The sequence below is a fragment of the Antedon mediterranea genome, chromosome 5 (genome assembly GCF_964355755.1).
Source record: "Antedon mediterranea chromosome 5, ecAntMedi1.1, whole genome shotgun sequence".
Lineage (NCBI taxonomy): Eukaryota > Metazoa > Echinodermata > Crinoidea > Comatulida > Antedonidae > Antedon > Antedon mediterranea.
Window position 1 is genome coordinate 1,502,390 of NC_092674.1, and position 54,065 is coordinate 1,556,454.

The 54,065-nt window shown below is 33.4% G+C and overlaps 2 protein-coding genes across 2 annotated transcripts; both read right to left on the reverse strand.

Moving 5' to 3' along the window:
- Positions 1-1,178: 1,178 nt before the first annotated feature.
- Positions 1,179-24,956, reverse strand: LOC140050463 (transcription factor Dp-1-like). The gene is made up of 11 exons (XM_072095668.1): positions 24,555-24,956; positions 19,740-19,861; positions 17,586-17,661; positions 8,829-8,953; positions 8,419-8,507; positions 7,545-7,589; positions 7,249-7,426; positions 6,903-7,118; positions 6,491-6,645; positions 4,656-4,822; positions 1,179-4,183 (listed from the first exon to the last, which is right to left on the reverse strand). Exons 1-11 carry the CDS (start codon positions 24,601-24,603, stop codon positions 3,891-3,893), a joined length of 1,515 nt encoding a protein of 504 aa, XP_071951769.1. The 5' UTR covers positions 24,604-24,956; the 3' UTR covers positions 1,179-3,890.
- A 1,420-nt stretch (positions 24,957-26,376) lies between these two features.
- On the reverse strand, positions 26,377-36,730 carry LOC140050464 (E3 ubiquitin-protein ligase RNF13-like). The gene is made up of 10 exons (XM_072095669.1): positions 36,633-36,730; positions 33,993-34,113; positions 33,448-33,531; positions 32,316-32,438; positions 31,860-31,947; positions 30,509-30,590; positions 29,353-29,461; positions 29,007-29,100; positions 28,773-28,853; positions 26,377-28,552 (listed from the first exon to the last, which is right to left on the reverse strand). The coding sequence occupies exons 2-10, from the start codon at positions 34,077-34,079 to the stop codon at positions 28,179-28,181; spliced, it is 1,122 nt and encodes a 373-aa protein (XP_071951770.1). The 5' UTR covers positions 34,080-34,113; positions 36,633-36,730; the 3' UTR covers positions 26,377-28,178.
- Positions 36,731-54,065: the final 17,335 nt, after the last annotated feature.

Here is a 54,065-nt window from a genome sequence, read left to right on the forward strand (position 1 = left end):
AGAACCATTATTCGCCTCTGCGCATGTTTATTATACTATAGTAACCATTTATGTCAAAAAATAAAAGGATCGAAAATCGGCAATTTTTCGAAAATTTCCCTGTACTATAGTACAGGGATTTTTTCAAAAAAATGGCTAATTTTCGACCTTTTTATTTTTCGATAAAACTGGTTACTATAGCACAATTGACATGCGTAGAACCCATTATTCGCCTCTGCACATGTTTATTATACTATAGTAACCATTTATGTCAAAAGTGGTTACTATAGCACAATTGACATGCGCAGAACCCATTATTCGACTCTGTGCATGTTTATTATACTATAGTAACCATTTATGTCAAAAAATAAAAGGGTCGAAAATCGGCCATTTTTCGAAAATTTCCCTGTAGAGAGATTTTTTCAAAAAAATGGCCAATTTTTGACCTTTTTAATTGTTGATAAAACTGGTTACTATGGCACAATTGACATGCGCAGAACCCATTATTTGTCTCTGCGCATGTTTATTATACTATACTAACCATTTATGTCAAAAGTGGTTACTATAGCACAATTGACATGCGCAGAACCATTATTCGCCTCTGCGCATGTTTATTATACTATAGTAACCATTAATTTATGTCAAAAAATAAAAGGGTCGAAAATCGGCCATTTTTCGAAAATTTCCATGTACTACAAAAAATGGCAAATTTTCGACCTTTTTAATTTTCGATAAAACTGGTTACAATACCACAATTGACATTCGCAGAACTCATTATTCGCCTCTGCGCATGTTTATTATACTATAGTAACCATTTATGTCAAAAGTGGTTACTATAGCACAATTGACATGCGCAGAACCCATTATTCGACTCTGTGCATGTTTTTTATGCTATAGTAACCATTTATGTCAAAAAATAAAAGGGTCGAAAATCGGCCATTTTTCGAAAATTTTCATGTACACAGGGATTTTTCCAAAAATGGCTATATATGCGCATATATTGCTTTGAATCATCTTATAGAGCCATACTAACCAGTTTTGTCGAAAAATAAAAGGGTCGAAATTTTGCAAATCCGTCTTCACTGTAGAGTGAGAATAAAGATTAATTATAAGCGTACGTATCATTTCGTCGTGAATGTGTTTGATTGGAAGAGAATGAATATACAAATATATTACTGCAGAAAAATCTCTTCATTTATATAAATTCACACTTCACTTTTAAAGAAACAGAATACAAATGTCATTTTATCTCACAATAACTATATTTTAGATAATTTGTTATGTTCGTATAAAGATTAGTTACATATGTCACTGCTTGAAAAGATCAATTTTCCATGTTTTACATAAATAATTCAGCAGTACAACAATGATTTCATTTTTTTGTAAAAACATTGACAAATTTGACAATGTTTTAGTCGCTTGAAAAGTATATGTACATACATTACAAAATTATGTTGATACGTGGTTGAAAGGGGCTTGAGCTAGGCTGAATATAAAAACTCAAATTTCATAATTGTTTTTACAGATGTCGTTTTATCAAAATATACTTAATGGGAAAATAATTAAAGGCGGCCTGTTTGTTCTGAGTATACACTTGTTACAAATTGTGTTGTTTTGGCAGATTTTACCAGACTCATAATTTTTAATTCAAAAACGTGATTTTAAAACATGCCTGCCAAGAATTGCATTGTGGTTTAGAAAATAGAATGAAAGTAGAACATTGAATGTAAAACACTGCAACTGGTATATTTAGAATACAACAAGGCGTAGTCCCTCACCATCAATTTGAACACCAACAACCCCCTCCCCCCCCCCCTGGCCAACTTTCTTATTCATTATTAAATTCCCATCCACTGAACAACCCATTGATCCCATTGATCAAACATAGTTTTGTGCCAATGTAGTAAAAATTAAGCTCTGTCTACACCATCATCTGACAAAAACATGTGATTTGCCCATATATGGACATGATGATGTCATATCACTACCATATTTGGGCATATCACTACCATATTTGGGCACATCACTACCATATTTGGGCATATCACTACCATATTTGGGCACATCACTACCATATTTGGGCATATCGCTATCATATAGTTTGATAGTGTAGAGCTTTACATTCATTTTAGTCCATCATTTGGCCTCTCACATTTCTTTAAACATTCTTAATAGTAACACCCGTAATTTAAACATAACATTACAAAAAAAAAACTAATCGCACACACACATTACTAAATAATATTAAGCATATAATAGGGATGAGGGCAGCAAACATAGAATATCACATTTTAAAAATGATATCAAAATAAAAACTAATTGTATTTACATATTATCAAAATAACTATCTCTGTAAATGAAATTATTCATTTATTTTTGTTGTTTTGTTTCGTTTGTTGATGATCGATAATTTATAAAATATTAAAAAATATTGAAATTTAAAACTCTGTTATAATATAAAGAAAAATAAAGAGTAAAAGAAAAAATTTAATATATGTGACTGATGTGACTTAGTACTCAAAACCATCAATGTCAAAGGTCAGAGGTTAGCTAAAAACTGGTTGTACATTCACTGAATAATTAAAAGATAATATTCAATGAAGAAACTGATTTAAGGGCCTTTCACAACTGCTCCGGCACGGTTCCGATCCGGCGACGGCAAATCCAATCGAATGTCTATGTTTCGTTTTTACACGGCTACACGCATATCGATTGGTGCTTGGCCGCGTGGAGCGTCGTGAAAACAAAACATTGGTGTTCGATTCGCCGGACCGGAACAGGTGTGAAAGGCTTTGATTGTCTATAAACAAAACCAGAAATGTTTGACACAACATAAGCAGTATATATTAATAATCCACACTAATGCACTCACTAAATGAAACCTGCATCATACACGACCTTGATGCTATATAAATAAAAAAACAAATACAATAATATTTAACTGCATTTGGTGAATTAAGAGTTTATGTAGAAATATAGATTGTCCCCACAAAGGTGATGAATTCACCCTACCATGGAGATACAGCATGCCTGCCATTGAGCATACAGCATGCCTGCCATGGGCTATGTCATTCTAAACCTCAAGCATTGTATATGCTATGTGTTATAAGATCACCAAATCATATAAAATGCCTTCCATGGGCTATGTCATGTTACACCTCAAGCGTTTTATCACCAAGTCATGTGTAATGCGTTCCATAGGCTGTGTCTTGGTACACCTCACCTTGTAAATGCTATGTTTTACTATGATTACCAAATCATACACCATGCCTTCCATAGGCTGCGTCATGTTATATATAACTCATGCCTTCCATAGGCCATGTCATATTATGATCACTGTAATGTTTCTTTCATAGGCTATGCTACATTTAAATCAACTTCTTGTATGGTTATGTCTCATTATGATCATCTGTAATGTAATGTTCCAGCATCATGTGCACACAACTCATGTACAGCGCACACAACTCATGTACAGCGCACACAACTCATGTACAGCGCACACAACTCATGTACAGCGCACACAACTCATGTGCAGCGCACACAACTCATGTGCAGCGCACACAACTCATGTGCAGCGCACACAACTCATGTGCAGCGCACACAACTCATGTGCAGCGCACACAACTCATGTGCAGCGCACACAACTCATGTACAGCGCACACAACTCATGTACAGCACACACAACTCATGTACAGCGCACACAACTCATGTACAGCGCACACAACTCATGTACAGCGCACACAACTCATGTACAGCGCACACAACTCATGTGCAGCGCACACAACTCATGTACAGCGCACACAACTCATGTGCACATTTGTCAGTATATAATTCATCACAGCATACTGTAGGTATGTCAAAGTGGGTTTTGATAAATATTCCTTGATTTTTCATAATTAAATAACACTTAATCACTGATCCACGCTCAGTTCATCATCAGATCCGTCGATGTCGCTTTCAAGCAGAGACGAAGGAGTGTCCGTGGCACCGCGCGACGGACCCATGCTAGAATGTGACCCGATACTTGGCGTACGGGATATAGTCTGTCTATTTGCCATGGCAACTTCGTAATCTAGCGAGTAAGATCCTTGTGAGGATGATTGGCTGGACGACCCAGCGCTAGTTGATGTGCGTGTTTGGATACCGCTTGGTCCTGCTATTATCGATGTACTATTGTTTCGGCCTTTATTTTGTTGTGCCATTTCTGAGAAAGTAAAACATTTTTAATAATAATCTTGGATCTAGTATATGCCTAATTAAATAAACATTATTGCAATTCATTAACAGGGAGTTTTTCGATTTCAAACGACCTAGGAACAATTTGGGCCATGGTAATTAATTGTGTGCATGTGGAGAAGTTAGGACGTACTTCCTCTCCCTATTCCACTACGATTTCGGTGATTTCTTTGCCTAGGTGACGACTGACGACACATCAATACATAGGTTCTAGGAAATCTAAAGCTCTCTAATATCTAGGTCCTCATCCACGTTAATTACTATCTTGTATTGAATTTTCCCGCAAACGACAATGTCAATTAGCTGAAACTAAGCCAGGACTGTTTAAAGCACCTTGGTTGGTCTTACCACTGACCAAGGGCTTCTATCGTCCAATGCACACCTTAACCATAGGAAAGGCATAAGCCAATGTGTCTGAGGCAGATACTAGTTACACTCACCAATAACATAAGGTTCTAATGCTTTTGGTACCATGTTCCTTGCTTCTTGTAAATGTTCCTCTTTACATTCACCTTTATCTAGGCCAAATGCCATGCCCATTCTCTTTAGTACTTCTATGTCATCGTGAATCTCAAATGCATTATCAAAACTAAACAGATACTCAAATCTAAAGAAAAAAACAACAAATGATTTCCATTGATTTACTCATTGTATTAGCTTTTATAACATAGACTGAAATCGTGCTAAGAAACTGAAGTATTTATGGTGTACATATTATACCAAGGCAATCCAAGTGAGTGAGTGGCCGAGCGGTTAAGACAGTGGAACCGTAATCACGTAGCCATAACATCGGCAGGGGTTCGGGGCTCACTCACTCCATGGTTCTGGTGGTAGAACGAGTCTTCTCGGATAAGGACTATAAACCGTAGGTCCAGTGTACACAACTTGCTCGTGTGCACTTTAAAGAACCTAGTACATCTTTCGAGACGAGTAGGGGGTTACCCCGGTGTACTAGTACATCACAGCCACTGATCACCAACTGGGCCCTCTGGGAGATCAGTCTTTGACTGAAGAGGTCACCCAGTATAAAGATAAACAAAAAAAAACCAACAACAGGATGCTGAGCTCTAGAGATCAAATGGTTTATCTGTGGCTGTGACAGGATGCTGAGCTCTAGAGATCAAATGGTTTATCTGTGGCTGTGACAGGATGCTGAGCTCTAGAGATCAAATGGTTTATCTGTGGCTGTGACAGGATGCTGAGCTCTAGAGATCAAATGGTTTATCTGTGGCTGTGACAGGATGCTGAGCTCTAGAGATCAAATGGTTTATCTGTGGCTGTGACAGGATGCTGAGCTCTAGAGATCAAATGGTTTATCTGTGGCTGTGACAGGATGCTGAGCTCTAGAGATCAAATGGTTTATCTGTGGCTGTGACAGGATGCTGAGCTCTAGAGATCAAATGGTTTATCTGTGGCTGTGACAGGATGCTGAGCTCTAGAGATCAAATGGTTTATCTGTGGCTGTGACAGGATGCTGAGCTCTAGAGATCAAATGGTTTATCTGTGGCTGTGACAGGATGCTGAGCTCTAGAGATCAAATGGTTTATCTGTGGCTGTGACAGGATGCTGAGCTCTAGAGATCAAATGGTTTATCTGTGGCTGTGACAGGATGCTGAGCTCTAGAGATCAAATGGTTTATCTGTGGCTGTGACAGGATGCTGAGCTCTAGAGATCAAATGGTTTATCTGTGGCTGTGACAGGATGCTGAGCTCTAGAGATCAAATGGTTTATCTGTGGCTGTGACAGGATGCTGAGCTCTAGAGATCAAATGGTTTATCTGTGGCTGTGACAGGATGCTGAGCTCTAGAGATCAAATGGTTTATCTGTGGCTGTGACAGGATGCTGAGCTCTAGAGATCAAATGGTTTATCTGTGGCTGTGACAGGATGCTGAGCTCTAGAGATCAAATGGTTTATCTGTGGCTGTGACAGGATGCTGAGCTCTAGAGATCAAATGGTTTATCTGTGGCTGTGACAGGATGCTGAGCTCTAGAGATCAAATGGTTTATCTGTGGCTGTGACAGGATGCTGAGCTCTAGAGATCAAATGGTTTATCTGTGGCTGTGACATGATCAGTTCCACATCCCCTAAACTGAATTTCAATTGGCCAATTGGTTTGCTCAAATGATTGGTTACGAACACCATGGCCAAAATATACGTACACCATACAGTACTGCTGGTATTTGTCGCAGCCAGACATAAGATCAAAAGACTGTTACGAGTTCCTATCTTGGCAAGGTGAGCTCAGCGTCCTGTTGTAGCTTTTATTATACTTACTTATCATTTGATATACTGCAATCAATAACAGTCTTTTTGCTGGTGTTGACAATGATGTAAGGTAAGTGGATTGCTGAGCTGCTACTAGGAGCACTCACTGACCCAGACTGCTCCATTGATTTGTTCCTTTGAACAAGGTTCTTAAATGCTATTTGCTGATGAAAAAATAATAATAGAATAATTTTATTTAAAAGAGAAATTAATGATAAAAAAATCAACAAACACTATAAAGCTCTGTCTACACTATCAAATTAGACAAAAACAGTGTGATGTAGCCAGATATAGTAGTGATATGACATCATGTCCATATATGGGCACATCACATTTTGGCACATAAAATTTGATAGTGTCGACAGAGATTTAGTATGAAAGTTTATCAGTGATGTGTAGACAGCATAAATTGTAAAATCACCTGTAGTATTAGTTCCTGTAGCTGTGTAGTCTTTTGCCGTATTCGTTCTTCCCTTTGTTTTTTCTCCTGTTCTAAATTCTGACATTCTTGCGCCGAGTTTGTTGGTAAGCCAATCCATCGGATTTCTTTCTTTTCTTTGGAAATGATATTCATGGCCATTAAGACGTTGAGGGCGTCGTAAACTCTCCTTCGGATGTTTTTCTGATCATACTGTGCCTATTCAAAAAAATTTTAAAATTTCATTTATTTGTCTTTACAATCTTAGATAATTAGTAAGTGTCATTACTTAACTAGTATTTAATTAAAATTAAGAGTAAAAAATGGTAGTTAAGATTACAGTACTAACCTGTTCTGATGGTGATAACCTGTGGTGCGGTGGAATACCTGCAAACTCTTGCACTAACTCGTCAGCAACCTCATTATATGATGTTACGCCTTTCTTCTGAACCTTCTCACAAACCTTATTTGAAAAATGTCTAAGCCCCTTGCCTTCTTTCTCTCGTTTTCGCCTCTTTCCACTTCCCCTATAAAAAATGTAAACAGATTTGCATAGATGACATCAATACTGAATGTATGTGTACTACTATAGTACCACAGTAACAATTATTCTTAACATAATATAAAAAAAATGCCTTTACTTACGAGAATTCTTGATTATCGCTGTCCATATAAATTGTTCTTTTCCTACTGCAAAACCAAATTAAGAATATTTGGATTAATATAAACAGTAGCCACAATGTTTCAATCTTTAAAATTAAAGATGTATTGTCCCTTGAAACACAAAAAAATGAAGGTCAAAATATTCTAAATTTAAATCGGCCATATCAAAGTAATATTAAAGTTATTCACTTTAAGTCGAAAATTCGAGCCAAAAACAACAAGTTTACGTAATTAACAGGTAAATTAATTTGATTACATTTCGTCTAGAAAATCGTCGTGAGCGAAAGTAAACAAAGATTTCAAACCATGAGTATGCATTATGCATGATGCTAATTAGGATTGTTTACAACTTGCACGGTTGAGAAGGTGTTTTCACACAGATCGCGAGGAAGTTTTATGAATATGCATACAGAGTAGCCAAACAAGCGCGTTGCAATATGAGATATGTTTTGATCAAAAACTTTGACTGGAAGTCAAAGTTATTTTTTGAACAAAAAAACGTCTGTATTTCAGTTAAATAATTTTTTTTTCGACTAATTTTTGGTGAAAGTTAATAACTATTATGATACTTCAAAATAACCCACTTTTTTTCAAAATCTTATATTTTTTATTTTTTTGGAATTAGTCAAAGGGACAATACATCTTTAAGTAAATAAAAAAAGAGCTAGAATAAAGCTCTGTCTACATTATCAAACAAGTTTGACAAAAAAAAGTGTGATGTGCCCAAATATGGTAGTGATATGCCCAAATACGTTAGTGATATGACATCATCATGTCGATATATGGGCACATCGCATTTTTTTGTTACATAAAGTTTAATAGTGTAGACAGAGCTTAAGGCACTAATTATTCTTACCCCCATGGTGACTCCAGGCCAACAGGGGCTAATATATGTGGACTGCCACCTAAAACCGTTGGTACTGTACGCTGTTGGGTTCCAAGAATCTGAAGAAAATATAAAAAATTGAATTTCATCAACTGTTAATACGAACATGAAAACATTCTCTTAAATAACTTGGTTCTTAAGATCTGTTTACACTATCAAACTGTATGCGACAAAAATAATATGATATGCCTATATATGGACATTATGATGTCATATCAATACCATATTTGGGTATCACTACCATATTTGTGCACATAACAATTTTGTTGTCAAACTAGTTTGATAGTGTAGACAGAGCTTTAATGTGTATGTATCCAATGATCTATGTATTTGGTACACCAGTAATCCTGATCAAGTGACGTTTCACTACTGTTGCTTACCACAGGTGATCCTGTAGTTGTAAGTGTCCTGTGTTGGCTCTTAGGCAAGATCTGTGCTTCAGTCTTCAAAGGAGACGTCTTGTACATACCTCCAGGAATCACCGCTAAAGGTAATGCTAATGTTCCTAAGAAGAAGAAAAATGTATACAGATTACAGTGAATTTTTATTTATTTATTTCGGTATATATAAAAAACATACAAAACAGCAGCACTGAAAAGTCTGAAAACGTTTGTTAACATATATATATATATATAAAAAAAACACATACAATATTGCAAGTTTAAGAAAGAGTTAGCATTTATAGGTAAGTTTAACCCTTTTCTGTTGAAGTTTAAGATTGATCTAATGAGGAGGCCACTAGCCTTTTGTAGGGGCTATGAGGGTATCTGGCCTCTACAGAAGGCTGGTTTCCAAACTTTAATATTTTTTCTTAATACATTTACAGATGATACAGTAGCAATTTAAAAAATAAATTAGGTTAAAATTTCGCAATAAACACAGTCAGATTTGAATAATAAACACAGTCCTTAAATAATAAACACTTGTTATTAATAAGATTTCTGACGACATTTAGATTGGTTTTAGCACACATTAGAATATCAGCTTACAATGAATTACCATAATACATCTAGTGGTGGTAGTATTATCTATATTGTATGTCAAGCAACATAATGAATATATTTACAGTATATTCAAGTCTATGTTGATTACATTTAATACAAGCTACAGCATGTGAACAAGAACAACAAAATGGTGGTTTTAACCGAATAAAGTCTAAATTTCTCTTGTGAATTTGAGGGAGGCTCTGGATTCGTTCTTTCGTTTTTTTTTCTTTGGGTGACTATTTATCATTCTCACAGATTTCCTTATCTTTATTGTTTCAAATTAATTAATTAAAATTCAGTTAATCACTGGGCGGTTTAGAATTTATTCTGTGCCTGTGATGTTTATAAATGAACCTACAGTAACACTTTAAATCTATTATCAACTAATACAAAAAAGAAATCAGCTATTTCTTGGCTATTTCCCGATTATTTTATGAAATACAGTATAACGAAATTCCAAGTCTTAGGCCTTAGTGGTAAAATTACAGTACACTGTAGTAGCAGAAATAACAAATATGTGCCCTTAATAATTAGCAGCAACAGTAAAAACATGGCAAGCAATTGATTGTCAAGGCCACAACCTGAAGGCAGCAGGTTGAACCCCATAGAACAGAACCATATAGTATTATACTGTTAGTATAGTATTAGGGTGTCTAGAAAACTCAGATCTAGAAAACTCAGATCTCAGATATATCTGAGTTTTCTAGATCTAGAAAACTCGGATATCTGTAGTATTATACTGTACTATAGTATACTGTAGTAGTACGTGATACTATAATATTTGTATTTTGTAATAACAGAGATATATACACAGTCAGGGAAAAATTTCATTAAACAATTTTATTTAGCAATATTGCTAAATCAAACTGATTTTTAAGTCGAGAAACATAGTTTTGTATTGTATTTTTTGCTACACAATTTTCAAAATGTGTAGCAATAAGGTTGTTTTGTATAGCTTTTTGCTATGCTACACTGGCGAAAATTTTCCCTGCACAGTATAACAAGGGAGTTGTTTTTAATTCGCTGGTATAGCAATCAATGGCAGTGGGAACAGTTTCAACATTAGTTAATTATTATATACATCCTATTCTATTTTAATTCTGGGTCATTCCATCTCAGATCACCCAATGAGGTAAACCCTACCTCTTCCAATTTTGATGAAATTTGGTATATAGGTGATTCATAGCAATTAAAGCCAAAATTTCAAATTTTAACTTTATCGGACCAACGGTTTTCAAGATATCGCAATTTCAATTTTCGGTTTTTACGCAAAAAAGGGCGCGTCCGCCACGTTTCAAAGAGCTGTATCTCGGGAACTATAGGTTCGATTTTAAAAGCAAAGGTATTTTTGTAAAGGGGAGACCATAAGGAATCTAAATATACTAATTGTGTGTGTTTTATGTTAATTTTAAGTTGAATAAAACTTTGACATATATTTTGACCTTGAAATTGACCCCGTGGAACACGCCCGTTTTGTTGGTGACTATCATGAAAAATGTAGCCCTACGTGTCAACTACAACATATAAAAAAATTGGAGGGGTTTTTTTCTTTGTTTCCATGAAATTACAATTTGAAGTTGACATACCTCTTCCTTTTAGTGTATTTTTGGTGTCTGTCCATGCATTACTTCAATGTCAATTTGATGTATTCCAAAATTAATTTTATTACAAACTAAATATTATTATAATGTTACAATTGTCTATGTCTGGCCTTTACTCATTTTGGGAAATACTGTAATTCCTAGTCGAAGAGGATTTTATAAACGGAGAGGCTATAATACAATGTACATTTGATTCAGGAATCCAACAACAGTCTTCTTTGGAGGGCCAATAAAAGGTTTTCGCTGACCCATGAGGATGCATAAATTTAATTTGAAAATCCCCAAACTCTTCTGAGAGTGAGACATCCACCACCAAACCAATCCATGGGACACCATCATAACTACAGCACACAAAATTCTGAAGTCTAATAATGGTGGGTTGTGTATCAGCAACAATTTCATTTTCATCACTGAAAGATTCTTGAATCACTACCACATCCGGAGGGTTTATCTGGGTACTAAGTTTGTAGACCTGCATCTGTGCCAGAGAAACGGGAACAAAGCGATGATATTGTAATGTACCCTTGATGGTCTGGGCGAGGTTGAATCTCAGCTTTATTTCTTTTTCCACAGTAGATACCTCATCTATTCCCTCATGAAAAAAGTTGATGCCTGGAATGTCCATATGAGCGAGTCATATGGCCGAGCGGTTAAGGCAGGGGCGCCGTTTACCGTACCTAAAAGAGCCAACAACAACATCGGCAAGGGTTCGAGGCCGACTCGCTCCTAGTTCTGGTGGTGGAACAAGTCTTCTCGGATAAGGACTATAAACCGTAGGTCCAGTGTACACAGTTATAACATGTGTGTACTTTAAAGAACCCAGTTCATTATTTGAAAAAGAGTAGGGGGTTACCCCGGTGAACTGGTTCACACAATAGCCCCTGTATCAGGGGGATTACCACCTATCTGATAGGACAGTGATTAATTCACTATTGGTAATCCTTGGCCACATTGCCTAAAGACATAAAATAAAAATAAAAAATTACACAGTAGTCGAACATACTGAGAGATGTGATAATATGACATTCAGTCAAACGCTGTAAGCTTCTCATAGTGACAAGCCTCTTAACGGTTCCACCTATGCCATCACACGCACTCTTGCCATGTGATGTAGCAAAAAAATTCCACTCGGCGTCTAAACCAAAATCTTCCTGGTGGTGGCAAAGGTTAATAAAGTTATATTTGTTTTTGTATTGGCCGCCACATCCATCTGTGAAATAATGAACTTTTTTCATGGTTGGTAGTTTTGTTTTTCTATAGGGGATGACAACCTTTAAAAAGGCATATACAGTAACTGTTGTATGTTCTCTGCAATCACTTATTATGCATATGTTAATGTGCATAATAACATAGTAAGGACACTAAACTATGTGTCAAAATTGATTTTAAAAGTATGTGAGTTACCCAGTATTTCTCATATCAAAATATATCTACTGTTTAAGTGGGCCTGATGAGAAAGCGTAACAATAAGACACCTTAACAGTTAGTGTTCACACTGTGTATAAGTATAACAACACCAAAAATACACTAAAAGGAAGAGGTATGTCAACTTCAAATTGTAATTTCATGGAAACAAAGAAAAAAACCCCTCCAATTTTTTTATATGTTGTAGTTGACACGTAGGGCTACATTTTTCGTGATAGTCACCAACAAATTGGGCGTGTTCCACGGGGTCAATTTCAAGGTCAAAATATATGTCAAAGTTTTATTCAACTTAAAATTAACATAAAACACACACAATTAGTATATTTAGGTTCCTTATGGTCTCCCCTTTACAAAAATACCTTTGTTTTTAAAATCGAACCTATAGTTCCCGAGATACAGCTCTTTGAAACGTGGCGGCCGCGCGCTTTTTTGCGTAAAAACCGAAAATTGAAATTGCGATATCTCGAAAACCGTTGGTCCGATAAGGTTAAAATTTGAAAATTTGGTTTTAATTGCTATGAATCACCCATATACCAAATTTCATCAAAATTGGAAGAGGTAGGGTTTAAAATTCCATTTTTTTTGGGTGAACTGAGATGGAATGACCCTTCTATTATTTAAACATAATCAGTGCATCTATTGGCTATTTCTATTGGTTGTTTAAAATATATTTATTGTCAGTGAAATTGATATTGCAAAGAGAGAGTGGGTGTTCAAAAGTTAAGGGTGGTTGACATTAGCAGCTACTGCAAGAAGAACACAGTGCATACTACTGTATACTATATTTAAATACAGAATATAATTCAAATGCCATGTACAGTACAAGTATGATGGGAAACCAACTGTATTGTATTGTAGTATATAGCATAATGCCTATCTTGACACTATGTATAAGGTACATGTGCAGTGTACCATTTTGCTATTGTACTTTAAATTAGCAAGTAATGTGTAAAATACTAAACAATCTATGCAAAGGCATCAAATTAATATAATCATTCAGTCAGAAATTTTAATATTGAAATGTTCACTGATTTGGAATGACACGCAAGAAAATAGAAACTATAATTCCATTATCACAAATTCTGTATTGAGATATGAGATTTGAATGAAACACAGGGCAGTGAAGAGATTATAATATAAGAGTGTAATACTGTATTGAGATATGAGATTTGAATGAAACACAGGGCAGTGAAGAGATTATAATATAAGCGTGTAATACTGTATTGAGATATGAGATTTGAATGAAACACAGGGCAGTGAAGAGATTATAATATAAGCGTGTAATACTGTATTGAGATATGAGATTTGAATGAAACACAGAGCAGCAGTGAAGAGATTATAATATAAGCGTGTAATACTGTATTGAGATATGAGATTTGAATGAAACACAGGGCAGTGAAGATATTATAATATAAGCGTGTAATACTGTATTGAGATATGAGATTTGAATGAAACACAGGGCAGTGAAGAGATTATAATATAAGCGTGTAATACTGTATTGAGATATGAGATTTGAATGAAACACAGGGCAGTGAAGAGATTATAATATAAGCGTGTAATACTGTATTGAGATATGAGATTTGAATGAAACACAGGGCAGTGAAGAGATTATAATATAAGCGTGTAATACTGTATTGAGATATGAGATTTGAATGAAACACAGGGCAGTGAAGAGATTATAATATAAGCGTGTAATACTGTATTGAGATATGAGATTTGAATGAAACACAGAGCAGTGAAGATATTATAATATAAGAGTGTAATACTGTATTGAGATATGAGATTTGAATGAAACACAGAGCAGTGAAGAGATTATAATATAAGCGTTTAATACTGTATTGAGATATGAGATTTGAATGAAACACAGGGCAGTGAAGAGATTATAATATAAGCGTGTAATGCTGTATTGAGATATGAGATTTGAATGAAACACAGAGCAGTGAAGAGATTATAATATAAGCGTGTAATACTGTATTGAGATATGAGATTTGAATGAAACACAGGGCAGTGAAGAGATTATAATATAAGCGTGTAATACTGTATTGAGATATGAGATTTGAATGAAACACAGAGCAGTGAAGAGATTATAATATAAGCGTGTAATACTGTATTGAGATATGAGATTTGAATGAAACACAGCGCAGTGAAGAGATTATAATATAAGCGTGTAATACTGTATTGAGATATGAGATTTGAATGAAACACAGGGCAGTGAAAAGATTATAATATAAGCGTGTAATACTGTATTGAGATATGAGATTTCAATGAAACACAGGGCAGTGAAGAGATTATAATATAAGCGTGTAATACTGTATTGAGATATGAGATTTGAATGAAACACAGAGCAGCAGTGAAGATATTATAATATAAGAGTGTAATACTGTATTGAGATATGAGATTTGAATGAAACACAGGGCAGTGAAGATATTATAATATAAGCGTGTAATACTGTATTGAGATATGAGATTTGAATGAAACACAGGGCAGTGAAGATATTATAATATAAGCGTGTAATACTGTATTGAGATATGAGATTTGAATGAAACACAGAGCAGTGAAGAGATTATAATATAAGCGTGTAATACTGTATTGAGATATGAGATTTGAATGAAACACAGGGCAGTGAAGATATTATAATATAAGCGCGTAATACTGTATTGAGATATGAGATTTGAATGAAACACAGAGCAGTGAAGAGATTATAATATAAGCGTGTAATACTGTATTGAGATATGAGATTTGAATGAAACACAGGGCAGTGAAGAGATTATAATATAAGCGTGTAATACTGTATTGAGATATGAGATTTGAATGAAACACAGGGCAGTGAAGAGATTATAATATAAGCGTGTAATACTGTATTGAGATATGAGATTTGAATGAAACACAGGGCAGTGAAGAGATTATAATATAAGCGTGTAATACTGTATTGAGATATGAGATTTGAATGAAACACAGAGCAGCAGTGAAGAGATTATAATATAAGCGTGTAATACTGTATTGAGATATGAGATTTGAATGAAACACAGCGCAGTGAAGAGATTATAATATAAGCGTGTAATACTGTATTGAGATATGAGATTTGAATGAAACACAGGGCAGTGAAGATATTATAATATAAGCGTGTAATACTGTATTGAGATATGAGATTTGAATGAAACACAGAGCAGTGAAGAGATTATAATATAAGAGTGTAATACTGTATTGAGATATGAGATTTGAATGAAACACAGGGCAGTGAAGATATTATAATATAAGCGTGTAATACTGTATTGAGATATGAGATTTGAATGAAACACAGGGCAGTGAAGAGATTATAATATAAGCGCGTAATACTGTATTGAGATATGAGATTTGAATGAAACACAGGGCAGTGAAGAGATTATAATATAAGAGTGTAATACTGTATTGAGATATGAGATTTGAATGAAACACAGGGCAGTGAAGATATTATAATATAAGCGTGTAATACTGTATTGAGATATGAGATTTGAATGAAACACAGGGCAGTGAAGAGATTATAATATAAGAGTGTAATACTGTATTGAGATATGAGATTTGAATGAAACACAGCGCAGTGAAGAGATTATAATATAACAGTGTAATACTGTATTGAGATATGAGATTTGAATGAAACACAGGGCATGCAGTGAAGAGATTACAATATAAGCGTGTGTAATACTGTATTGAGATATGAGATTTGAATGAAACACAGGGCAGTGAAGAGATTATAATATAAGCGTGTAATACTGTATTTTAGACTGTATATTCTCTTTATTTAAAAAATAATGATCAATTTACATCTTGTGGCCAAATTGCATGTAAAACATGTCAAAAATACAAATACATTTTGACAATTTCAGTGAAAAACATACGACCTGCAAATTCTAAACTTTCAGCACTTTATATTTTCAATACAATAATGATTTTTTTTTAAAGTACTGTTCTAAAATCAGACACCGCTAGGCTAGTCCACGATTCTGTGTCTTACAAGAGGATGAAGTTGATTTATTTATCTTTGTGGGTCCATGAGAGAACATTCAGTTCAGATTGTATGTCTTTGTGGGTCCACAAGAGAACATTCAGTTCAGATTGTATGTCTTTGTGGGTCCACGAGAGAACATTCAGTTCAGATTGTATGTCTTTGTGGGTCCACGAGAGAACATTCAGTTCAGATTGTATGTATTGGATGGAAGTTTAAAGCCTCTTTCATCACACTGGACTTTAATTATAATATTTCATGGGTAAAGTTACAGTACCTTGGTTAAATTCTTTTTTTTTTTCCAGTATAATAACGCAAATGGCTTAAATGCGGATTTACCTACCAGGATGTAAAAACATGGATGATAAACCACAAAATGTAAAAGTACAATTGTAAGTATCATGAATGATAAACCACAAATGTAAATGTACAATTATCTGTATGTACAGCATGTGGAACTAAAGTGAAACAACCAGCAACAAGCAACAAATCCCTTCATATGCAAATGATCTAGTGATTGAATAAAGCCATGTAGGCTAATCCCCAGTTACACTGCCTCACTGGCTTACATTCTGTATGCTGCTGCTGGCTCCATTCATCTATCAGTGTAAATACACTGCTAGTTCGATTTACAGAAAAGAAAAGAATACACACTAGAATGTATTGAATGGTCTACATGTATTCACAAGACTATGGATGGGCTACTTAGTGCAAGTTGTACAATAATCTGCATATAGCTTTGGCTCTCACTGTAATCTAATAATGTTATAGTGTTGTTTAATCCTAAGAATGTTCTTGGATTGATTTGAGTTAATGATAGTAGAATGTTATTAAGAAGAAGAGTTACTGTACTCAATCAAAATATTTAAATAACAAGCCATTTTGTTAATTTTTTTATTTTTTTTTTTGCCAAATCTAAGTCTAAAGCTCTGTCTACACTATCAAACTTATATGGACATGATGAGGTCATATAACTACCACATGTGGGCGTATTACTACCATATTTGGGCACATCACTACCATATTTAGGCATATCACTACCATATTTAGGCATATCACTACCATATGTGGGCATATCACTTTTTTTGTCAAACTAGTTTGATAGTGTTACACTGTAGACATAATTCAGCCCGCTCTCCTCACCTTTGCTTGTAATTGTTGGCTGTAAGTTGTGATCCTTTAGCGTTTGTAGTCCACTGTGTGTATCCAACATACCAGCCTAAAAGAACAACAAAATATTCATATAAAAACATGCAAGCACCAAGATGCTTATTTCAAATAAACTGTATTTTCTACTTTTTAAGATCAAACAGACAATTTGAATTTTAAAATAAGGGCTACAATGAGGGTCCTTAAATGGATCCACCTATGGACACAAATGTCTTATTCAAAATACAAGTTTTAATTGCTAGAGATTGACAACCAAGTTCAAGTAAATCATATCAGTGTAGTTAACACACTGGATCACAGCCAAGCTTTTCTGTATAATAAACGGACACAGGCCAAGTATTACCCTATAACAGTACAAATGTTGAAAATAATGGTACATAATTAACCATTATTTTATGCTGTGTATTTACTGTATTTTGAAGAAAAAACCCTTGGGACGTCAAATGATAAAGTGTAAACTGGTTAACCCTTGACTTTCCAGGACAGTACAGGAGAAAATTTAATTAAAAAATTTTGTTTAGCAATATTGCTAATCAAACTGATTTTTGAGTCAAGAAACATAGTTTTGTATTGTATTTTTTGCTACACAATTTCAGATTTTTGCTATGCTACACTGGCGAAATTAGTACAGTATAAGGTATATTATCATGTTTTATAATCTATTACCGCCATTGGTAAAACCAATTACTACCATTTTATTTATGTCATTCATTCAATAGATGATGGGATATTACTCTGGTGGTATACCAGTATTGATCTCATTCATTATCATTGTACAATGCATTTCAATAATTGTGTTAACTGCTATGAATGCTGCTATTAGCATTCTACTATGAAGTGATAGGATTGAGTAGGGGCCACAGGAGAGTAACCAACCAAGTGTAAACAGGCTCTTCTCTGTCTAACTAGGTTAACACAACTAGTAAATAGGGGCTTTAAAACGTAGTGTTTGTTAAGGCTTGTTATTTGCATAGACAGGATGGTATCCTTGTTTGTAAACTCTAATTTGAAAGATAAAATTCTTTTGTATTATTTTGTTTTAATATCAATGCTCAGCTATAGTACAATGATAACGATGTCCAAGAAATACGTGGACACACTTGTTCTGTGCCAGTTTTTAAAATAGATTAATTCACCACATGTAGATATTTGGTTTTTTTAAATATTAAATGTAAATTCACTATACAGTTGGTGTACACACTTGTTCTGTGCCAGTTTTAAAATAGATTAATTCAATTGATTCACTGATATTAAAATTAAATTCACTATAAATAAAATCTGAAAACTTCATTTGATCTGGATTTAAAATAGTGACAATAATAATGCACTCTAATATGAGGTCTTTATTAATATTCTAAACTACTGTTTACTTAATTTTTTGTCGGGAGGGGGGGGGGGAGAGGTCAACGGAAGGTCAAAACATTTGTAGAATACCATAAAATATCACAAGGTCAACGTCAGTCAGACAAATTGTACTGTTATAATCCATATTGCAGGATGTAATATAAATGTTTCCTATTGTATAATATACTGTAATAGTTGAGAAAGGAAAATGCATTTACACAGCAGCACAATAGAAGGGCAGCAAGTTGACCTTCAAAAGGTCAATCACATGTAACAAGTGTAGTATGTATTGGAATGCATGGTTCAAATCATGTAGTAGGTCGTTATGTGAATGATAGCAAATTAAGAATTGTGAAAGCAAACAATGAATTGAATGAACAAAAAGTGGTATTGTCACCCAAAAACATGAACAAAGAAGATTAATATAAAAAGACTTTGTTTGAATAGGCCATTTTGCAGTTTTAATAAAATTAATCACTTCAATAAAAAAAAATAATAATATAAACACAAATAACAACAATAAATTCAACCAAAAACCCATTGATAATTTGACTATTTTTTGCTTTAAATTACATTTTTTTAGGTAAATAATTTTTTTTAGATCCATTTTTTGGTCAAAGTGACTATTAGTATTAATATTAGTATTATGTGACATTACAGTAAAATGACATACTGTATTTGACAAAACAAGTATGTTTTCAGGGGACAAAACAAGTATGTTTTCAGGGGACAAAACAAGTATGTTTTCAGGGACCAAAATATATCTTAAAATGTTGTACAAACTTCTTTGGCTATGCTCTCCAGGCCTTGTTCTTTGTAGAAACTGAGGATATCATCCTGTACTATCTGATGGCCAGCTGCCTTGGATGGCGTTGTTGGTGCACTCTTTACGGGGCTGCCTTGTCCTATTAAAAAAACACATTTAAAGATCAACAATTTCGCCATGCAAACTTTTAAACAATGGTACTATTAAAAACAAATTTGTAAAATGTTGCTACTCCATAAAAATCCTAATGTACTTGGTACTAAAGTTAATACTAAATAACAAACATATTAAATAATGTGATAATAATAATTATATTATTGGTAATAATAATAATAATAGGTTTGTAACATAATTTTAATAAAAAACTGTAATATTATCAATATTGACCTAAAAAAAATATTTGTTTGTACATCGTGCAGCTGCAAGCTAAAATTTGATAAATTTATAAACGAACAAAAACTGATAATATAATTGTTGTTTCGTGCTGAAGCTTCATGGGATAAAATAAATATGCTATTAAAAAACAAACAATACAAAGGTTTTTGAAAATCAACAAACCACTTTATGATTAATAATAATGAATAGAAATACAAAGCCAATCATTTGAGAGAATCTCTCCTACTTTTGAAATGGTTTGCACCTAATTGGTGAACTTCACTCAGTGTAAACAGACAGCATGCATTATATAAACAAATATAAAATTGTTTTATTTTATGCTAGGCCCAGGGTTTATAACAAGCAGCTATCCCAACCATAGTGATGTCATGGCTTAGTCAAACACAAAAGATTGTTTCCACTACACCAAGCACCTGGCTAACTAGAATTCCTTCATTGTGGAACTTGGGTGCTAGACAAAGGCATTGTTCATTAAGTTTAGCAGCATCAGTAAAGATTTAAATGCCAATGCACAAACCGGTTCTTTTGTCTTGAGAAAAATTAATCTTAAAACAAATTTTAAAATACACAATGTTAAAGACAGCTGACCATATTTTGTTCTGAGTTTAAGTTTGCCTTTTAATAACTTTGGGCTTTAAAATTTAAAGAGAGAGATAACATAAGCTAGGACATGTGTTTATAGTTATTCTTCTAGTTCAAATTCAACAACTTTCAAAAGTCAGTTATTTTTAAATGCCCTAAATATTGGATCATTATTATTGTACATTATATTTAAATTATATAGATTTTTTTTAAATATTAAATAATCTTTAATAATAATATAATATTATTTTTATTACAATTTTTCAAATTCGCCCCAGAACACTGATGATATAGCCCCAATGACGAGAGTAATTGTAACGCATACACAGAATGTGTTTATTGCTACATGTTGAGATATTATAGCCCAGTATTGATTACCAATACTGAAAAGTCAACCCTGATGTTCTAGGCAATGACAGATTAATGGCGGCTTCACAATACAGTAACTAATCCACCTTCACAGTGGAACATACTTTTGTGTGCAAAAGAAATGTCGATTGTAAATAACTGTTATACAAATAACTACAACATGGTAGTAAGTTACAGAGATGAATGACGATAAACAAACATGACTTTAGCTATGCATTTGTTTTTAATTTCTAAAGAATGCAGAATGTTGTATTTATAGCCAGAGGAGAATTAGCAATTAATGTACAAATGAGGTCACTAGATTTGACCTTTGATTCCTCACTAGAGACCTCACAGAAAAAACAAAATAAACATCATATTATGCATTGCTCAGAATTGAAGAGCTCACTTCAAATTAAAAAAGTAAAGGTATTTTTAAATAATTGAATTAACCCTGTATATAAATCAATAATTAACATTCACTGTAACAGTTACCAAACCTTCTAATCTATCCTAAAACAAAAATGTGAAGGACTGAAATGAAATATCCACCATTGAACACAGAGATAGTGATTGTAACCATGGCCACTGTGTACAGTACTATATTACTGTATTGTGGTAACCACAGTTACACTGTAAATTGTATATAAACACAATTAATGTAATCTCTAATCTACAAAACTACAGATTTCCAGATTATTTCATTACTTTTTCTAATTTATAATTATTTATAATTTATAATTATAATTTATCTTTAGTTGGTGAATGTTTCAAAACATGCCGGAGTTTTGAAGTAGAAAAATAGTACATAATAGTACAGTACTGATTCGGGAAATTCCAATGCAAAATGCGTTGGAATATAGACCACACTACTCATCAATGTTGCACATATTATCAAATACATACAGTAATGTTGGGTACATGGCCACCAACATTTGACCTAATTACTGTACAATCAAGGGAGGTACTACACTGTAGATTATTTATTCATTATTATCATTTTTGTTAATGTCTTACCTCACAAACATGCCTTAGGAACTTTATAATCAAGGAGGAAACAAAAGGGCAAAATATTGACAAATCTAAACTGAATACTGGTATATCCCTTTAAACTGCAATTATCCATCAGATAATAATGTTTGAAATTCCAATAGCGTCACCTTTAACACAGAATGCATACCATACAGAGACTGTATGTGAACCTTAATGTTGGGTCAGGTATAATCATTAACAAAACATTATATAAAATAAGAAACAGATATTTAGACTAAACTTGAGTGGTATCAAATGGCTACAAATTGTAATGTTTTATTTCATCGTTTTTGTTTGCTTGACTTAACAAAAAATTTAGGCAATTTTGCCAATAGTGTCCAAATTCACTGGGGATAGTAAACTTTAAGTGAACCACGATAGTATTCTTAACTTTTAGGACTAGTAGAATTTAGCTATGTATGTACTAAACAAAACTTTCAATTCACAAAGGATCAGAACGTCTAGCTTGCATGCATACCGTAATGCTACTTAATACTCTGTGTTTTTGGTAAAAACTATGACAGTAAACATAATTTTTAAAATAATTTTTTTTAAATATGGATAAGGAGTCAGATGAGTTTTTGGATTTTATTTTTTTTATTAATATTATAAAATTATTTTTTTATTCTTAAAAACTGTTCAATTTTTTTGTATGTCAATTTTTTTTATCGAACTTGAAATAAGAGAGACTTGTGCCGTATTAATTCATTGTACTGTGAAAGATCAGCAGATCAGGTTGCTTCCGTTCTTAAATGCCCTTGAAGAAGTCGGTGAAAAGGGCTCAGGAAATATCTTGTTAATGAAATACTGTTTAATCTTCAAAAACTGAGCCTTTGTTTACTTTGACTATGCCTGGTTGTGCATGTTGTGTAGTTTGTTGCGCGGATCCAAACTTGTCATGGGGACGAGTTCTAATGTATTAATTTTTTCGTTATTTCACACTGCATCAGATATGAGCTAAAGGATTAAAACTTAAAATCTACTAAATCAGTAAAAATTAATAACTACAATAGAATTTAAGCCACAACCCAGATATGCAATGGCAAGCAAAATGATTCTAGATTGACAAAGTTTAAATATTTGAAACATAGGTCTAGGATCAAAGGTCAGACCATCGAACCATGTACAGTACAGTAACCCACCTTCTTGGATAGCTCATATGCACTATTAAAAGAGCCTACTGTAGTACAGGTACACATTGAGAAGAGTAGTGGTTTACCCTGGTGTACTACATCACAGCCACTGATCAGAAACTGGGGCCAGTATGTATAAAATATTTCAATTTACCCTAAGAAAACTTCCAATCTGCTTAAATACGTCTCTATAAAATACTGATGTTATTGCATCATCAAAACAACATACAGTTACTGTAATACAGTATAAGGAAATTCCCAATTACTGTAGTCACTTCCTTTTTTGTAAGGAAAATTATAAATTATTGATGAAGCTGATTTTTTAATATCAATGTAACAAACAAAGCAAAATAAATTAGACAGACGATTGACTTGTGTCTAGTAGTATTGAACAATAAAATCATCTACAGTACAGTACATGACATTGGTAATTAACTAGACTTTATTTTTAGGGGTGTCTTGCTGTACGGAAATTTAAGTTTTCTTTTCTCAGATATGGCTACTGTATGTCTATTTATCCGGTTAACAAGACATTGAATGTTCTATGAAAATCAAGCCAAATTTCCACTTTGTTAAAAAAAAATTGCAATCAATCCCAAGTAGGATAATATTCATCATAGATTATACATTCAGACAGACCCAACTAAATGTAACGGTAGCAAAGAACACGCCTTTTAAAAATATTGTAATGACCAAAAACACAACTTAAAGGATGACGCGCACACAATAACATAAGACTGATTGTTATACACTTCTATATTAATTAGTAAATATATATAATATATAATCATACCATACTTTTATTTTAATCTCTTATTCAACCAAAAAAAGACAACATAACTTGTATGAGAATCAAAACAAATATTTATTAATGGCATGCATTATGTTAGGCCTACATTATTTTTTTCATGTCCAACAAGGTGTGGTGTAGATATATTACCATTCTGTTGCTACTAATATTAAATAGAGGCCTAGGCATAGGCCCCAGTTATTTACAATCTATGCAAGAACCAGGTTTAATTTTCCATGTTACATTGTTTTTATTTACAAATTATGGCTGTATAATTAAATGTAGGAGGAGGGTATACAAAATAATTCTTTGATTTTAATAAGCTCATACGATGATGTAAAATCACTGTATATAGGCATACAATAGGATAAGCCTAGATTGTATATAGGCCTGGGCTGAGGGATTACTGTAACTTATTACCGAGCTGGTAAGCTTCTAAGCTTGATTGACCCAGCCAGGCCTGGGTTAGGCCTAGGTTAGGCCTAGCCTAGCCTAGGCCTAGATAATTTTGGAAAATAAAAACAATAATAATAGGCCTAGCCTAAACAAACCTTCGTCCACCCAGAGACTTGTCAACGTGGCAGCAGAAGTAGTCGTCATATTAACGAATGTTGCATTTAATCATTAAAATTCTGGCATTTAAATCTCACTATCTCCCAGGAGGCGAGTAATGATGTGCACCACACGGACGGCCACTATCGATCGGTGGAAAATTATCCCAAATTCTCACGCACCTGGGTCGTCGTCAGAGATAAAAATGGCGAAACAGGGGAGCGTTACTGTTTTCAAATGTTAATTTTTCAACTTAATAAACTTTGATTTCAGCCATCGTCGCACCAGCAAATAAAACAAAACTTAATGAATTAATTTACAGAATAGAAATACAAATTCACTCAATTTAAGTGCAATTTAAAAGCAAAACACTACAGCAACTTCCTTTGTAGGTACCCCAATCGTCAAGCTATAGAAAACTGAGCTTGGCGGTGGCGATGTAAGGATGTTGTTGATTGGTCAATTACTGATGGTTTCAGAAATTGTTGCGGCTGCGCATTTTGACAGATGCGATCTTTTGTTGTCCCAATAGACAAAAGGGCTTCTTAAATTATATATTTTGAAGTGAAAACTTCTATTGAATATCTGGTACTCCACAAATACCAACATAACTTGGTTAAACGGTTTCTTATAATCATTATAATACAGGAAATCAATGTTTCATTTTTTGGTGTATGGGAGAAAAGTCTAAGGAGTCTGCTGGCATTTAAATTATATAGAGGGCAGTATTATTAAAAGTGAAATACAAGGTAAAAGTAAACTTGAAAGTTTTAAAATTAACAATAAAGTTACAAACAAAATTACATAAAAACTAAAATTAAACTTAATAAAACGATCAGCAAGAAATTAAAATAATAAATCAAATAAATATTACATACTTAGCTAAAGTAGATAGCTTTTCAAGACTTTCAGATATTGAGACTATTGAAAAAAGTATTTATTATAATAAAGGAGATGTTGTGGATCAAAGAGATAAAACCTACACTCAATAAACAATCGGATTCCATCAAAGCTAAATTGTTTATCTAACTCAGTAGGAGGAGCTAATTACTTAATTAGCCCTCAATTAGCATTTCCTGTCACCAACTTATTATTGTTTTGTATTCACTTGATCTTGAAAATGGTTCTATGATGGTACCGAAACGTCGATTTCTCTTTTTGTCATTAAATTTTATATTGAAAATAAACTAAATAAATAAATAATTTATTTATCGTTAGATTAATTTTTTAAAAGCCTGGTACTGTATTCAATTTAAGAGAATGGTCTTTTTCTTACTGCGTTTCAAAGCAAATAAATATAGAAATCTCTCAATATGCCAACAAAAGAAGATTAACAAAATTGGGTCTTGAAATTTCCTTTTTCAGTTTAAATAAAGTTATTCACTTCCGTTGAAAAAAAAAACCAACAAAATGATTTCAATTATAAAGACAAAATTATAGACAAAATAAATGCTTAAATTTAATACAAATAAGTTCATTTTTTGGCTGACAATTTTGTTTGGTTTTAGGTAGTCTGTTTTTGCTTTTTACAAATTTGATTAGATCCCATTTTTGGTAAACGTGACTATTACGCGACATTAAAATGATCCATTTTTTACACAGACAATGTACCATTTTTTTTTTTTATTCTTTGCAGAATTTCATGTTCTTCAAGATTTTGAAATCAAAAGGGCCAGAAGAACAAAACAGGGAGCAAGAAGGTCGAACAAGGAACGTACCAACAAGACAACAATATATTCTGTATTGCTTTACTCTCGATAAAATGGTGTACAAACGCTTGGTTGCTAAGTAACACCACAATGACAGGACAACATAGTTAACTTGTTTCAGAAATATTTTATTGTAAATAAAATGATTTATCATACTGACATATGTATGTATTTTTTCTAAAATGAAGTTTATTTACAAAAATTATCCCCCATCCCGATTGTATAGCAGCTAGGTATTCTACAAAAAAAACTAAAAATGTGGTAATATTACTATTACTACTGTGTTCCATCATTTACAATATACAGTATTTATATACTTTTCACCTAGTATACTTAGCTTATATAATAATAGATTCACTTCAGTACAGTTATAGGACAATTATTTCTTATCCTAAAATAACATTAATAAAACATTTTTAATCAAGAAAGTGTGACTTATAAATCTACCTATATATTTCTAAAAATGTAGTGTTATGTTAAAACCATTGCCAAATGTAATTATACATTAATTTCCAATACAGTGGAAACATTACAACATTAATAATAAACTCAGAATTTAAAATATATACTCATAACGGAACGTATATCTTTACAACATAACTTTACTAAAAATGTTCCTAAAAATAAATTTTAAAAGAAATGTCGATTTTGTTTTTTCTGCTAGGAAAATTGAGTGATTGTCAATGTTATTATATATATGTTATTGTCATTATATAATATCGTACAGTGCATTTATAGTTTTTTTTTTCAAAGCAATTCCAAATATTAATTTCAAATAGTTACTCTTGAGTGAAGTCCATGCAAAATATTATATACAATACAAAGCATCTTGGTTGTAATACAGCAGAAGCTGTATTCAGGGGACACAAAGTAAAAGGGAATTATTATGTTTCAACCATATAGTCATGTCCTAAAACTTCCTCAATAAATGAACAATGTTTTAACAATACAGCCAAGCCATATTGAGGGACAATCTTATTTAGGGGACAGACATTTTCCCAAGAATTAAGGGTCCCTGTGTTTTAACAGTACTGCCACTATTAAAGGACACACCCCTATTAATTGGCAGTCTACTATCTAAAATAGATACTCCAATTACTTAATTTAAGTAAATATGTTTCTTTAATTTTTCTTGATAATAGTACTCTCTGGCAGTCAAACCTCAATACCAAGCATGCATTCTGTTGATGCACTATTTCTAGATGTCACTGCTGTATTTCTCTTGTGTCAGTACATTCAATTATTTCAATCCACCATGATAAGTTTGGCATTAGATTAGTTAAACAGCAAAGATAACATATAAAGCAGACAAATAATAGCAAATATCTTTCTTAAAAATCACACTTAATGATACAACTATTTAATGTACCTGTCCTACATTATTGTATAAAAGTATTACTGCAATAAGAACTACTTTAAAATTGTTATAAATGTTAATAGTCATAAAATGAAGGCACTACTGAACAAATGTGGTATATAGAATAACATATGAACACATCAAGTAAACATTACTGTATATACTCTGGTATAATCCCAACCCCTTGGGAGTGGGACTACACCTGGGAATAAATATTATCTGAAATCTGAATTTGGTTCAGAAAAATAATGATGGTTAAAAACTCATCTGAACTGGCTAGAGAAAGGCCTACATCCAGACCAAAAGTCAATACTGGGACTATACCCGGGGATATGCATGTTGGTGAAATCAGACATAAAGTAGGGGGTGGGATTAACTAGAGGATATACAATAAATAGACTGGTGAAACTTATTCCTCCATGCTAAAATACATTGAATAATAAAATATGAACACTATTATAAGAATGTTTATTATTGTTTAAAATAGATTAGCGCCAATAACGATCCTTACTTTTAAAAATAACTAATGTACAAAAGTTCATAAAACGTTTTAGAAACTAAGGCCGTGAATCGTTATCCGATTCTGCTTTTGTATTTTGCATCTCGTAACTGTCGTTTGATTCGCCGTCGGACTCTACTTCTAACGAAACTATGGTGGTGCTCTCCACAACCGAATTATCTATCGTACTTTCCTCCTCTTCAGCAGCGGAATATTGAGACGACGTTCCCTCTAGCGGGTCTGTATCGCCTGTGGGGCGCACGTATCTGCCGCCACCACGATTACCAAATAACAGAGGGGTGTTCTCGCCATCGCTGTCATCACTGTCTGATGAGTCATCTTCTATGTCTCCAGGAATGACTTTACGTTTGCAAACCGGACATGTACGCTTGTTGTTGGTCAGCCAAGGGTCAATGCATGGACAATGAAAAGCTAAATAAAACAAACAATTTGGAATTTAAACATAAAATACCAGACAAATTATGTAACTGGATAGTTAGAACAAATCATACAACTTGTCACTAGTCATCGTAACTTGCTAAACACCAGGTGAACATTTGCTAAACACTTGGTAAACAATATCAAAACACTTGCTAAACACTAGATAAACACTAGATAAACACTAGATAAACCCTAGGCATATTAGACTCACCATGATTACAAGGCAAAATGCGCAGCTTGTCGCCTTCATTATATTCATCAAGACATATGGCACAAACATCATAATTTTCACCTGCAAAAAGAAAAATGGTATACTTTGAGAACCATCATTATGTTTGTTAATCTTGTGATGTGCTCATATATGACATGATGATGATCACTACCATATTTTAGCATAGTGCAGACGAGCTTAATATTAAATTAGTTTTGCAAAAAGAGAGCCTACCTTTCTTGAATTTCTTGATGGGTAATTTTTTCAAGTGTTCTCTTGAGAGACGTGAACGTCTCAGCTTACGTCGGTCACGTAAATATTTTACAATCTGAATAGCAAAGAAAAATTCAATCGTAAAATCAATCTACAAGTATTAACTAGATCTCAATGTATTTAGGACAAGGAAGCTAATTACAAAGAACAAGTCAACTTCCCAGCATGAATAACTAACTGTACATAGGTTATTAATAGTATTTCCTGTTGCTTACTAATTCTTTTCCTCTTTTAGCTTTATAAATTTATGAATCAAAAGAACCTTCCCCACCCTTTAAAAAATAATATTATTAATAATAATACTCACAATATAAACAAGCAGGAATATTAAACATGTACCACAGACTGCTAAGAATGGTACAAAATAGTAGAGAGGGGAAGGAAAAGATATATATGGATACAATGTGACTGTACTCCTAGCAAAATAAAAAGAAAAGAGCACAATATGATTAGATATGCTTATACTAATGATATGGTAGTGATGACGTTTGCAATTTTCAGTAACTTAGGGTGGCATTTTGTAATATACGATCCATACAATATTTTTCTCAAAATCAGAAAAAAAATGTAAATTATTTATTGGTTTGCAACCTTTGTTTATGAAAATTACAACGTTATCCACCACGTACCAACATTCTTAATCATATTAAACTTACCATAAATGTAAAAGTTAAAAGCACACAGAAACCAACAATGCAGATGAATGGGGTATACAGATTCATAGGGAATGTGTTATGCGCATATATTACAACACTATACCTGTGAAATAATAAGGCGTAGAGGATGATGGAACAAGCGGACAAAGAAACATGACATGATAGCAAAAGAATATGAATTCTTTATTTCTAAAGCTCTGTCTACACTATACTATCAAACAAAAAAAGTGTGATGTGCCCAAATATGGTAGTGATATGACATCATCATGTCCATATATGGCCACATTTTGTTGTCACATAATGTTTGATAGTGAAGACAGAGCTTTATTCTATACACATCCATTCAGATTATTGTATTTCTGTCCTATTGTACTACTATGGTGATTTAAGAAATGTTCATGTCAAAACTATTCTACTGCAGTAATTGAATTTTATTTATTGTGAAATAATGAAGGATGATGGGTAGAAAGGAGAGGTCTAAGAAAAAAAAAGAAAATTAATTTAATCCTAGTCGTAAATACTACACAAATTTCCATTCAGATCTTTTTCATTGTGTCAGATTAGTATTACCATGGTAATTTATAAAAAAAACGTCAAAACTATTTAAATTAGTTACTGCAGTAACTACTTATAAAGCTATATTGAACAAAAAGTAAAATCATACATGCCAATGTTTACTGCAGTAACTGCAGTAGAATAATTTCTACCTAAAAATAAATTCAGTTTTTTCTGAGAGGATTAGAGCAATGCAAGTACATCCTGGAATCGTGAAGTCACAAACCAAATAATTATTGTGAAAAATCTTACCCTGTTTTATAATCACTCTTGGTCAATAGAAGACCATCTTCTTCACCTACAAACACAGAAGGTATAACAACTTCATTTCCATCTGCAAAAATCAATAAAAAGAAAGTCAACTACTAGACAACTGTCAAGCTAAAAATGACATTATGTCATTTGTCAAACCACTGTATTACGATTATATAATATTGTTGCTTTTTTATATCTACCGGTATATATATTTGTACATTATAGTTGTAAATTATAACTCAATTTGCTGCTATGTTTTAATAATTATGTTGAATTTGAATAAATACCCAATATATTTAATTTTATACAGTACATCTGTATATTATAGACAGGCTAATTATATTGATGCTATGATAGGTTACATACATACAGACCATATTTTGTCAGCTTTCTTGGAACAGTGGAATATTCAAATTTTATTTTTTCAACAATTTTTTTTATTTGAGATAATAAATATTTATTGTTTCTGCAACATATACTGAATTTTGTCAAAGTAACCTCATTATTATAAAATTAAATATTTATAATTTGGTTATATATGAATAAAAAAAAAGGAAAACAAAATTGAATAAAAATTGAATAAAAATTGATTGAAACATAATACCAAAATATACATAGTATACTGTAGCACAAGATTTACTCATTGATTTCATTGATTCTTTAAACCAGTATATTTTGAACAATTTATGAATATAGATTTAGTGTAAATAGATTAATTGAAGGTGGACGTAATTCCAATTGAAATATAATAAAAACAAAACAAATACAACACACAACATGTTACAACATGCTGGTATATGAATCATTATTTTAATTGCAAGTTCTACAAATTCTACAGATTAATGAATGCACTGATTTCATTCACTTATTGTCCATTTTCAAATTTACATCAAAAAAACACAACATTGAGTAATTGTGAAAGTAATTGTATCAACATGCATACAATACTATGTATGTATTTCTTTTGTCCTGTGGAAAATGAGTCAGGTACTGTATGGGCGTGGTAACCTACAAGTGGGTGCAGCTCATGGACGATACCACTGTATTGAAGGGGTGTTACTTTTCGAATTATGCATTAGCAAGGGAATCGCCAATTATGTTTATAAATGTACTGTAAGCTGGGCACAAATAGACAATATAAGGAAACTAATATTGTATATCCAATCTCTATCAAAAACAGCAACTAGCACATTTTTTACAAATTATTAACTTTGATAGACCAAAAAATAAATGTTGCAAAAATTGTTCAACCTGCAATTGACTATGACAAATCTACTAGCAATTTGCTAGGATGAATTTTGAGCGATGTCTACTTTTTGACATAAAAATAAAAGAGTTGATAACTTACGTTTACTAGGATTCATAGGCAGTATAGCATTTGATCCAACATTATAGACGATGGCAGCTAAATAACCTGCTGTCTGAACATTCAATACCTGCACAAAAATAAGAGTTCATTAAATACATGATGATTTAGTAGTTTAAATTGTATAGCATTCTCAATTTTTCATGGAGTAAGGAAATTAAATTTTGTTTTATACATAAAGATTGTAATCATCCCATGCATAATGTATTTGAGGTGCAACTTAGTGGTACAGGTCCATCATCTCTCGTACAAATAGGTTTCATAACGGCTTTCTTCCAGCTGCCTGCTTTTCAGTATGCGACACTTTATAATTGTTTTTGTATATATATCTCAGGAAATAAGTAATTTTACATTGATAATGAAAGAATGAAGTTGAGACATTTGTAGAAAATATATAAAAGAGACTTGAATATATTATTAGACCGGTAGAATTCTTACCTTTACATCGAATTCACAATTATTACGACGGATTAATGCAACGTATGGCAAACTTTGATTAATGATTGGCGGCGACAGCACATCATGACAAGCATCGATAGGCTCAACAACTACAACCATTCCCTACAAAGACAAATACATAATGAAACACTCCACTAAACAATACACCCATTGCCTTAAGCTCTGTTTACACTATCAAACTTTATGTGACAAAAAAATGTGATGTGCCCATATATACCCATGATGTCATATCACTACCATATTTGGGTTATCACACACTTTGTCTCAAACTAGTTTGATTTCTGAAGAATAAGATGTGTTTGGAAACAGTATGCCCACCAGTGGCGTAACAGCTATGGCTAAACCCATGCGCCCAGAGCTTAAGGGGAGAAACCACAATGCAACTACCCCTGTGATACGCCACTACAGGAAGTGTGTCCCTTTGCCCACTGTGATATGCCACTAAGTGTTCCCCTTTGCCCACTGTGATATGCCACTAAGTGTTCCCCTTTGCCCCTGTGATATGCCACTAAGTGTGACCATTAAAAACCAGGTTGTCATACTCTTCCTATGGCAACTTTCACTTTCTATTATTATACATTAACTGCAAGATTAGGGACTTGACAATATCAAATTGTTTCCCTTTGGACTGTTACTACACATCACAAGTTTACAAATGCTTCTTCCTTGTTTGGAGGAAATAGTATGGATTGCCAGTCATCTGGTAATACTTTAAACGGACAACATTGCATAATACCATGTGTACACCAATTATATATTTTTATCAGGTGATACAATGTTAGAAATGTAATTCTTGGATTCCAACTTATATTATGTTTGAGTGCAAGTTTTTGTATTGTTTATATTCAATATTTTACAGTATGTTCAACTTGCATTAATATTGCAATAATAAATCTATATTCTTGTTGTTATATGTAATGCTTTGTATTTTTTTTGTGATATTTTATGTTCAACTTCAATTTATTTATATATAATAAATTGCAATAATAAAGCTAAATGAGCACCATGCTCATACCAATTATTGTTATGTAATCTTTTTGGCACTGACCCTTGATTTATATAATGCTTTAATTCCGTTGTAAACAAATAATAAAACAAAACTACTGAATACCTTGAGGCCTTCTTGGGGTAGTTTAGTACCAAACGTCGCAGGATATGAGGGTAATTCCTGCGTTCCGGTGCCATTAGGTTTTTTCTACAAAAAAGATCAGTGAGTTGTTAAACAAAACAAACATTTTTAATTTTAGCCTTAAAAATAGGGTAAATTCTCCAAAAAAAAACAAACAATAGAAGAAGAAAAACATTGTATTTTTTAATGGGAATGCATTGTTCAAATACAGTTAACTCTGCCAATACCACATACCATATGTGGTATTGGCAGAGTTACTCTAGGGATGACCTTCATACTGTATATCTATTTTAATTGGAATGCATTGTTGAAATACAGTTAACTCTGCCAATACCACATACCCTAGGGATGACCTTGTATATCTATTTTTCCAGAAAGTACGGTATTACGAATGTGTTTTAATAGTAAAAATTTAGAATTTAGGACTTTTTGGTTCAGTTTTTTTTATTTTCGTAGAGTACAGTATCGGGAGATTGGACTGTATTGTTAGATGACAACAAACTATTGCAATTTTAAATCATACTCACAAGATACACATCAGCGGACACACTGTACTGACTAAGAACAACGCACAATACGATGCTCAAAATGTTAACTAGTAAACACTTCTTCATTTTGTTTTCATGCTACGGATGAATACTAACATTACTGGAAAAAAGAAAAGGTACCAGCTTTAGATAAACAAGTAAACAACATTATGAAAATGTAAATCATAAGAATCAGAAATGGGCAACAGGCCTGTCTTTTGAAAAGGTGTGCTACAAATTGCACTCCTCAATACATCCAGGGGTGCTGTAGGTGTGCTGTTTGTATGTTGGTGTGTAGAAGTTTACCAAATTTAAGCGTGTTGTAAATAGCACTCCTCAAGGGCAGTTTAGGAGTGTGTTAGGCGAGTGCTCACAATCACCGCCTTAAAAGACAAGGCCTGGGGTTACCACAAACAAGATGCTTTTTCAAAGTTTATTTTAAAGTAAACCAATTTTATTTTTACTAAATTTCCAAAAGTATTTTTTATCAGTTTTACAATTTCAAAATACTAATATTTTAATTTCTTCAAATAAACAATTAAAATCTGGAATTCTGCAACAAGTTACTTGATTTTTATTTTTAACTTTGTTTGATTTATACAATAAGGAAATAATTGACCGTTATTACAAATTTATTATGCAGCCAGTGGAAAGTTCAACCATGTTATTGTTTTCAATAAAGTAGGCCTATATTGCAAATTACATAACTTATTTTTATTTCTTTATTCCGACATAAAATCATAGGATAAAAACACAATAAAGTACCGATACGGCAAACTTATTTCCATTGTGGTGCTAAGTAGGGTCTTGTAACTTGTAAAATGTTTCCCTCCAGGATCTCACCATACTAGACCACTAAGTTTATCATCAATATTTGATTTGTGACTTGCCATTAACCAAAGAACAAATCAGAGTTCATTTATTGAAGATTACCGATCAAATGTACAGTAGAATTTGACCCCAGTAAATAGATAACAAACAGAATGCAAACCACTCAATTACAGTGTTTTTTTGTTAAGGCATGTGGACACAAAGACTATAATGCAGCTATTGTACTGTTTTAGTAGTAATGTTATGTAATTGATTGATAGATATTTTTTTAATATTTGGCTATTTTACAGGGTACATGACAGTAGGTAGGTAAACAAAAATGAACTGGTAGGTACTCCGGTAGCCCTAGCCTATATTTTAGAAACTTATAAATTTAGAATTATATAATGTTATATTATATAACACATTAACTATATAAGAATATAGATATGTAAATTATATAATAAAATAAGACCCTACTCTTAAGTCGGATCAACTGCCGTTTTGGCTCCGGAGTTTTTTTTGTGGTTATTCCATTATTAAAGTGGGGGTGTGTGGTTATGAATATTGTGTGCAGGTACGTCAATAGAAATGACATTGAGAGCCCTCTTCTGTCAGTTGACTGGTTCCCGGTCTACCGCCTTGTAATTGACTTAATCATGATCGAATTCCAACAACTTAAGAATATACAAAATGTTTACATAATTATATAACAATGTAGATCTATCTAATAATGTTTTTATTTTTTTGCAGATAAAGGAGGATCATCAATAAAATAAAATGATAAAAATTCCAGGCATTTAATATACGGTTTACTGATAAAATATAATGTACCAATGAAATAAACCTGGTGTTCTGAAACATATTTTAATAACTTTTGCCGGCCTAGCGCCTTTGTGTATCTAAATAATTAAGTTAGTACAGTATTAACAAATAAAGGGTTAGGGTTATGTATAATAAAATGATAGAAATGAGGCATTATCTAATAATGTTTTTATTGATTTTTTTTTCAGATTTTTATAGTTTTAAAATTCAAGTACCGTTTTTATAGCGTTACTGTATGTATCCTGTAAATGCTAACCTAAAAATGTTATCTGAATGTTTCTTTTTACGTTATAGAAATGTAATAAAATAACGGTTATTAGTGAACCTAAACATTAACCAAACACTAACGTTAGAAAACCACTATGTGTTTGCTGGACTGCCACAATGGAACAATAGACCTAGGCATGTTAAACAAAGAAATCACGTCAAAGCAGGGTGGAGACGGAATTTTAAGACAAAGGCGTTCTATACAAATGCAAATCATTCATGTATACAAGGCGGTAGACCGGGAACCAGTCAACTGACAGAAGAGGGCTCTCAATGTCATTTCTATTGACGTACCTGCACACAATATTCATAACCACACACCCCCACTTTAATAATGGAATAACCCTAAAAAAAACTCCGGAGCCAAAACGGCAGTTGATCCCTTAATATAAGTCTTACTAGTAAATAAAGACCTTGTTTAATATTGCTATTTTATGGGATATCACATTAATCAAGACCCTACTAACTAATAATTATTAGCTTTAGGAGTACTCCTAAAACAATACAATTTTAGATTACAGTATCAAGTAACACTGTGTAACCCCAAACGTCACATCAATCAACAAAACAACAACAAAGCATCTCGCGGTTGTTGTGACTAAATAAAAAGCCTACCGCCGCCGTGCGTGCTGGCCTAGCCTGATCAATCAACTGATACTTCATAAATACGCAATATTAAGTCTAACTTATTTACCTAAAGCAAATCAACATTAAGAAATATGAAATATCTACCAATACCTTTGCATTTCAAAGGAAATATCCTGTTCAATTAGGTATATTTCTCTTTCGTTTCAAACGACAATATGTATCGCAGGCAGAGAGAGTGTGTCGATCATCACAAGTTCACAAAATGGTTGCTCCACAAAAATGAATGGGCGATGGGGGCGCACTGTCGACCTACTAAAATACACAAAAGCCTATTGTCAACTCGTATTATAAACTTTTTTAAATGCGAATTTTTAATAATAATCTATATAAAGGTGTCGGTTTCCCAGTTATTTACTGGTACTCACAAGGAGGGCCACGTGAAGGCCACCTTTATCCTCCTCTTTTTTAATTAGTGGGGAGAAACCGAAGTTCTCGGAGAAAAACCCCAACTTACCAGAAATTCATACCCAACTTACTAGTTTGTATTTTATTTTACCAAAATTAAATTGTACCAACATAACTTACCTCCGTATTAATTAATTTACACACCAACTTACCAGTTTATAGATTCCATCAAAAAATTACTGTCGTACCAAAATGAATTATTGCAGTACCATAATTAATGTAAAACCACACAACTTACCAGTACAATACACAAACTTACCACATACCATAATTAATTTAAAACCTCACAACTTACCAGTACAATACACAAACTTACCTCAGTACCATAATTAATTTACATCCACACAACTTACCAGACAATAAACACATTTACCTCAGTACCATAATTAATTTAAAACCACACAACTTACCAGACAATAAACACATTTACCTCAGTACCATAATTAATTTAAAACCACACAACTTACCAGTACAATACACAAACTTACCTCAGTACCATAATTAATTTAAAACCACACAACTTACCAGTACAATACACAAACTTACCTCAGTACCATAATTAATTTAAAACCACACAACTTACCAGTACAATACACAAACTTACCTCAGTACCATAATTAATTTAAAACCACACAACTTACCAGACAATACACAAACTTACCTCAGTACTATAAATTAAAAACCACACAACTTACCAGTACAATACACAAACTTACCTCAGTACTATAATTAATTTAAAACCATACAACTTACCAGTACAATACACAAACTTACCTCAGTACTATAATTAATTTAAAACCATACAACTTACCAGTACAATACGCAAACTTAGCTCATTACCATAATTAATTTAAAACCACACAACTTACCAGTACAATACACAAACTTACCTCAGTACTATAATTAATTTAAAACCATACAACTTACCAGTACAATACGCAAACTTAGCTCATTACCATAATTATTTTAAAACCACACAACTTACCAGTACAATACACAAACTTACCTCAGTACTATAATTTAAAACCACACAATTTACCAGTACAATACACAAACTTACCTCAGTACCATAATTAATTTAAAACCACACAACTTACCAGTACAATACACAAACTTACCTCAGTACTATAAATTAAAAACCACACAACTTACCAGTACAATACACAAACTTACCTCAGTACCATAATTAATTTAAAACTACACAACTTCCAGTACAATACACAGACTTGCCTCAGTACCATAATTAATTTAAAACCACACAACTTACCAGTACAATACACAAACTTACCTCTCAGTACTATAATTTAAAACCACACAACTTACCATTGATATAATACTTACCGTCAATATATGTTTTTTATATTTATTGCGGTATATAATAATAATGTTGGCATTACAATAACAATACACATTGTGTACCAATCCAATTTACCAGTGAGATGTAACAAATTAATTTAATCGTCAATAACTAATTATCTAACTTAATTTAATTAGTAAACAGGGTTACATCAGGTGGTTAAAATCAGTACCGAAAGTACGAACCAACTTTATATACCATCGAGTAAAAATTCTAGAAGTAAGGCGCGATTTACCGAATTTTGCCCTTACGTAAATTTATATATAGAAACCACACAACTTACCAGTACAATACACAAACTTAACTCAGTACTATAATTAATTTAAAACCACACAACTTACCAGTACAATACACAAACTTACCTCAGTACCATAATTAATTTAAAACCACACAACTTACCAGACAATACACAAACTTACCTCAGTACCATCATTAATTTAAAACCACACAACTTACCAGTACAATACACAAACTTACCTCAGTACCATAATTAATTTAAAACCACACAACTTACCAGTACAATACACATTCAAACTTACCACATACCATAATTATTTTAAAACCACACAACTTACCAGACAATACACAAACTTACCTCAGTACCATAATTATTTTAAAACCACACAACTTACCAGACAATACACAAACTTACCTCAGTACTATAATTAATTTAAAACCACACAACTTACCAGTACAATACACATTCAAACTTACCACATACCATAATTATTTTAAAACCACACAACTTACCAGTACAATACACAAACTTACCTCAGTACCATAATTATTTTAAAACCTCACAACTTACAAGACAATACACAAACTTACCTCAGTACCATAATTAATTTTAATCCACACAACTTACCAGTACAATACACAAACTTACCTCAGTACCATAATTAATTTAAAACCACACAACTTACCAGTACAATACACATTCAACCTTACCACATACCATAATTAATTTAAAACCACACAACTTACCAGTACAATACACAAACTTACCTCAGTACTATAAATTAAAAACCACACAACTTACCAGTACAATACACAAACTTACCTCAGTACCATAATTAATTTAAAACCACACAACTTACCAGTACAATACACATTCAAACTTACCACATACCATAATTAATTTAAAACCACACAACTTACCAGTACAATACACAAACTTACCTCAGTACTATAAATTAAAAACCACACAACTTACCAGTACAATACACAAACTTACCTCAGTACCATAATTATTTTAAAACCACACAACTTACCAGACAATACACAAACTTACCTCAGTACTATAATTAATTTAAAACCACACAACTTACCAGTACAATACACAAACTTACCTCAGTACCATAAATTAAAAACCACACAACTTACCAGTACAATACACAAACTTACCTCAGTACCATAATTATTTTAAAACCACACAACTTACCAGACAATACACAAACTTACCTCAGTACTATAATTAATTTAAAACCACACAACTTACCAGTACAATACACAAACTTACCTCAGTACTATAAATTAAAAACCACACAACTTACCAGTACAATACACAAACTTACCTCAGTACTATAATTAATTTAAAACCACACAACTTACCAGTACAATACATATTCAAACTTACCACATACCATAATTATTTTAAAACCACACAACTTACCAGTACAATACACAAACTTACCTCAGTACCATAATTATTTTAAAACCTCACAACTTACAAGACAATACACAAACTTACCTCAGTACCATAATTAATTTTAATCCACACAACTTACCAGTACAATACACAAACTTACCTCAGTACCATAATTAATTTAAAACCACACAACTTACCAGTACAATACACATTCAACCTTACCACATACCATAATTAATTTAAAACCACACAACTTACCAGTACAATACACAAACTTACCTCAGTACTATAAATTAAAAACCACACAACTTACCAGTACAATACACAAACTTACCTCAGTACCATAATTAATTTAAAACCACACAACTTACCAGTACAATACACATTCAAACTTACCACATACCATAATTAATTTAAAACCACACAACTTACCAGTACAATACACAAACTTACCTCAGTACTATAAATTAAAAACCACACAACTTACCAGTACAATACACAAACTTACCTCAGTACCATAATTAATTTAAAACCACACAACTTACCAGACAATACACAAACTTACCTCAGTACCATAATTAATTTAAAACCACACAACTTACCAGTACAATACACAAACTTACCTCAGTACTATAAATTAAAAACCACACAACTTACCAGTACAATACACAAACTTACCTCAGTACCATAATTAATTTAAAACTACACAACTTCCAGTACAATACACAGACTTGCCTCAGTACCATAATTAATTTAAAACCACACAACTTACCAGTACAATACACAAACTTACCTCTCAGTACTATAATTTAAAACCACACAACTTACCATTGATATAATACTTACCGTCAATATATGTTTTTTATATTTATTGCGGTATATAATAATAATGTTGGCATTACAATAACAATACACATTGTGTACCAATCCAATTTACCAGTGAGATGTAACAAATTAATTTACTTTACCTCAAGTGTAAACAGATGGTTAAATACAAACTTTCCTTTATATTATTGTGATACGAGTTACTGGTGATACGAGTTACTGGTGATACTGATCTATTATTGTTTTTTATTTCGTTTTATCTTTTATATATTGTGTATAATCCGGGTTGTTAAAGGAAAACAAACAAATGAAAATGTGTGAAATATTTTAAAACGAGATAGATGATAATGATGATCATGTCAAGTGTATAGAAAAATATAAGAAGATTAATGAAAAAAGGAGTAATACGGAATTCATATATATTTACAATGTGTTAAATAATGATTTTATGTAATGACATGAGATAATATAAATGTGAATAAAAGTGGTGTTTGCGCCACAAAATAGAAAAAAACTTTCCTTTATAAAAAAAAATACCCACCTCCAAACCTTACCGGTAGGCCTATACAAATACTTACCTCCGTATCAATATTTAACATCCCCAGGAGAGTATTACCTCAGTCTCAACCTGGTGAGGATGGTGCCTGATCGACATTGACATCCATCAGTATATTGAGTTGTTTTATAGATCGAGATGGAACAAAAACCAAAATTATTTGAAGAAACGTGGTAATGATGAAAACAATAATCGAATCTGTCGTCGAAGAAATTGCAAAATTAGAATTTAGAAATGTTCCAAGATATGTTGTCAAATATATGACTCAAACCTAAAATTACGCGATAACGATGAAAAAAAAAATCGAAACAATGAAAAAAATCCTGTGGAAGTGATCAAAATCGGCGAATTCTCGCAGGCTGAAAACGACACTTGACATCACAGTGTGTAAAGAAAAAGACAGAAATGCAACTACGAAGATAAAACTCATTGTAGGCCTATAGCCAAAAACATAACATAATTCGAAGAAACGAGATAACGATGAATAAAATAAAATGGAAGTGATGACAAAATCGGCGAATAATAAAAAACAAAGGAATAACTTTGTCTCGATCTGCTATGTGTTGTTCCAAGCTGTGATGACTCGACATCGGAGAAAAAAGAAAGTGTTTTTCGAAAAATATGAAGCGCGAAAATGATCTTGCTGCGTTAGTAACCATAACAACTTATAGTACCTTATAATAAATCAAATATACCAGTGCGCATGTCAGGATGCTTAAGTTGCACAATTGAAGTTGTATCATGCATATCGTTACAATAATTATTTATACCAGGGATTATTATTCGAACGATTAAATTCTCGTATTTTATGACAATTTAGGCACGTACTTTAATGCGTTTAAGAGATCGGTCCTGTTAACTCCACCTGTCTACTCCTAGACCAATCAAAATCGTCCAAATAATACTCACAGTACTAATGTGTGTTAGTAATAGTTTGAACCAACACATTGATTTATATTAATAATATAATACAAATTAATATTTTGATTCAGTAGTATTAGTTCTTACTGTTTTTGATGTCCAAAGCTACGATGAAACAAAACAAAAGATCAAAGACTTGTTTTGAAGAAACAAGCGCAGACTCCGATGATAAAACGTACTATGTTTTTATGTCCAAAGATTCGATGAAGCAAAAGTAAAAGCGCAGACTCCCAGAGTATGTTTGTGTGGGTTTCATGCAATGACCTACAAAAATCAGTATATACACAGTTGTTAATATCAATCATTCAGATAGAAATCGAACCAAGACGGGAATTCCGTATGCGCCTCGTAATTAAATATGTAGGGGCTATGTCTATCAATGCAACAATTGTGTCATTAAATCGAAGATTACCAAGAAGGTATACCTTTATGATTACAATATGAAGGTATAATCTCGCTGATTAAACCATGTTAACTAACCTGGCTTGCTGTGGTCGCATCTTTGTTCCTTCTGATCTTCAAACAATCACAATCCGATGTTTCCACTCGTCTTGGTCTTCTGGGAGCGCTGACACCACCAACAACAACGTTGAGTTCAGAATAGATTTACTTTAAATTTAAACATCGCTTATATTTTCGGCGCTCGTCAAGACTTTATTTCAACATATTGGTCAAGCTGCGCCCTTGGTCAAACAAACGCGTTTAATAAAAATATTGTTTAAACGGAAAATATTTCGAATTTAAACAATGCTTGCCAATCACGATATAGATTTTAGTAGTTAAAACCGCGGCGGCGCCAACAAAAATTAGCTAATACTAACCTAGTGAAATTGATTAAAAACATCACAATTATTCATACTCTATCCTATGTAGGCTTACTCAAAGCCGTTTTTCATAAACAGCTTGCCTTGAAAGAGTGTAATAGACCTAAAGGTTGATGCCTTTTCAATAGGCCTATCGTATGTTCCGGGCCTAGCTAAAAATACAAATGGTTCCGCCAGCAGTCAATTCATGTAATAGGCCTACAGTCTACTTCTATCATGAAACTATGTATTTAGCACTAGGTATTTAGTCTAGAACATATGCCAAAGCATGTGTTAATAGACTAGAGCCCTGACAAAAAAAGTATGATGGTCCTAAATATGGCAGTGATATGCCCAAATATGGTACTGATGTCTTCATCATGTCCATATATGGGCACATCACATTTTTTTGTCGCATCAATTTGAGAGCGTAAACAGAGCTTTAAACAGTAATATCATAGCATATTCTAGACACGGGCCTATAAAATAGGCTATAGAGCCTGATATTTTATCTAGTAAGCATCATTAAGAGTTATTACCAAATATACTTAAATATAATACGATAAATAAAATGCAAATAGTAAATTACAAGTATAGCCTATGTATGTTACTAAGATATAGTACAAAGCTATATACTTAGAACTATAATACGATAAATAGAATGCAAATAGTAAATTACGAGTATAGCCTATGTATGTTACTAAGATATAGTACAAAGCTATATACTTAGAACTATAATACAATAAATAGAATGCAAATAGTAAATTACGAGTATAGCCTATGTATGTTACTAAGATATAGTACAAAGCTATATTCTGTGAAAAAGTGAATATTATACTTACGCATTCATATGTGTTTATACTTACCTATACCCAACTTTAATACCGACCTAGTGTAAATAATTTCGGAGAAACGCGGTTGTGAAAACAAAATCAAAGTGATGAAAACAAAATTGAAGAGATGAAAACAAATTCAAAGTGGAGAAACAAAATCGAAGAGATGAAAACAATATCGAAGAGATGAAAACAATATCGGAGAGATGAAAAAAATATCGGAGAGATGAAAAAATCCTGTGAATTCGAAGACAAAAGCAATAACTTCTGGATCTTAGTTCCATTCAAGTTCAAAATAAACGATGACACACAAACCAAAGTGTTGATAAAAGAAAAATAATTCGAAGAAACGTTGTAATGAAAGCAAAATCGAAGTGATGAAAAATCTTGTAAAAAATATTCGAAGAAAAAATATTCGAAGAAAAAACATCAGTACAAAAAATCGAAGTGATTAAATCCTTTTGCATCTGTTGAAGATATGTATAAAAATATAATTTTTTTTTCTGGCTGTTTTACTTCTCGTTTTGATTTAGCCTTTCGCTTTTATTTTATATCTCCATTGAGATCCAGCCACTGATACCCACAGCATTGTCATTTTTTCAGTAATTTGCCTTTGGATTTATAAAAATATAATTATATATTATATAAGAGAAGAGTGAAATTACACTCTTTTCTTATTATATTAGTTTAAATAAATTAGTTTTATTAATTTATTTAAATTCAATCCAATTTTGTATAAACGCATCAACTGCATTAACATGTACACGCACAGCAAACTTCGCCTCGCCACTCCCACCCCCACCCCTCCTCCAACAACCATCAAACACTCGCTGTTCATAGTTCCTGAAAAGTAAATTTACAAGCCTAACACTACCATGAGGTATGAATCCAGGTGAAACAAGATGTCTTGCTGCGTTAGTAACATACCTTTGGTCACCTGTACATTATACATAATATAAATCACAATAAACCAGTGCGCATGTCAGGATACTTAAGTTGCACAACTGGGGTTGTATCATGCATGACTAAACATTGTTAGTTAAAACACATAATAATCGATGTATGATGATGTAAACATAAACAATATACACTACTTGGCACTAATCCAAGTAGCATTCATTTGTAAAAAAAAGGTTTTGTTGATGATGCCACGTGATGGTGGGGAGGGGGGGGGGGAGGAGTGCCGCGTATGATGATGTAATGACGGTGATGATGTCACACTTGGAAACAATCTCTAGAATGTATTCACAGTGACAAATCTATGACATGTTAAGGGACAATTCATAGGAGTTTGTCACCGAAAATCAAACCAGAGAAAACGAAAAGACCAGTGACAAATGTAATTATCGAAGACATTGTATTATATAGAACAATATCTCAATTAGTTACAGTTGTAATTGAACTTTTAATTGTATGTGTTTTGATGATGTTCACATTTCTGTCTACAAATCACAATCGTGATATTACAGACAGATCGAAAGTATTAACTAAAATATAAAGTAAATAACATTTCATCTGTTTATAATGCGAGTATTATGATGATGAATATTAATTAACATTATATACATTATATAAATTAATTAATCTATATTTTTGTTCAACCAATGCAATTAAATAAGATAAGTTGTGGGACATATCTCACATAATCGCATGGTGACAATTTTAATTCGTTTATTCAGGAATCAGTTGAAGTGTAGGCCTACCATGCGTCACTAGCTAGCTGTGAAATAAACATGACATATAATACATATAATAATAATATATAATCACAATAATTATATGATAAATAGAATAGTATAATACAATTCGCAACCCATAATATATTTGCAATATATTTTGGACACAAATTATATTACATAATGTTACAATATATTTGATAAGGGTTGATGCCTAATGCATACAGACTTCTGTTCATGCATGATACAACCAATTAATCAAAATTAATTGGGTTTTTTCCTGTAAAGAAATGGATGTCTCTTGTTGACCCGTTGCGCTGTGAAAAAAAACCACACAAGATCAAAGAAATATAACCGCGCTAAGATTATAATTCTTTGTACCAGTGATTATTATTCGGACGTGAAAATAAATTCTCCTGTTTTATGTCAATTTATAGGTAAGCCCGTACTTTAATGCGTTTAAGAGATCGGTAATGCGTTTAAGAGATCGGTAATGCGTTTAAGAGATCGGTAATGCGTTTAAGAGATCGGTAATGCGTTTAAGAGATCGGTAATCCGTTTAAGAGATCAGTAATCCGTTTAAGAGATCAGTAATCCGTTTAAGAGATCAGTAATCCGTTTAAGAGATCAGTAATCCGTTTAAGAGATCAGTAATCCGTTTGGAGATCGGTAATGCGTTTAAGAGATCGGTAATCCGTTTAAGAGATCAGTATAATCCGTTTAAGAGATCGGTCTTGTTAACTCCACCTGTCAAAGACCAATCAAAATCGTCCAAATAATACTCACGGTAGCCAATCTTATGTGTGTTAGTAGTTTGAACCAACACATTGATTTATATTAATAATATAATACAAATTAATATTTTGATTCAGTAGTATTAGTTCTTACTATTTTTGATGTCCAAAGCTACGATGAAACAAAATAAAAAGCGTTGATGTCCAAAGCTACGATGAAACAAAATCAAAAACTTTGATGTCCAAAGCTACGATGAAACAAAATCAAAAACTTTGATGTCCAAAGCTACGATGAAACAAAATCAAAAACGTTGATGTCCAAAGCTCGATGAAACAAAACATATATATAAATCCCAGAAAATCTTGTTTTGGAGATCGGAAACCGCCAAAACGCTAAATCATCTAAGACTTTTGTAAGCCAATACATTGGTATTGTTAATAATGTAAATTACTTTGTGATCCAAAAATTAGACCTAAACAACTCGCGAATTTGATTCCAGTTTCTTTTAATGACCTATACAAAACAAATAAAAAAGTGATAACATTTTGTTATTATATAGTTTATTTTATGTAGTACACCGGGCGGCGTTCAAGGAAATGCAAATAACGTAGCTATGTATACAAGTTTTTTTAGATGGCGTTGCGTGAAGGTGCATTCATAACGTAACGTTCACTTTGTGATGAAATGTAATGACCACTAAATATAACAAAAAACCCTACACACAACTCGCCAGTTACTACTAATATAGTTTAAAAGAAGTTAATACTAGTAAGTGTGATTGTGATATGCGTAAAGCCAGATCTTACCCATTCATTCACCCCACCCCTTCTTTTAGATTCGATTAATATGGGTAAGTCTATGGGTTCTGCAAACACATATTCTATTATGATAGGCAATAGTTACTGACTAAAGTCCGCAATTTCTTTTTAATTCATATATCTGGCTATGTAATGAACCTGTGAATGATGGTGATTAAACACTATTCTATACTCACATTGTCTTACTATCGTCGCCATATTTGTACGTCTCACCTCTTCAGCGAAACAATTTAAACTAAAGCATTCTTGCTTAAAGTTGTCGCGTACACGGTATGCTGACGTCACTCAATATTCAAATTTAATTCCTAAACATGTGTTACCTTGTGTTCCGAATTGTCGTCCGGCGAAACTATGTTCCACAATTGATATGGGAGTACCTTTCTTAAGCTTGGTTCTCAAGACGCAACCAAAAAGACGTTAGCGCAACTCATTTGACAAATCACGACGCCATCCATCGCGTCGTCATTGGTCAAATTACTCGGTTGCTTTTCGCTTACGTGTTTGCGTTGCGTCCTAGTGGAAACCATGTTTTTATGTTAACTTTGTTTTTCCAACATAGATTCCAGTCGATAAAACAATTTTGAAGTTGGTTTTCCCATTTATCTTGTGCTTTTGGTATGCACGCTGTATATGCTACCTCGGTAAAAGTGAAATAGAATTGTTTGACAGTTGTATAATTTGAAGTAACATTAACATTTTTGTCTATTGTATCAACCTCTTTATGTATATAACAATAGGGTTTCTCAACCACTATAACTTTCCAGTTTCTTGGAATAGCGTCAATTAGTGCCATATATTTTTAAAATGCATTTTCCCTTCGTTTCAACAGTGGAGTTATTTCATTAATATGCTTAAATCTAGACTTATCCATAATATCTCCTACTGTTTTTATACCTGATTTCACCCAAGATTTACAGAATAGTGATTTTTTGTTATGCATGACATATATATTCTCCCATAACCTCTGAGTTTTTATTTCACATATACATTGAGGTTTTTTAGTATAAATATTATTAAACCGTATGCAGGCTTTAAGCAAATTTATATAGAATGTATTCACATATTTGAGTGCATTATGCTTCTCAAAGTTTGCTTCCGTCATACTTAATGTATAATTTTTCTTAAGCTTGGTTCTCAAGACGCAACCAAAAAGACGTTAGCGCAACTCATTTGACAAATCACGACGCCATCCATCGCGTCGTCATTGGTCAAATTACTCGGTTGCTTTTCGCTTACGTGTTTGCGTTGCGTCCTAGTGGAAACCAAACATTAATATAAATTCATGTTGCGTCCAAAGTAGTCCTTAATTGTTAATATAATCCAATTGAAAATGATATGGATATTATTTTGTAGGTCTACTAAACTAGTTCTGTCATGTAAAAATAATTTAAACATTGAAGCCAAACCAAGTGAAGTAACTTTATTCGGTAATATTCAAGCTATATAATAGGCGAGTGAAATTAAGGTAGTCAAGGCATACAATGTGGGTGAGTGGCCGAGCGGTTAAGACAGTGGAACCGTAATCACGTAGCCATAACATCGGCATGGGTTCGAGGCTCACTCACTCCATGGTTCTGGTGGTAGAACGAGTCTTCTCGGATAAGGACTATAAACCGTAGGTCCAGTGTACACAACTTGCTCGTGTGCACTTTAAAGAACCTAGTACATCTTTCGAGACGAGTAGGGGGTTACCCCGGTGTATTAGTACATCACAGCCACTGATCACCAACTGGGCCCTCTGGGAGACCAGTCTTTGACTGAAGAGGTTACCCAGTATAAATATATATTTCAATCAATCAATCAATAGGCATATATACGGAAATTCACTCGAGTATTTTGCGAGTGACATTTATCAATGTTTTAATAGCGTAGAACACGTCACTATGTTGCCGCCTATTGACATTTAAAGTCCTGGCTAATCCTTTAATGTTGTATTGTCACATGTCACTGTGATTTCAGCATGTCACAACCGTCAGTGTAACTGTCATAATTTTATTCATCATTATCACCACAATTAAATTCAATCACCCACACTATCACTATCACTATCACCGCCACTATCACTATCGTCACCATCACCACCACTATCACTACCGTCACCCTCACCACCACCATCACTATCGTCACTATCACTATCACCGCCACTATCATTTATCGTCACTATCACCACCACTATCACTACCGTCACCCTCACCACCACTATCACTATCGTCACTATCATCACCACTATGACTATCGTTACTATCATCACCACTATCACCACCACTATAACTATCACCACCACTATCGTCATCACCATCACTATCACCACCACCATCACTATCGTCAGTACCATCACCACTGTCACTATCACCACCATTATCTCTATCGTCACCACTATCACTATCGTCAAAATCACCACCACTATCACCTCCGCCATCACTATTGTCACTATCACCACTACTATCGTCACTATCACCACCACTATCACCTCCGCCATCACTATCGTCACTATCACCACCACTATCACCTCCGCCATCACTATCGTCACCATCACTATCACCGGCCGTCATCAATATCGTCACTATCACCACCACTATCAGTATCGTCATCACTATCACTATTCACTATCGTCACTAACACCACCACTATCACTATCGTCACTATCACCACCACTATCACCTCTGCCATCACTATTGTCACTATCACCACCACCACTATCATCTTCACCACCAACACCACCACTATCCCCATTACCACCTCCATCACTATTGTCACTATCACCATCACTATCACCACCACTATCACTATCGTCACTATTGTCATCACTATCACCACCTCCACCACTATTGTCACTATCACCACCACCATCACTATCGTCACTATTATCATCACTGTCACCACCGCCATCACTATTGTCACTATCACCACCACTATCGCCATCACTATCACCATCACTATAACCATCACCACCACTATCACTATCGTCACTATTATCATCACTATCACCACCGCCATCACTATCGTCACTATCACCACCACCATCACTATCGTCACTATCACCATCACTATCACTACCGCCATCACTATCACCACCACTATCATTATCACTATCATCATCACTCTTTCTATCACCGCCACCACCACTATCACTATCCTGGACATTACTATCATCACCACTATCACTATCACTATCACTATCACCACCACTATCACTATCCTGGACATTACTATCATCACCACTATCACTATCACTATCACTATCACCACCGCTATTGCTATCCTGAACATTACTATCACCACCACTATCACTATCCTGAACATTACTATCACCACCACTATCCTGAACATTACTACCCCCACCACTATCACTATCCTGAACAATACTATCACCACCACTATCACTATCACCACCACTATCACTATCACCACCGCTATCCTGAACATTACTATCACCACCACTATCACTATCCTGAACAATACTATCACCACCACTATCACTATCCTGAACATTACTACCCCCACCACTATTACTATCACCACCACTATCACTATCCTGAACATTACTATCACCACCACTATCACTATCACCACCACTATCACTATCACCACCGCTATCCTGAACATTACTATCACCACCACTATCACTATCCTGAACATTACTATCACCACCACTATCACTATCCTGAACATTACTATCACCACCACTATCACTATCACCACCACTATCACTATCACCACCGCTATCCTGAACATTACTATCACCACCGCTATCCTGAACATTACTATCACCACCACTATCACTATCCTGAACATTACTACCCCCACCACTATCACTATCCTGAACATTACTACCCCCACCACTATTACTATCACCACCACTATCACTATCACCACCGCTATCCTGAACATTACTATCACCACCACTATCACTATCCTGAACATTACTACCCCCACCACTATCACTATCACCACCACTATCACTATCACCACCGCTATCCTGAACATTACTATCACCACCACTATCACTATCCTGAACATTACTACCCCCACCACTATCACTATCCTGAACATTACTACCCCCACCACTATCACTATCCTGAACATTACTACCCCCACCACTATTACTATCACCACCACTATCACTATCACCACCGCTATCACTATCACCACCGCTATCCTGAACATTACTATCACCACCACTATCACTATCCTGAACATTACTATCACCACCACTATCACTATCCTGAACATTACTATCACCACCACTATCACTATCCTGAACATTACTACCCCCACCACTATTACTATCCTGAACATTACTACCCCCACCACTATTACTACCCCCACCACTATTACTATCCTGAACATTACTACCCCCACCACTATTACTATCACCACCACTATCACTATCACCACCGCTATCCTGAACATTACTATCACCACCACTATTACTATCACCACCACTATCACTATCACCACCGCTATCCTGAACATTACTATCACCACCACTATCACTATCCTGAACATTACTATCACCACCACTATCACTATCCTGAACATTACTACCCCCACCACTATTACTATCCTGAACATTACTACCCCCACCACTATTACTATCACCACCACTATCACTATCACCACCGCTATCATCGTCGTCATCGTGATTATTACTGTCGCCATTATCACTATTACTATCGTCACCATCACTATTACTGTCGTCATTATCACCATCATCGCTACCAACATTGGTAGTAGATGGTTCACAAGTTGTCAAATCTGTTGACGTCATAATTGATTCGTAGTCTGACGAACAGTTCAGCAACTCAAAGCGTAGAGCTGGACTGTTTATAAATGACATCACCGTCACTTTGACGTATAACACCATTTCCTGGTTTGCAAAGAAGTTTATAAAAGGCGTTGAATTGTCGGTGTTTCCTACAAATATCTTCAAATAAAAAAAAACATAAAGCATTTTATTTTTTATTTTTAACAGAATTTATAATTTTTAACATTTATTATTGTGATGAATATTGATATTATATTAATGTAAGTTTTATGTTAAGCTTGGTTCACAGAACAGCGCAAGTTGACCAATCACAATCGACAGTTCGAATGACTTTTGAGTCGTGATTGGTCAAATTACTAACACCGCGCTTATGTGTCTTTTCAATAGGTGAAGTGAAGAGATGTTTCTTCGCGCACACTCTCTAGATGGAAATACTTCTCAGAAAGCAATTAACAAGAGACACACTTGATGATCTTACTAATTTAATGATGGTAGAACAGCTTGTGTATGAACGATCTTTGTTTTAACACTATTGAATTATCAGTAAAAATATTTATCAACTTACCTGAGAAGAATCTAAAGGATTAAGAAAACATGACCAAGTGGACATCAAGACCATTGTCCACTCGACTTTGAAAGACGTTGTAGAGTACGTTTTGCCGCTGCTACCGTCGTAGGTTATGTATGGACATTTTACAATAGAATCACAAACTCCGCCTTGTGTTATTATTCCATATACAGTTGAAGAAGATATCAATTCTACCTAAAAGAAATAAATAGGCAAATATTGCGATAGTATATTTATCAAATTTATAATTGACTAAACATTTTTAGTACAATTGACAATTCGATGGCCAATCAATAATAGTTTTCAATATCTATGTCTGAACTTAACTTATTTATACTTTTGTAGGTTTACTAAACAACAACATACATATACATATTATTTTACTGATAAAAAAAACCACTACCATAATCCAGTCGTTAACATCACCGGCAAACCAACCTCCTATATTAGACGTCAGGTGGCACCCAAGTCTACCATAATAAGAATGGGTCTGCATCCATGATGCGCTGAATGATGAGTCTGGTATTGTAGTGGACACTCCAACATAACAAACTGTAGAAAATATCATAATGTGTATTAGTATGTGCTTAGAATAGTAAAGCGGAGAGTACAACATATGTATATACCGAACAGAAAGGCTAATATCTAATTGAACCAAGCTAAATTATAAGCAAAAAACAAAAACAGACAAAAATCCCATTCCTTCATGGTTTTACACATGCGTATTCATGCTTTCATCTATTTTTTGTGACTAAAAAAAAACGTTAAACGCGCGCAAAATAGATTCTATGTTTAAAGCTCTTTCTACACTATCAAACTAGTTTGACAAAAATATAGTAGTGATATGCTCAAATGTGATATGACATCATCATGCACATTATTATATGGGCACATTACATTTTTTTGTCACATAAAGTTTGATGGTGTAGACGAGTTTAAGACGATTACATCATATCGATATACGGTACAATACCTGAAAACGGATGAATATCAACAACACTCGAATGTGGACTTCTACTACATTCATTCGATGTTTCACTATTAGAACTATTGCAAACTCTTATCTATCAAAAAGGAAAACGATTGTTATATTCTTTCTAATGATACTGTATTATTTATTATTTCCTCTTCTAAAATACACCTACCGATTTTTCACCTCTGTAGTAAATTCCCGTGACGTCCTTATCAGGAGGTGCTCCAAATTCGGCATTTCCCAATAATCGACATTGGTGCGAACTAGTACGAAAGTGTACGGAGGTACAGTTGGGAAAGACACAACAATACGACGCACATTGAAATTTAGACAATGTAGTTGTTATAGTAAGAACTACGGGAATATTGTCACCTGTATTGTGACTGTTTTCAATGACATTAAATTTACAATACTGGTATTTGCAAAACGATATCACACAAAAACTTTTGGAACACAGAATAAGAAAAAGAAATTGATGAAACGCTGTCGCAGTCTTCATTATTCATTGCTCTGTAACCTTGCATCAAATGGCTCTCTATAAAAAAAAAAGTAAACAATATTTTGACACACTTATTTTTAAAGTTTATACCGTGATGCAGTTTAAAATCGTTTTTTTTTAATAACATTTCGAAATTGG

Coding starts and splice junctions, on each gene's coding strand:
- LOC140050463 (XM_072095668.1), bottom strand. CDS start 24,603: ATGACGACTACTTCTGCTGCCACGTTGACAAGTCTCTGGGTGGACGAA. Junction 8,954..17,585: donor GCCAACAATTACAAGCAAAG/GTGAGGAGAGCG, acceptor TCTTCTTCTTAG/GAACATTAGCATTACCTTTA. Junction 7,119..7,248: donor GGTTATCACCATCAGAACAG/GTTAGTACTGTA, acceptor TTTTTTGAATAG/GCACAGTATGATCAGAAAAA.
- LOC140050464 (XM_072095669.1), bottom strand. CDS start 34,079: ATGAAGAAGTGTTTACTAGTTAACATTTTGAGCATCGTATTGTGCGTT. Junction 32,439..33,447: donor TACCCCAAGAAGGCCTCAAG/GTATTCAGTAGT, acceptor TTGTCTTTGTAG/GGAATGGTTGTAGTTGTTGA. Junction 30,591..31,859: donor GCCTATGAATCCTAGTAAAC/GTAAGTTATCAA, acceptor TGATTTTTGCAG/ATGGAAATGAAGTTGTTATA.